The following is a 63042-nucleotide window of genomic DNA, read 5'->3' as shown; positions in this document are numbered from 1 at the left end:
CTATCTCAGGTCTAAAGATTATATGCACTAATATGATTTATGACAAAACATTGACAAGAGTAAACTCCATGTGCTTGTCATAAGTGTCACTGGTTCGGCCAACTTATCATTTATAAGTGCCTTTCATGTTTGTTATATGGCATGAGACTCACCATTCCATCTTATTTATATCTCATATAAATAACTTGGTAACAAACATGAATACAATCTTTCTAGATAAGTCATGTCCTTATTATGAAGTATCCTCGATTGTGAACCTATTTATGATACTTTGTGCTAGAAATATTGTCACTCATATTCTTAACAACTTAAGAATAGAATTTCTAACAAAATATCAATGGACCTTTTCTATTACACATAAATATATTATGTAAACGGAAAAGTGGAAATGCCTTTTATCAATAAAAATATGTACAAGATACATACTAAATGATATGCTCTAGGGCATACTACTAACAATTTTAAAATTAAGGCTTTAAGATCTGACAATGGTGGAGAATATACTTCTTGTCAGTTTGTTGAATTTTGTAAAAGTGCAGGCATTGAACATCAACTGACCTTACCATACACCCCACAACAAAATGGGGTGTCTGAAAGGAAGAATAAGATAGTAATGGAGATGGCTAGGTGTCTTTTGATTGAAAAACAAATGCCAAACCAGTTCTGGACAGAGGCAGTCAATACATCTGTCTATTTATTGAATAGACTACCCACAAAGGCTTTACAAGATAAGACTCCATATGAAGCTTGGTATGATAGCAAACCATCAATACACCATCTCAGAATCTTTGGATGTATATGTTGTTATCAAGTACCAGAACCCAAAAGAAGCAAGCTAAACAATAAGGCCCAAAAAGGTATTTTCATGGGCTATGGTTCATCATCCAAAGGCTACAGGATTTTCTGTTTGAGAACAGAAAAAATAATTTTGAGTAGAGATGTGAAGTTTGATGAGGTAACTACTTGGGATTGGGAGAATCAAAAGGATGCTCATACTCCTCTCTATCCAAAAGTGCAACCTCAACTTGCAGCAGATGAATTGGTGAATGACTTACCTGTGAAGGGTACCAGAACCTTGGAGGACATTTATCAGAGGTGCAGCTTGGTTGTTAATGAAGCAATAAGCTATACTGAAGCACAAGACTCTCAAGCATGGAAGAGAGCTATGCAAGCTGAACTAGACATGATCAATAAGAATGAGACCTGGCAGCTGGTGGATAAGCCAGCAAATCGCAAGGTGATTGGTGTAAAATGGGTTTTCAAGACAAAACTCAATCCTGATGGCTCGATATGCAAATACAAAGCCAGATTGGTGGTGAAAGGCTATGCACAACAATATGGTGTGGACTACCAGGAAACATTTGCTCCAATAGCAAGGTATGACACAATCAAACTTCTTCTTGCATTTGCAGCTCACAACTCATGGCAGATTCATCAACTTGATGTCAAATCTACCTTCTTAAATGGCTTGCTCACTGAAGAGATTTTTGTAGAACAACCTGATGGTTTTTTAATTCCTGGTAAAGAGGATCAAGTTTATTGTCTAAAGAAGGCCTTGTGTGGCTTAAAACAAGCTCCAAGAGCTTGGTATGAAAGGATGGACAGCCATATCCTCCAACTTGGCTTTAGCAGAAGTCAGAGTGAAGCTACCTTATATGTGAAAAACATAGATGGTGAGTCCTTAGTCATTTCAATTTATATTGATGACATGCTTGTGACAGGCAGCAAAATTGAAGTAATTCAAAAGTTCAAGTATGAAATGGAGAAAGTCTTTGAGATGACTGATCTTGGAGTCATGAAGTACTTTCTTGGGATGGAAATGATGCAGTCTAATGATGGTTTTTTTATATGTCAGCAGAAATACATGTCTGATATTTTACACAGGTTCAAAATGCAAGATTGTAAACCTATGAGCACTCCAATCTCCACTGGTTTGAAGCTTGGCAAGGATGAGAATGCTGAAAAAGTAGATGAAAGCATCTATAGAAGTTTAATTGGTAGCCTTTTGTATCTTATAGCAAGCAGACCTGACATTTTATTTGCTATAAGTTTGCTCTCTAGATTCATGCATTCACCTAAAGAAACTCATCTTACTGCTGCTAAAAGGATGTTAAGGTATATCAAAGGAACCAGCACACTTGGGATTTTCTTTCCAGCATCTGCAGGAAAGACCTTGAAGCTGGTTGTTTACTCTGACAGTGATTGGGGTGGCTGCATTGAAGACTCAAAAAGCACTTCTGGATATCTATTTTCCTTAGGCTCAAGTTTTTTCAGCTGGAGTTCAAGGAAACAATAAACAACAGCTCAATCAACAGCAAAAGCAGAGTATATTGTTGCTGCCTCTGCTGCAAACCAGGCTATCTGGCTAAGGAAGATGATGAAGGACTTGGGGTGTGAACAAACAGGGGCTACCAAAATTATGTGTGACAATATTTTAGCAGTGTCAATCTCAAAAAATCCAATGTTTCATGGCCGAACTAAGTGCATCAAGATCAAATTCCATTTTATTAGAGAAGTTCAACAATCTAATGAAGTGTTACTTGTTCATTGCTCATATGAGAATTAGTTAGCAGACATTTTTACCAAGTCTCTACCAAAAGAAAGGTTCTAAGATTTGAGACAAAAAAATTGGTGTTTGTCACCGAAATGCCAAGGAGGAGTGCTAGAAAGCTGGCATTTCAGTTCCAGCTCATTGTTTCTTTGTTATTTCAATTTATTGTTTCTTATTTTTAAGCAAAAGATCACGTCCAAAAATAATTGCTTATTTTTCTGAAGTTAGTAGCTGTTAGTGGCTGATTATTCTCATTTCAGTTTTTGCCCACTTTGTAAGTGGTAGCTAGATAGGAAAGTTTGTTATTTCTCTTCTTGTATAAATTCCGAAATTTTCTTGAATAAAACTGAGCTGGATTACTTTTCTTTTTGCTTTAAACTTCTGTTTTAACAATTTTGAACTCAGAAAATCTACAAACGAAATATTTTCTTCAACCATTACAAACACAATCTCCTTTAATTGGGATTCTTTTACAAAAATGATAGACCATCTAATTTTGAAGATAGAGATTTTCCCAAAAGAAATGCTTTCTTGAATTTGAACATTCCTTGAATTGGATTTCTCTATATATTTAAAAAGCTTGTTTTTTTTACAAAATTGATAGGAAAACAAAATCTTGTTTCAAGTCATAATACGTTAGATTTCTGCATATAATTATGAAGGCAATAAAGAGGGAGAGGAGTGCATGTAACTCTTAATTTATGGTATGGATACGGATGGTGTCTTCCTTGATGGATTTAACTGAAAAATAAAGACAATGCAGCTATTGCAATTTTGGCTGGAGTTGCAGAAGGAACAATCAAGAAGTCATATAAGGATATGCATCCTCATGCTTCAAGGCTCATACCCAATTAATATGCCAAGGAGGAGCTCATTCACAAACTCTGTCATGCTTCAATTTGTCGTGCCACAAGTTTCTGTTTGAGCTCAAGCTTAATTAATTGGATTAAATTTCCATAATTGAGGAGTATTTTTTTTCTTCAAATGGCTATAATTGAATAGGGATTATGATTGATTAATGGAATTGTTTAGTCATAAGGTTGGTTCTCGTCTCTGGCCAACTCTGAGTTACTTTTTATCACCATGTAATGGCTTTATTCTCATAATTTATTAATTTATTATTTTTTTATAGTAATATCGTCCACGACATTTCAGTACGTTTTAAAGTTTTATTATTTTTTATCAATATCTGTTTAATTATTTATTTTAAACAATAGTTATAGAATTGTTGATGATATTCGATAAGATCAGCATTGTTCATGCCATGGTTATTAGAATTGTATTGATTGTTAGTTGAATCATGAAAGGAAGGTTAATTTATGTATTTAATTTTTTATGAGTGTGCAGTTTTTTAGTTAAATCACGTGAGTTTACATGAAATGAAAATTGAATTCATTCAAACAATTATACTTGACCAGGGAAATATGACATAAACCAATCCCTAAATTGAAATAAAACTAAATAAATACTAGCAATTATTATTTTATATGAAATGCACGCATAACGTAGCAAATAGAATGCCCAGAATTCAGATGTTCCTAAGCAGTTTACTGGGCCCTTGTGGGCATCCTCCAATTGCCTGTTGACAAGAGATGAGAACCATTTTGCTACTGCCTTACGTAAGCCTAAGATAATTAAACAAATAGTCCATAGAAAATGCCGATATTGGAATCCCCCACTATGCCTCCTCCAGCCACTTGATAATTTGCTAAAATTTGTTGAGTTCTGACTACCTTCTCCAATATTATTTCTAGCAATTTGCTTCAACTCCAAGGCCTTCTCTCTTATGCTTTTATCACTAAGCAAGAGCTCTACCTTTTTGTTAAATTCCTCCTTCCTTATGATTCCATTTTCATCCTTGGCGAATTCCAAACCAACCTTCAATGTATCGCAAATGTAGTTCGTGTTATGAAACTGCTCAGCAAAGTAAGGCCAACACAAAAAAGGTACTCCATTGCGTACACCTTCTATGGTAGAGTTCCAACCACAATGGCTCACAAAACAAGCAATAGACGGATGACTTAGAACCTTCTGTTGAGGTACCCAACTCACAATTTTTCCATGGCTACCATGAAATTCGTTAGGGTAGGCATGGTTTGAATTTTGACTGCTTCCTGGACGAACCACCCAAAGAAAAGGCTTGTTTGTGAGTTGAAGTCCAAGGGCTAGTTCTTGAAATTGGAATTGATCAAAAATTGTGAAGCTGCCAAATGCTACATAAATCACTGACTGGGATGGATGTTGATCAAGCCATGTCAAGCATGAAGAATCCTCCTGCCAGAACTGGGCTCCTGAATTGCCTGTATCGTAATTTGCTAACAATGGGCCTATTGGGAGAAGCTTTGGAAACAAGGAAAATGCTCCGGGCTCAAGTTCATAAAATGAGTTGCACATCTGCCATTCTGTCGATTGTAAATGTTCAAAGGCTCTGACGATATATTTGAAAGTAGCCATTTCTGCGTTTGAGTCACCAACTTTCCATAGAAAGTTTTCTATGCCAAAACTAGGGATGCTTGAGGACAATTGAATTCATTGTTTCTTAATAGAGAATCCTATAAATTTAACCAAAAGAAAGAGGGACATGACAAAAAAAAAAAAAAAAATCTTTGCATGCATTACTAACTATATATCTAAAGTTTTTAAAAATTCAATTAATTCTCAAGATTTTACATTAGTTTCAGTTTTAATTTTAACAATCAATTCAATTAGAAATTTGCTATCAAAGGGCATGATTATCATTGCTATTATTTAACATACAATTATTAATTTCATTATTAATTTCATGTTTGAAAATTAGAATTTTACAAGAATTTAATTCAATTGAATAAAATAATTCAATTATTTTTAACTTAAAAAATTTATTTAAAAGAAAATAAAATTAAATATAATTGTGAAAATTTTAATTAAATCTTTTATTGCAAATTATTTATTTCAAAGAAAATTTTAAAGAAAGAACTTACCATCATCATCAATGTATCCATCGCGAATAAGATTAGGAATGTTTGCCATGATGGAGTAACTGGCAGCTGATGCAGGCCAAACCACAGCAAATCTAATCCCCAACTTGTTTGCAACTTCCCTTGACCACGCCAAAGAAGCATCAGAAACAATACAAGTGATAGGTTGATCACCAAACTCCAAGGTCTTGTTGATTTTTTGTATGAGCTCCTCAAGGCTTTTGGGCATGGTGATCAATACGGCCTCACATAACTTACCAATGTCATTTCTATCATCCTCCAGACCCATCCCATCCGGGATTGAGACCAAATTAACACATAAACCTGTAGAATCATTTCTGCCAACCATTGCAGTAAGCACTCTCTTGTGATTAAAGTGTGTGTTAACAAAAGTGACTTTGAATCCAAGATTGGCTAGTCTTTGAGCAAAGTGCATTAAGGGGTTAACGTGACTTTGAGCTGGGTATGGTAGCACTAGAACGTGTGATCTACCCATGCCTGTGAAAATAGGCGTGTGGTCTTTTTCTTTTAACGACTCACTAAAAATAAAGATAAAAAAGATAATGAAGTGGAATTTACCCAATTATCATCCATCATTTTTAATTGTTCATAAATTAAATAAAAATGTCCTTAATGTTTGGACATTCAAGCACCATCATTTATGTTGATTTTGAAGGATAATTATTTTTTCAACCAATCCTCATCTTTGAAGATATTTCATTTTCGTTTTTAATTTTTAATTTCTTATCAAAAAATTTTTAAACTTTAACTTCTTATAGGAGTAGCAAATTTGGTAAGAGGGAAGAAAAATCTGAGGTGGGGGTAGGGCATGCAGTGGATTTTTGGTTCATACTCTGCAAGTATACAGATCATTCAAGTAGTAAAGAAAAAAAATATTATCCCACAGGATTTCTTGTTTGAGTAGCAAACTATTAAAGTTACGATTATTTAGGCTATCAATAAGATATGTCAAAAAGTAAAGTAAAAGATGCAATAATTTAAATTAGGAAAATAAGAAAATTACAATAAGTTAAGCAATTAAATTTCTAAACACTATACTAATTTACTAAAATTCTAGCAAGTAAATAAAGATTTAATTAATTAATAGCAAAGTTAATTCCAAAGTTGAGGTTCATGAAATAAATTTCAAGGAGATTTGGATAGGCAAAACCAAATTTAAGGGAAATACAAGTTTGAATGAAGTTGATTTTTATTTCCTTTAATTTCTCTTTCAAGCAAACAAAAGAGTATTTTAAAGGAAACTAAACCTCATTCTCAAGCAATATTTAATTACCCAAAACCCTTTAAGCACTTTAATCAACTTGAAAATTCCTCTTAACCCACCAGTTTATTTCTAACACTAGGTGATTAAATTTATTATCTTGATTATCTATCACAGATTTATCTTGATTATCTATCATAGATTTTTACCTCTCAGTTCTTCAATCTAAGATTAAAAATAAAACCCAAAGGGTATCAATAATGGTTATGTAAATAAGCACATAATATAAGAATCAAAACTTCTATACATTAAAATCTAGTTAAAACTAGTCTAAATTCACAAATAAAACTTAAACTATTATACTCAACTCTGAAATTTTAAGTATATACTCACTCATGTTTGTATTTACAAATAGAAAATATGAAATAAAGCAAGAAAACATAAAAAAAAGGCTAAAAATAAAAGAACCTGAAAGAAGATAATCTTAATCTCTGAAAATGGAAGCTAGAAATGTTATTGTGCAGGTGGCCTTCCTCCAAAGATGGTGTGGTTCATTCTTTCCTCCTCTTATTGATTTTTCTCTTTCTTTCTCCTTATGGTAAAAATGAGAATATGATGCTTATATATCCCTTAAAGTTTTGCCCTAAAAGTGGTTTTTAAAGGGATAAAGACAAAAGGTATAAAAGGTATGAAATGAGAAAACCCTTCCATGTCAGCAAATCTGCCAGCATCATCCAACATGCCTCATGTTGATTTTAGTCATTTTCAACATGCCTTATGTTGATTCAGAAAAGGGGCTTTATGATTCTACACGATCAGCTACACGAGGCATATTACAGTCCCTGAAACTTTGGGTGAGTTTAGTTCCAAAAATTCTATCTACACAACCCAATATTGCATCTACATGCCTCATGTTGATTTCTATTGGCTGACTCTTATCTTCACACGCCTTTCAACATGGGGCATGTTGGGGTCCTTGAAAATCTTGGCCGATCTTCTTCCTTCGGCAGATTTTCTTCATTTTTCTCACCACTTTAAATTTCCAAATTACCTTGAATTTCTTTCTTATGTACTTTTTTTGCCTTTAAATCATATTAAAAACTATCAAAAACATCAAAAATCCAAAAATCAAATATAATAAAACTAAAATTAACAAATTAACTAAAATAAGATAGAAATTATAAAAATACTAAATTAAAAAGGGAAAAATTGATGCAAAACTACTCTAAAATACCTACATAAAATGAGTTTATCAATTTTTTATATAATAATAATAGTATAATAAAGTAATTAAATTTTAAGATAATTTGCTTTGTATATATCTAAGATTTTCAAATCTAAACCAACTGGTCAACCACAATCATATATATTTGTGAATGCGCACTTGAGACTTTTTTCCTAACATTTGAAGATACAGATGCATCAATTAAGAAAAAGTTTTATCTTGTTTTACCTGTGGACATAGACTTTATTTGAATCACGTTAAATCTTGTGTTATTTTTTTTTCTCTTTTCTATACTATGTGATTATGCAATTTATATATGTACCTTATATTTGCATGCTTGTCATAACAGTAGTGCTAGCTGTGTTGGCTTACACTAGTGCCTTGTAAACAATACAATTAATTGTCTTAATAAAGGACCAATCTCAAAAGCATATGATTTAGAATTTAGCATTTGGAAAGTCTAAATTAATAAAAAGATAAGCTGAATAAAACACCTTTGTGAGGTGGAGATTATATCATAACCTTTGTCGGAAAATTATCCACTAGAATATATATATATATATATATATATATATATATGGTGGGTTTCTTGTTTTTTTTTTTTTTTTAATTTGTAAGATTTAAACTCTTACATTTTTTATGACGCTTTGTTTGAATATATATTTATATTACTAGCTAAAATAATTTATATTACTTTAAATTTTTGGCATGCTATCATTTCATTATTTTTTAAATGCAAACAGTGTAAATTAATAAAATTAATTTACTTTTAACTAAAATCAATGACCATTATTAGAGTAAAAAAAAAAAAGTTAGGTAACTCACCACATATTAGCAATGGATTTTTTCCATTGCTAATCTACCGATTTCTAGTTGTTGTAACAAGTTTCATTATTAATTCATTTAGCGAATGAACAACAGTTCCATTGGTAACGGTAACGAACAATAATTTTCATTTCTAACTGAAGTAATTTAAATATATATATATATATTGACAAAAAATAATATGTTGATATTTGCAACCGATTTAGTAATAGATTTTCATTGTTAATTACAACCAATTTATAATTCCTTCATAACTTTAATATTATATAGTTTTAATTTAAATATTATGAACTGATTTATAAATTTTAACTGCAATGTAAATTTTCACTAATAGCTATTATAAATACATTATAATGAGAGTAAAAAGTATTATTTTAAAAAAAATATGGTGAAGAAATGAATAGAGGAAAATTTATATTAATGAAAATAAAAAATAAAAGATCAATGATAAATTGAAGAAAATATGAAATTAAAATTATATTAATATATAGTGATTTTCTTTTAAGATTTTCCATGGTAGATAAAGTTTTTAATAGTTAAATTGATTGGGTTAAAATTGTAGAGAATAAGTTAGGTTTAATCAAATTTTAAGGATTACATTGTAGTTAGTCTAAATATTAAAATGATGATTGGACATTAAGAATGATTCTCTTCTTAATAATGTTATTTCATAAAATTTAAACATTATAAATATTTTTATGTATATCTTAAACCTTTTATAGATTATTGAAAATATTAAAAATAAAATTATATATATATGATTGATCCATACATTATTTGTTTGGTATTGCCGTTAAAACTATTTATCACGACCCAACCTATGGGCTGGCATAAAGCTCCCGAGGCCTGTAGTAAGCCTTACTGTTCCCAAATCCATAACTCACAGCCCAAAAACTTATGCCCAATATGTAAATAAAATAAAAATAAAATAAAATAAAATATTTTTATTCGGATCAACCCAACCTGATAATCATCAAAAACTGAAATCATGGGAGCCCCACTCAACCTTGATACTATTATTTACAAATTATTCAAATATCATACAAATCTTCATTTATTAACCTTAAGAATTTAAATTAACACAGTTCCTAATAGGGTTCATACTACTGCTAACACATGCGGAGTTCTAAATTTCAATTTTTAGAAAATATTAAAACAATTAAATAACTAATGTTAAACCTGCGAGAAAGAAAGCAGGTTGCTCTGAAAAAGAACTTCTCCTGTAGCCTGAAAAAAAATAGGGTAAAAAGGAGTGAGCGCTCGACATAGAGAGTAAAATACCGATTTTAAGGACAATTTCTATAGCTATTTAAAGCTAATGCATCATAAAGAGTGGAATGCAATACCTTCATAGTTTTTATACAAATCACATCATAAATAACAAAAAGGTAATGCATGGACATACTCATATAATAATCAAACAGTACATATATGGGAGCTGATCCCTTATAAGTGATGCATGGACATACCTGAACATATAATAATATTGAAATTATAATTAAAATCAATATTTTACTCACAGACATAAACCGAGGTCACTGTGGTGGCTGGAAGGAGGAAAAATGTTGTCCCAGCTCATCTGACAATTACATTATAATTATTTAATATAATTGACTCAATACAAGCTTAAAAAGAACCAAAGATACCCTAAGTTGTGCCGAAAATCTAGCAGAGTTCCCCTATGCTTAGGATTTACCCAATCTGCAAAAAGATCCAAATAATGCTTCTAATTCACCAATTTCCACAATCACATCTTATCAATATCATATGGCTCCTCCTGGGCCCTCCAAATCAGACAACAGTTATAAACTTAAAAATTTACGTTTTAGTTCCTATAATTGACATTTTATAAAAATCCACTCAAACAAGCTCTAAAAATTCTAAAATTTTGCCCCGCAGTCCTTAATAAGGTTATAAAGCTATCGCAAAAAGAATTGTAATTTTTTAATCACCCGTGAATATTTAATGAATTTTTATTCAATAATATTACTCAATTACATAAGTTTTCAATAGCTAATATATTCTTAATTCAACCCAATTCAATATTCACATATTTAACTCTTCATTCTCAAGCTTCAACCAATCATATAAAATTTAAATAGTATAAATTTAGATAATCTTATATGCCCATGTGCTAAAAATCTAACTAAAACCCATATATACTCTTTCAAAAATATTTCACAATCGCGCAAAAATTGAACAAGCACCGTAGAATATCTCCAAATAATTTTTCTTTCATCACACATTTTTCTTAGAATTTTTTTCTCCAATTTTTCCTATTTAAGAAACATTATATTTAAGCACCACAAACTAAGAAATAAGAAAAATAATCTTACCCAAAGCTTATCTGTGTCTCAAAAATTCTAAAAATTCATCAGGAAGTCTCTGGAAGTTGAATCATCCCTAAAGCTCGCCTGAGCCACCGCCGGAACCACCGCACACGGTGGCCGACAGCCGGTCGCCAGCAACATCCGTCGAATCTGATCATAGCAAAATGTTCCTCTCCTATTCCTAAGTTCATAGGTGATCTCAGATCGTCGATCTAATAGTCAGATCATCCTAGATCTGACCAAAAATCTTGAAAAACTCGAAACTTCTCTCCTTCATATCTCACTCATCTGACCACCAAATGTTGCAAAATGGGTATCAAAAGAAAGCTCTTGAAACAAGCTTCCCAATGCCACCTGAATCGCCTCGATCGGACATTGGATGAAATCGAAATTACGCCTACAAGTTGGCTGCCCTACGCACTCATTTTTCTCTCTCCTCCATCACTTACTGCCGCTTCTGGTGCTTCTCCGGCTAGCTAGTGGTGTGCCGACGTCGTGGGGTGGTGGGGGAACTCCTTGCCAGCAATGGTAGTGGGTGGTTGCCAGAAAAATGGAGGAAATGGGTAGGGAGAAAGAGAGTGATGGGAGAGGAAGAAGAAAATAAAGGGGGGGGGGGGGATTGCTGGAAATTGTTTTTTTTTTTTTTTTCAATCTGGAAATGAATCTGGACATACATGTTGTCTACATTCATTCCTAGAAATCAAATTATAATATACAATAAATAAAAATAATAACGATAATAATTAAATTAATAGCCATAATTAAATATTAGTGATGGCTGTTGAATCCACCAGAAATTAAATTAACTGAAATTACCAGTTATTAAATATTTTATGTAGTAAGTAGTAAATCCAGGTCGAACCCTAGAGACTGAATTATTAAATTTCGTATACTTGTGTAATGGAAAAAGAAATAAAGGTTGGGGGGGAGGGGGGTAATTCGCAATCCAAAGAAGAAATCAAAAATAAAAAATTAAGATCTAAAATTAAATATGAAACTCTCAAATTAAACAAACTTCAATCCAATGTAATTCGCATTCCAATGCATTGATTCGATCATAGACAAAAAAAAAATACAATTATATCTTATTGAATACTTAACGTAGATTTACTAAACGGCGAGGTACAATCCCTAACTTCCCTATACTCATCAATTCGAGCCCCAACACTCTTATTGACTCTAATTATTAACTGAATTGGTATTAAGCAATCCTCTTCAAATTAATAACTGCTTTAAGAAAAGGAAGTAGTTAAGTTGAACAACAATTTATAAAGCATAAATCATTTAATTCACCCTATTGTTTCCTTATTTTATTATCGAAAACTTGGATCATAATCAATAAAACATAATTGCTACTCACGTTCAATCTTACACAACAATTACGGATTATGAAGATGAACTAGCAATTGATCACATCAAACAATTAACTAATAGTCATTTTTAGCAAATAATTCAATAGATCAAAGACAATGAAATCAGAATATAATAGATATTCAAAAGACATAAATTAAATTAAGAACCTGGTCTCACAAATCACGCAAAAGGACTTGAATCCCTTGAACTAAATTAAAAACTTAGTCACTCATGTTCATGGCTTACAGAAAATTAAAGAAGAAAATTGAAGAAATCTAGAATGTGAATGGAGAACGAAGGTCTGATTCTTTGTGACGACTGCTGCCTCTTCTATTTATAATAAATGGCCTAGGGTTAGGTTTTTAGAGTCCCTGAGGTGTTAGGAATCTTTCTCTCTGTCAAAAACTACAACTGGAGCAAAATCAGGAAATTGATTGTCGACGGATACATGGCCCGTGTATCACTACCCGGCCCAGGGCTGTGTAACTTACTGGAGCTAAATGGGTATGTCTTGCATTGGCACAGAAGGTTACACAGGTCTCCAAGATTTACACGGGTCAAGTTACACGGCCCGTGTACTTTGTTTCTTCTTCTGTTCTCTGGATTTCTTCTGGCAGAATGTTACACGGGTCTTTGGTTGTGCTTACACAACCCGTGTACTTTGTATCAACAACGCTTCTCAATCCTTTGACCTTTCCAAGCTTCCTTCCACACTTCTATTCTCTGGAACTTACTAAAACCCTGAAAAATGCAGCAAGAGTCAAATTAATGCACATGCTAAAAATTTCTCCATTTAACACAATTATTTCAACAACTCTCTAAACATATACTTAATAGATAATTATACTTTAATCAACTGAATTAGGCATAAAGATACCCTAGAAACACTAAATGTGATGGAAGTAAAATTAGTAAATTATGCACTTATCAATTAAAAACAAGTTTAACAATAATAAATAATATATTTTATTAATTGATTTAATATTAATATTTAAAATTGATCATTTAAATAAAAAAATTAGATTGTTAAATAATTTTACATAATATGTTTAGAAACAATCATTAAAAATATATGTATAAATAAAAGTATTACAAAGTTATAATTTAGTTAGATAATGTTAAAATAATATTTAAATACAATATAGAAGTGTAAAATTTATAAATTTAAAAATTTTAGTTATTACAATCTTCCTCCCTTAAGAAAAATTCATCCTCTAATTTTCAAATAAACTGGAGATAAAGAAAAGAAGATTATTAGAACAAGTGCGAGCATTACTCCTCCAGCTATGTAGAGATGATTAAAAACCTTGCTTGCAACTGCCCGTACTGTAGCACGCTCGCTACCATCCTTCATCTGAAACTAAGCCATTATATTTGAGTATTTGTTGATCTTTTCCTAACACACGATGCTCCCACTGTACTCAAATATGGTATGTAGCAATACTAGTCTTGGTTCCTTTCCATTACCAATTTCTGGGGCAAGTATGTGACTCTGCCTACTCTACAAAGTCTCATAAAGTGCCCATCTAAAATAACTTCTTTTACACATACCTTACTCGAGATTATTACTAATTTTGTTGGCCCTTGAAGCTTTACCTAGATCCCTTCAATATTTAAAACGTCCACACTGTCTTAACTTCATGATACTATAAGCTTCCAATTTACTTCACATCACTAATGAGGTCCTTGTACTAACTCCTTCCTATCTCATAGGTCATCAGCTATGTAGAGTTTCATCCTAGTGTTGAACATCCATATTCTATCTATCAAACTAGAAAATGAACAGGGTCTCTTCTCTGACCTGTCAAAAGTCTATGTATCCCTAAGCTACCCAGTTAATATATATAATCATATCCTACTTCTTTTTGAAAAGAGAGTCCTCGGACTTCTACTTGAAACTTCTTACTATCTAACATACTTCCTAACACATTGGCACATAAATCGAGGCTCCACTATTCCTTTAATATATCATCTCACCATTATACCTTTTCCAACTTGACCATTAGAACATTATCATTCCCTACTACCCTTTGTAGGAAATTGCTCATTCTGGTTAGATAGGAGCCCTAGAAACTATAAGTTCCATTTGATTAACATAGCTGGAGGAATTATGTGCTATGCCTTAATTCCAGACAAGATACTTCATGTGTTCATTCTCCTTAATATAACCACATATACTGCCCATAGCTTTCCAAACTTTAACCTTAAATTTACCCATTAGCAACAATTTCATCAACTGAAACTCATCCATAACTAACACTTCCTCCAGCTTATAGTTCAAAAGGGTTGTAAGCCCTGGTAAGCAACTCGATTTAACTCCTGTCACTAATCTAATCGTCCTTTCTTACTTGGCATTAGGTACACACTTACCGTCATTTTCTTTTTAAGGAGATATGGATGGACTAATGCTTACTAAATTCTTAAATACTGGGTCACCACAATATAATTTCCTTCACTCATGTAGTATTCAAGAGCCAAAAGTACGAGCTAAACTTGAAGAGAAGGAGAAGTATTCTTGATGAGAATCATCATGGAGCACCGCCACCCTTCAAAGGGGCAATCACTAAGGCGAGAGCTAAGCAACTTCAAAGCATGCTCATGGACCATAAAAGGATTTTCGGCTTAGGAGGGGAGTTGCATAAGAAAGGCCTAGCTTACTTGCTCCAAGAATCTAAGTGGATCACCATGTGCCAAGCTGGAGCTTCCATTGCCACGTCACCAGCCACGTCAGATTCCATTGCCACGTCACCAGCCACTTTGGACATGCCTCATGCCACCTTGGAGTCCACTTGGTAGCCACCTAGGTGTTTGTAGGGTTCACGCCACATGGAGGGAGCTCATTGGTTCATTTGAATTAAAGAGAGCTACTTTTTAACCAAGTGGGCCCTAATATTCTGCCACAAAGGGGGACTAATTGCTACCACCTTTTGCCCTTTTACAAATAATGCTATTGCCATCTTTTGTCTTTATAATTAATACACTTACTATTCTTGTTAGGATAGCTAACATGGCACAATTATTTGTAACTTTTGTCTTAACAATTTTAGCTTGTATTTCTGTAACCCTAGGTTTATAAGGAAGAGAATATCATCTTCTTCCTTCAGTTTTTATTTCTGATGTACATGAGAGCCTCCCTTAGAGAGAGATTGAGTTTTCTTTCTTGCTAGTTTCTGGAAGAACTAGAACTTAGGCAACTTGATCACTTGCCTATTTTAATTGATGATCAATGTAATCTCCCACAAGTTGGGTCATTGTGTTGACACTTGATCTGTTCCTCTTTGAAATATATATTCTAGTGCTTCTTTTTCCATAAAGATTGCATCTTATTTTGTTCAAAGAAAACTTGTTTTGCTGTTGATGATTCTTGGGTTCCATTAGAGGTCTACATCCTTAGGCAATGTTCATTTGGGTGCTTATCATATTGGTATCAGAGCATTAGGGCATCAAATCAAGTAAGTATCCTTCATTCCTTATCTTCCTTTAGTTGATTTTTCTGTTTGGTTTAAGCTTCTAAGGCATTCTGCCAAAGAAGACTTTTCTAGGGTTTTTGTTTTTCTTCATCTTCCATGCTTTTCATTTTTGTTTCTAATACTTTTTGCTGAAATCTTCATCTAGGGTTTTAGAGAAGTTTCTTTAGATTTGTCTTTGAATCTAGTTTTGTCTTAGGGTTTAATCTATATTCTAGCTTATACCATCTTTGTGCTAGCTAATTTCTTTGAACTCTTGCATAATATCAAGCATGTTGAGCCTACTGTAGTAATTTTGATTTATGAGAGATTGATGAATTGATGACTGAAATTGGGAATTGACATGATTAGTAACTGATAGCAATGCAATTTTGATGATATATCTACTGCCCTATTTGGAGTTCGTGGTGTTTGTGCTGAAATTGTGATTTCTTACCATTGGGGGAAATTATAGAAACATGGGGTTAAAGTATGAATTTGGCTTTGAAATTTCACCAGAATCATTTGGGTATAATTATTGTGCGTCATACCAAATTTGGGGTGAAAATACCACTGTTTGCCTATTGAACCAAAATTTGCGGAGGAACTGGACTATTTTTAGTTTACATAGCAAACCAACCCAGAAAACTCTAAAAATTTATAGGCTTTTTATACCTCATTTCACTAGTTCTTGTGTCAATTTTGGGAGTTTTTTTGACATTGTTTGCCTAGCAAACCAAAATTTTATGGCAGACCTGATCAAATTTAGTTCACATAAGAAACCAATCCAGAAAGCTCTAAAAATTTATAGGCTATTTATACCCCCATTTTAGTAGTTCCCATGTCAATTTTGGGGGTCGTTTGATACTGTTCTTTTATCGAACCAAAATTTTGCGGCAGACTTGATCAAATTTAGTTTACATCGTAAACCCCCTCAGAAACTCCTGAAATTTTACCAGTAGTTAGTCAGCATTGGGTTTCCAGTGTGTACCAAATTTCAAATAAAAATATAGTTGTTTGTGTGATGAACCAAAACTGGAGCATATTTTTGGTAAATTATGTGAACTGCTGGTATCTGTGCTACATTGATTATGAAATTTGATATTTGAGCTTGATATCATTTCATTAGGTTGTGTTCATTCCAGTTTACTAACTCTTCATTTGGTGTCTATATCTTATTTTGACCCCAATGTCACATTGCTTGTTCTTGTGTCACGTCTTGTTCCTTGTCGTTCTTGATCATTTTGGTTAAAATTTATGAGTTTTTGAATTGCCATTGGTATCTTAGTTCCAAGGGAACCAAGCAAGAAGAAGTGAGTGGTAAAAGGCTTGAGGGTGTGAGTGCATTAGAGGGTAAAATCCATCTGTTTGTGTGAAACACCTAGAAAGGGTTAGCCATTTCCTATTAACTTGTTTTCTTACAGCTCAAAATCATGTCAAATGAAACTGGTAGTAGTGGGGAGAGAGTCCTAGTTGATGAAGCTATGTATAAGGACGCCGTGGCTGCACAATTTAAGAGGTTGACCTTGGGCATGAATACATTGAGGGATGACATGAATAGGATTTTGGAGGAGATGAGAAGGGATAGGGAAGAGAGAGCAAGGGGTAGAGATGATGCTAGGGACAGAAGGCAAGAAGTGAGAAATATAGGGGAACCAAGAGTGGAGAACCTTGAGGGTGAAGTGCATGTTGAGGAAGAGTTTGAGGAAGAGATAGAAGAAGAATTTGAGGTTGGGAACTACAACTATGGTGGTAGGGGTTATAGACCACCTAAGGCCAGGGGAGCTAGAGGTAGAAGAGGAGGTAAGTTGCCTAGATTTGGGGAGTATAGATATGGTGATTATGGATATGGAGGCCTAGAAGAGAGGGTAGACACTAATGTGAATAGTATTAAGATGAAAATTCCTCCCTGTCATGGGAAGGAGAATCTGGATGCTTACATGGAATGGGAAAAGCAAATTGAGCTAATTTTTTAGTGTCATAACTATAGTGAAGAAAAGAAGATGAAGCTTGCAGCCGTAGAGTTTAAGGAGTATGCTATAATGTGGTGGGACCAGTTGATGGTTAGGAGAAGGACTTTAGGTCTTAGACCCATTGCTTCTTGGGAGGCTATGAAAGAAGCAATGAGGGAGAGATTTGTTCCCCAACACTACTTTAGGGAACTCCACCAAAGGTTGCAAAGGATAACACAAGAAGGGAAGAGTGTAGAGGAGTACTATAAGGCAATGGAGATAGCCTTAGCAAGGGCACAATTAGATGAACCTCCAGAGGCTACTATGGCATGTTTCCTAGCTAGTCTTAACATGGAGATTGCACATTTTGTTGAGTTGCACTCCTACACTAATTTGACTGAGTTGGTGCATATAGCCATTAAAGTAGAAAAACAATTGAAGATGAAGAGAGCTTTGAAGTATGGTAGTGGTGTCCATTCAGCTCCAAAGGCCCCTTGCAAACCAAATGTAGATAAGACTTCTAAGGGTGAGAAAGAAATTCCTAAGTTTAGGAAAGAAGAGTGGAAGGGGAAAGAAAAGGTAGAAAGTAAAGATAAGGAAAAGGGGGGTACTGCCACTACTGGGACTAGAGATGTGAAGTGTTTCAAGTGTTTGGGATACGGGCATTATGCTTCCCAATGTTCTAACAAGAAAGTCATGGTGATTAAGGAAGATGGGGAGGTAGAGAGTGAGGAAGAAAATGAGGTCAAACCTTTGATGTTAGTTGAGGGGAATGAAAATGAAGAGGATGTGCACGTTGAAGAGCCATCCGATGGGTATGACTTTGCATTAGTTACCATGAGGACCTTGAGTGCTCAACCAATTATGGGTAGTGATGAGTTGCAAAGGGAAAACATCTTTTATACTAGGTGTGTGGTGAAGGAGAAATTGTGTAGCATGATTATAAATGGGGGTAGTTGTTGCAATGTGGCTAGTTCCTTACTTATGGAGAAATTAGGATTGCCTACCCTTAAGCATCCTAAACCTTATGGGTTACAATGGCTAAATGATTGCAACAAAGTGAAGGTAACTAAGCAAGTAGTGGTGCCTTTCACTATAGGGAGCTACCATGATGAGATCTTATGTGATGTAGTGCCCATGATAGCTACACATATCTTGCTAGGTAGGCCATGGCAGTATGATAGGTATGTGATTCATGATGGAAGGAAGAATCGCTACAATTTGAAGAAAGATGGCCGCACACATGCCTTTGGTGCCCTTGTCACCATCACAAGCACATGAGGACCAAATGAGAATATTGAGGGCTGTTGAGGAGAGAAAAGAGAGTTGGAGAGAAAAATTAAGAGAGGCCGAGCACAAGAGTGAAGAAAGTAAAGAAAAGAGTGATGGGAAAGAGAAAAAGAAAGGAGTGAAAGAAAAGAAAGTGAGTGTAATGGAAAAGGGAGAGGGCTTGGGACAAAAGGAGAGAAGAGAGAAAAAGATGAGCTTGTATGTTGGGGGAAGGGAGTTGAGAGGAGCTTTGAGGGGTGGGATGCCATTGTGCATTCTCATGTATAGGGAGAATTATTTAAATGTTTCTGACCTTGACCCCAATCTTCCTTCTTCTATTGTGTCTCTTTTGCAGGAATACCAGGATGTGTTTCCGGATGAGATACCTTTGGATTTACCACCTATTAGGGGTATTGAACACCAAATAGATTTCATTACTGGTGCTTAAATTCCTAATAGACCAGCCTATAGGAGTAGTCCAGCTGAGACTAAGGAGCTTCAAAGATAGGTAGATGAGCTTTTAGCTAAGGGACATGTCCGTGAGAGCATGAGTCCTTGTGCGGTTCCTGTTTTGCTTGTGCCAAAGAAGGATGGAACATATAGGATGTGCGTGGATTGTAGAGCTGTGAATAAAATCACTGTAAAGTATCGCCACCCTATTCCTAGATTGGATGATTTGTTAGATGAATTGCATGGTTCTTGCTTTTTTAGTAAGATTGATTTGAAGAGCGGTTACCATCAAATTAGAATGAGAGTTGGTGATGAATGGAAAACTGCCTTCAAAACAAAACATGGCTTATATGAGTGGCTAGTGATGCCTTTTGGTCTCTCTAATGCCCTTAGTACTTTCATGAGGCTTATGAATCATGTTTTGAGAGCTTTTATTGGACAGTTTGTTGTTGTCTACTTTGATGATATTCTTGTCTATAGCAAAAACATTGATGATCATTTGCATCATTTGAAACTTGTGTTTGATGTCTTGAGAAAAGAAAAATTATATGCAAATGTGAAAAAGTGTTCTTTTTGCTTAGAAAGAATTGTGTTTTTGGGATTTGTTGTGAGTAGCAAAGGTGTTGAAGTAGATGATGAAAAGGTTAAGGCAATTAGAGGTTGGCCAACACCTAAAAATGCATCTGAAGTTAGGAGCTTTCATGGATTAGCAAGTTTTTATAGGAGATTTGTACCTAACTTTAGTACATTGGCTGCTCCATTAAATGAACTTGTCAAAAAGAATGTGACATTTGTTTGAGGTAAAGAACATGAATATGCATTTGCCATGCTTAAAGAGAAATTGTATTCTACACCTTTATTAATTTTACCTAATTTTGACAAGACATTTGAGATTGAATGCGATGCATCAGGTGTAGGGATTGGAGCTATTCTCATGCAAGAGAAATGTCCAATTGCTTACTCTAGTGAAAAGTTGCATGGTGCCACATTGAATTATTCTACATATGACAAAGAATTGTATGCATTAGTTAGGGCATTAGAAACATGGCAACATTATCTATGGCCTAAGGAATTTGTCATACATTCTGATCATGAGTCTTTGAAGTATATCAAAAGCCAACATAAGTTGAGTAGGAGACATGCTAAATGGGTAGAATTTATAGAGTCTTTTCCTTATGTTGTGAAACATAAGCAGGGCAAAGAGAATGTGGTAGCTGATGCACTCTCCCGCAGGTATAATCTTCTTACTACTCTTGATTCTAAATTATTGGGATTTGAGTATGTTAAAGAATTATATGAGCATGATGATGACTTTGCTGCCATATTCCATGCATGTGAGAAATCTGCATTCCAAAAGTACTTTAGGCATGATGGATATTTGTTTAAAGAAAATAGATTGTGTGTGCCTAAAAGTTCTTTGAGGGAATTGCATGCAAATGAGAGTCATATTGGAGGCCTTATGGGGTATTTTGGTGCTGCCAAGACACTAGATGTCCTTAGGGAGCATTTCTTTTGGCCCCACATGAGAAAAGTTGTTAAGAGACTATGTGCTAGATGTGAGACTTGCAAGAGAGCAAAGTCTAAGGTGATGCCTCATGGGCTATACACACCTCTACCCGTGCCTAAGCATCCTTGGGTTGATTTGTCCATGGACTTTGTCTTGGGATTGCCTAGGTCACAAAGGGGTTATGATTCAATTTTTGTTGTTGTGGATAGGTTTTAAAAAATGGCTCATTTTATCCCATGTCACAAAAATGATAATGCTACATATGTTGCTAATCTATTCTTTAGGGAGGTTGTTAGGTTACATGGTATACCTAGAACCATTGTGAGTGATAGGGATGTCAAGTTCTTGAGTTATTTTTGGAAGGTTCTTTGGGGAAAATTGGGAACTAAGCTACTTTTCTCTACTACTTGCCATCCCCAAACTGATGGTCAAATAGAAGTAGTGAATAGGACCTTAGTCACACTTTTGAGAGCCTTAGTGAAACAAAATTTAAAGTCTTGAGAGGAATGCATACCATACATAGAATTTGCATATAATAGGGTTGTGCATTCATCTAGTGGATACTCTCCTTTTGAGCTTGTTTATGGTTTTAATCCACTTACTCCCTTGGATTTATTACCATTGCCTATTGATCATGTTGCTTCATTGGATGGTGAGAAAAAGGCTGAAATGGTTAAAAAGATGCATGAACAAGCTAGGTTGCATCTAGAAAAGAAAAATGAGCAATATGCATCTCATGCTAATAAGGGGCGAAAGCCTATGATTTTTGAACCTGGTGACTTGGTATGGATCCATTTGAGAAAGGAAAGGTTTCCTAACCAACGGAAATCTAAGTTGCATCCTAGAGGTGATGGCCCTTTTCAAGTACTTGAAAGAATTAACAATAGTGCTTATAAGATAGAATTGCCTAATGATTATGGTGTTAGTAATACTTTTAATGTAACTGATCTTACTCCTTTCCTTGGTGCAGAAACAAATTTGAGGATGAATTCTTTTCAAGTGGGAGAGGATGATGAGAATCATCATGGAGCACCACCACCCTTCAAAGGGGCAATCACTAGGGTAAGAGCTAAGCAACTTCAAAGCATGCTCATGGATCATAAAAGGATTTTCGGCTTAGGAGGGGAGCTGCATAAGGAAGGCCTAGCTTGCTTGCTCCAAGAATCTAAGTGGATCACCATGTGCCAAGCTGGAGCTTCCATTGCCATGTCACTAGCCACGTCTGATTCCATTGCCACGTCACCAGCCACTTTGGACATGCCTCATGCCACCTTGGAGTCCACTTGGCAGCCACCTAAGTGTTTGTAGGGTTCACGCCACGTGGAGGGAGCTCATTGGTTCATTTGAATTAAAGAGAGCTACTTTTTAAACAAGTGGGCCCCAATATTCTGCCACAAAGGGGGACTAATTGCTGCCACCTTCTGCCCTTTTACAATTAATGCTGCTACCATCTTTTGTCTTTATAATTAATACACTTACTATTCTTGTTAGGATAGCCAACATGGCACAATTATTTGTAACTTTTGTCTTAACAATTTTAGCTTGTGTTTCTGTAACCCTAGGTTTATAAGGAAGAGAATACCATCTTCTTCCTTCAGTTTTTATTTCTGCTGTACATGAGAGCCTCCCTTAGAGAGAGTTTGAGTTTTCCTTCTTGCTAGTTTCTGGAAGAACTAGAACTTAGGCAACTTGATCACTTGCCTATTTTAATTGATGATCAATGTAATCTCCCATAAGTTGGGTTATTATGTTGACACTTGATCTGTTCCTCTTTGAAATATATATTCTGGTGCTTCTTTTTCCATAGAGATTGCATCTTATTTTGTTCAAAGAAAACTTGTTTTGGTGTTAATGATTCTTGGGTTCCATTAGAGGTCTGCATCCTTAGGCAATGTTCATTTAGGTGCTTATCAATTCTCCTACAGTCATCAACACACTATTGTCTGCAAAATAAAGCTTAACCCATGTCTCTTGGTCTTCTTCTTGAAATTTCATCATCTCTTTTTATAAGATATCAGCTGTAACAATCCTTTTGTTATACCATTGATTTTCCTGACATTTTATCTTGAAGTTTACTATCTCTACTTGTACTCTATTTCAACCTTTTTATGCCTACCCTCACTCCTTGCATCCCTACATCTTACTATATTCTAAAAGATACCCCTCACTAACTGACTCTTCCAAAATTGATTCCAATCATACTTGCTGCCACAACTCTTATCATTGTACTTCTCAGTGACTTGTGACTACCACTCATACATATCTCTTCCTGTTCTATCTCCTACTGTCGTTCTGTCACTTATTTTCATTCATGTTTTCTTATAAAGTGACCTTATTGGTCATACTGAAAATGCTTACCTAACCCTTAATCAGAGACCCCATAACTGCTATTTCACCATCTCTACTCACGACCTAAGCTTGTGTACCATTTTCTATCATCCCTTTTGCTTGTTATGCCTAGTTATACCATTAGATTTACTTTTATTTAACTTATTACTTATTAATTCGCTCATCTGCTTGATAGGACAGTTCAAGACACTATTGTACATCCTATAACTTTTACTTGCTCTGGTTGCATTCCTCAACTAACTTTCATCATACTGTTAGAAGTTTAAATGGCTCTCATCCTATTGCTATCTACTCCATCTTGGAAATGAGAATAGACAGAGTTTGATGCTATAACTATGAACTCCATGTTTTGGTTTCTGACACTGCTCGAATAATGACCTTTTCTGAGTCCTACACTTCTAGATTCTAAATCTTGACAACTATCCTTACTCGTGTAATCTCATTCTGGGCTTTCTAATATTGCCTCTTAGTTCATCCTATTTACCTTGCCCAAGGTAGCACTTTATATGATTCATGCCTCTCTTTGATCTCCTTAGTCTTGTCCTATTCTTGGCTACTTAGTTTGTTCTTTAATTCATCTCTTTTATCTTATCCAAAATGAACCCTTGATTACTTTATTTCTTATCTCCATTCTTTTTTACTAACAGTTATGCTAGATAATTAAACTTTTAGTATCTCTACTACGTCATCTTCACCTATATACTACTCAGAAATTGGTCCTTCGACCACTCAATTAGTCAAAACTTAAGATACTGAACACCATAACCTGTCATTCAATTCACAAGATTTTTATCCATCAAAATCTAATCACCTATGGCTCCTATAATGAAATTTATACCCTGTCCGACATACCCTAGGCAATTGTTCTCTGCCACACTCCCTAGTCCTTTTGAGGACATCATTCTATAGATCATTATATTAACAGTACTCTTCTGTCTCCCTTGAGAAGACATCACTAAACTCTACAGCATCATTGATTGTAAGAGAGGTACCACATCTACCATATTACCATAACTGTATAAGGCTATCTGCTCTCCTTTATATTATAAACTTTCCTAGAATGCCATTTGTCATGCTAGATATATTATTCATAACCTCCAGTCTCCTTTAGGGAGTATAGTAGTTCTTATGCTCCATTATCACATAAAGAAGATGTTATCTTCATTAAACTTTAAACAATACGTCCACCATAGACAATGATCTCATACTGGAGACTAGATGACCCCACTAAGTAGGTGTCATCACTACACTGCAATCGTGCTAAAAACCTCTAGTCTTGTGCCACTTATGTTATAACTTTGTGCTTAAGTTAAGATAACCGAGTCACTGACTCTAGTTATCATCCAACTACGAGCTTTGATATTCTATCTCTAGGGTCTTAAACTGTTACCTAGGAGTCCCAAACTCTTCTATAGAAATAGAACTCTGTTCTGGCATAACTATACCAAAAAAGATGTTGTCTACAAACACCCTCATCATGGTGCACCACTAGGAAGCATGCAGCTCTACACAATAATCCCATGTCGATATTGTAATATGCAGCTTATAGAACAAATATCAAGAACATTGTATAGTTACTATGATACATCCCAACCTCTTACCTCTCTTAAATCCACTGACACTATACACTTACTCTGACTGGGCTATACACTGATGACTGCTAGTAGTGGTACCCTCACTCTCATCAAGGGCAGCTATGCTGCCAAAAATCACCTTTAGGTCCTCGTGCCTTACACTAGATAGGCACACCAATTGGACCCTTACTGATGAAAACATAATATTTCTTGGAGTACGTATTTTCATGGCAGATCTCAACACATTTGCTAACTCTAGTTTACATCGCCATGTACTGTACGAAAAATAAGACACCAATCTGAAGCACTTTTACACTGCCCAAGAAATAATTCAGAATCTAAAAATAAAAAATTACAGAAAAAGATGAAACAGAATCTTATACTCTGTATGTGACTCATAACAAAACTCTCTTTTAAAACCTTAGACACATGTTTCCCATGAATCTGAAGCCTAAGCTCTGATACCATAATTTATCACGACCCAATCTATGGGCCGAATCAGCACTAGGACCTGGACCGGTATAAAGCCCCCGAGGCCTGTAGTAAGCCTTACTGTTTCCAAATCTATAACCCAAGGCCGAAAAATTGAGGCCCAACATGTAAATAAAATTAAATAAAATATTTTTATTCGGGTTAACCCAACCCAATAACCATAAAAAAAAAAACTAAAGTCAGGGGAGCCCTGCTTAACCCTGATACCATTATTTACAAATTGTTCAAATATCATACAAATCTTCATTTATTAATCTCAAGAATTTAAATTAACACAGTTTCTAACAAGGTCCATACTACTACTAACACATGCAGAGTTTTAGATTTCAATTTTTAGAAAATAATAAAATAATTAAATAACTGATGTTAAACCTGTGAGAAAGAAAGCAGGTTACTATGAAAAAAGAACTCCTCCTGTAGCCTGAAAAAAAAAATAGGGTGAACAAGAGTGAGCGTTTGACTTAAAGAGTAAAATACCAATTTTAAGTACAATTTCTATAGCTATCTAAAGCTAATGCATCGTAAAGAGTGGAATGCAACACCTTCATAGTTTTCATACAAATCACATTATAAACAATAAAAAGGTAATTTGGAGTACTCACACTCCCATATAATATTCAAACAGTATATATATGGGAGTTGATCCCTTATACAGCTCTCTTAATTCAACCTCTGCCAGCAAGTACATCTCAAGCCGGACTTTCTCTTAATAGACCAAAAACAGGGGCTAGCGAGATCATCTTGAGCCGTGCCTACCCTGAATTATCCATAAAAGGATTGGGTCCCAGCGAGTCAAGCTCCAACCACGCCTACCCGTCCTGTCCAAATCCAATATCACACACCACATGCACGTCAACACACGCACATTGCTCCAAATTACCATAAAACAACATCCGTAACATTTCATCAAGTAAAGATGCAATATAAAAGATGCCTAGTATTTAACTACATAAATATATATTTATAAGTGATGCATGGACATATCTTAACATATAATAATATTAAAATTATAACTAAAATCAATATTTTACTCACAAACGTAAACCGAAGTCACTGTGGTGACTGGGCAGAGAAGAAAGATTGTCCCGACTCACTTGATAATTACATTAGAATTATTTAATATAATTGACTCAATACAAGCTTAAAAAGAATCAAAGACACCTTAAGTTGTGTCAAAAATCTGGTAGAGTTCTTCCTATAGCTAGGACCTACACAACCTGTAAAAAGATCTAAATAACGCTTCCAATTCACCAATTTCTACAATCACATCTCATTAACATCATATGGGCCCTCCAAATCAGACACTAGTCATAAACTTGAAAAATGACATTTTAGTCCCTATAATTGATATTTTGTAAAAATCCACTCAAACAAGCTCTAAAAATTCTAAAATTTTTCCCTGTAGTCCTTAATAAGGTTATAAAGCTATCACAAAAGGAATTGTAATTTTCTAATCACCCATGAATATTTTATGAATTTTTATTCAAGAATATTACTCAATTCTATAAGTTTCCAATAGCTAATATATTCTTAATTCAACCCAATTCAATATTCACATATTTAACTCTCTATTATCAAGCTTCAACCAATCATATAAAATTTAAATACCATAAATTTAGATAATCTTATATGCCCATGTGCTAAAAATCAAACTAAAACCCATATATATTCTTTCAAAAATATTTCACAATTGCTAAAAAATTCAACAAGCATTGTAGAATATCTCCAAATAATTTTTCTTTCATCACACATTTTTCTTAGAATTTTTTCTCCAATTTTTCTTGTTTAAGAAACATTACATTTAAGCACCATAGACTGAGAAATAAGGAAAATAATCTTACCCAAAGCTTATCTATCTCAAAAATTCCAAAAATTTATGAGGAAGTCTCTAGAAGTTGAATAATCCCCAAAGCTCGTCGGAACCAATGCTGGAACCACCACGCATGGTGGCCAGCCATCGATCGTCGGCGATATCTATCAGATCTGATCATACCAAAATGTTCATCTCCTCTTTCTGACTTCATAGGTGGTCTCGGATTGTCGATCCAATGGTCGGATCGTCCTAGATCTGACCAAAAATCTTAAAAAATCCGAAATTTTTCTCCTCCATATCTCACTCATTCGACCACCAAAAATTGTAAAATGGGTATCAAAAGAAAGGTCTCGGAACAAGCTTTTCAACACCACCTGAATCGTCTCGATCGGACGTCGGATGAAACCAGAATCGTGCCTAGAACTTAGCTGCCCTGCGCACGCATTTTTCTCTCTCCTCCATCACTTGCCGCCACTTCTGGTGCTTTTCTGGCCAGCTAGTGGTGCACCGGTGTCATGGGTTGGTGGGGGAACTCCTTACTGGTGGTGGTAGTGGGTGGTTGCCAAAAAAAAGGAGGAAATAGGTGGAAAAGGGTAGGGAGAAAGAGGATGTAAAGGGGGTTGGGAGGAGGAGGAGACTACTGAAATGTTATTTTATTTTTTTCAATATGGAAATGAATCAGGACATACATGTTGTCTAGATTTATTCTTATAAATAAAATTATAATATACAATAAATAAAAATAATAACAATAATAATTAAATTAATAGCCATAATTAAATATTAGAAATAAGGTTAACAATAATAAATAATATATTTTATTAATTGATTTAATATTAATATTTAAAACTAATCATTTAAATAAAAAAAATAATTAGATTGTTAAATAATTTTACATAATATGTTTAGAAATAATCATTAAAAATACATGTGTAAATAAAAGTATTACAAAGTTATAATTTAGTTAGATAATGTTAAAATAATATTTAAATACCATGTAGAAGTATAAAATTTATAAATTTATAAATTTTGGTTATTACACTATTGTTAAGAAAATATATATATATATATATATTAAATAGTATTAAAAGATAATTTAAAATTAAATTTGATAAGTTTTAGTTATGAGAATAATAAAATAACAAAAATAATTTTTTTTCAAACTATTTTTTTTAACATTATTTAATGTGGTGCTTTATTACTAAAAAGCAGTTTTGGCGACTAATTTTTGCCATCAGTCCCTCAATTTTTAAAGTTATTACACTTTCATCCTCTATTTTTGGTTTGTTACAATAAAATCTTTTAACTTTGAGATTTGTTACACTTCAATCTCTTAACTTTTGAAGTTATTACACTTTCATTCTCCATCTTCAATTTGTTATCATAAAACCTCTCAATTTCAAAATTCGTTATATGTTAGTCCCTCATGCCAGAAACCCCTCATATCTCTGGCTAACTTTATATGTGGCAGTGCTATATTGTAAAATAAAAGAAAATAAAAAAAAATTCCCACATATAAAATTCATATCACCCTCTCTCCTTACACACTATCTCTCTTTCGACTCTCTCTCTAATCCTCTTAGCGCTCTTTTTTATCATTTTCCCTCTCTGTCTTTTTCTCGATGAAAACAAAAAGTAACTCACTCTCTACTTCTCTCTTTTCAAACTAAAAAGAAAATCCCTAAAACAATTTTTTAGGGTTCCTTTTCTAGTCAATTGTAGGTTAAGAGAATTCCTTATTTGTTTCTTATCCTTTAACATGATTTTCTATTGCTTTTCAAATTTACCGTTGACAATGCCTAATTATAGAAATAATAGGAAATTATGTTGGAAGACTAACAAACAAATGAGAATTTCTTTTTACCTGTAATAAATTGGAAAGGAACCCTAAATTATTGTTTTTGGGATTTTCCTTTTCAATTTGAAAAGTTAGGAGATTTTATGGTAATAAAATGAAGACGAATGATAGAAGTGTAACAACATTAAAAGTTGAGGGACTAAAGTGTAATAATTTTAAAATTGAAAGATTTTATAATAACAAACTAAAAGTAAGGAACAGAAATAAAACAATTTCAAAAATTGAGAGATGACTAATATAAATTAACTCAATTTTATTCTCCAACCACAATTCCAAAAAGGGCTCTCAATTGAATGTGGCTTCGCCACCACCACCAATCCAACGAACTCACATCTTTTCCTCTCTAGTTTTTTTCTGAATTGACCTGAGGAGTACGGATTAGATGAACAGAGTTTGATTTAAAAAGTAATTGATCAATAGTTTTAATTTAAAAACTTTGTTTGTTATTATTTTTTTATTTTAAGAAATTTGATTTATTTTGTTCCGATTAATTTTAGAGGAAAAAAATTGATAGAACTAAATCTAATATTTTTTTTACTTAATTATTATTAGATCTGAAATCAAAATTAAAAATATAAAATATAAAAAAAATTAAGTTTGAAATGAGTCTAAGATAAGCTCAAGATATAGTCCAAATCAATAAATCGAATCGAATTGATCTTAATTTAGTTTATTTTTTTTTTCTTCCTAATTTGCTTCATTTCAGTGTTTTCTACTATAAAGTTTGATTTATTTGATTTTTCGATTTTTCAAACCGAATCTATTGATACTCACCCATAGTATAGACATAGGTCTTCCATTTTTCTCTACATTAGACCTGGCCAAAAGACTGGCTTAGAATCGGAATTGGACCAATTCAATCCAAAATTGAGACCAATTAAAATCAAATTGAAACAAAACATCTTTGAATTAGATCAAAATTAGCTGGTTTGATTCCAAGCAAAACTGAATTAAAAAAAGAAAAAGATATAAAGTTTTAAAAATATCAAATTGAAATCAAACTGTATCAAAATCTTTGGGAAGTCCTGCGATTTGACTTCGCCAAAACTTTGAATCAACGTTTGACCGCTCTAGCAGCTTTTTTTTCAAGGATAAGCCTGAGAGAATGTAAACTTGGGTGTCAATCTCCCATTTTTGAGATATTGGGCTTACACTCTCTTTAGGCTCCGGCTTTTATGTCAAAATGGCTAACGTTGATTTTAGCTGGGCCTCTATTGTTTTGCCCATGTCTTTGCCACGTTCCCACCTGATGTGAAACAACACATTCCAACATTATCCCATGTGAGATGAAATAATCTTACTGTCAAGCTAGTAATTCATTTATAAGAAATTTGTTTCACTTCCTTTTCTAAGGGAATGAAATTTTTGTCTTCACCAACAACATAATCACAAACAAAAGAAATAACACACTTGGTGACAGTTATTGATTTGCACATTCTGATTTTAAATTTAGTTGAAAGAAGCGATTAGAAAAGCCTCGCAGACAGTTCACGAGGTAGAACTTGAGGTTTATCTGCTGAAGATTGATGTTCATAGAACATTTATTGTTGAAATTGAGTGAGATCCAAAAGCTCAGGTTAGTGGGGGCCTGGATGCCTGAATGCCACAGCGTATTCCTGCAATATCCAAATGATCAGAGTAGTCTTTGGGCTAAGTAAATATGAAGATAATATAAGATTCATCAATCAGAATGTGTGTTAAAAAAAAAAAAAAAACACTCATACCTAATAGTGGTTTACAATTTGTTGTTCTCTATGAGTCCTTTCACGAAGGAAAGCCTCTGTGATAATGTTTAATTTTCTTGTGGCATCGATCATATTCATTCGATCTCCTGATAGTTCTGCCGAGCATGCTAATCCTATTTTGAGGACTGATCCAGCACATTTTTGTACATTGCTTCCTTGTAATTTCATATTTTCCATATTGACATTATTTTCTTGGATTTCTGTTTGATCATCATCAGTCTCATTGTCTTCAACAAATTCTTCTACTCCCACTTCTCCTGTTGCAATAAGCTTGGGATCGAGAACCTGCATTACTTGTCCCGGTAGCTTAGAAGTTAGACCTAACAAAGTTGTGGAGCAAACCATCTCTGAACACTTCATCAATTGGTCTCCGTCCTATGAATATCTCCAACAAAATTATTCCAAAGCTATACACATCCCCATATGTTGTTGGCTCGCCACCTATTCCATATTCTGCAAGGCAGACATATCCAATTCCATTCTTATTTTATACTTGACCATTGTGGATATTTGATAAATAAAAGCATAGGGGGTTTTACCTGGAGGCATATAGCCGATTATTCCCTTTATCCCAATAGAGCTTGTTTGGTCTTGAGAAGAGTTGCTTGAGGTTTTGGAAAGAAGCCTTGCTAATCCGAAATCACCAAAATGAGCAGTCATGTCATGTCAAGCAAAATATTGCTTGGCTTCAGGTCGCAGTGAATGATTGGTGTTTCACAAAGGTCATGAAGGTAATGCAAAGCAGATGACAAATCAATGGCAACCCGAAGCCTTTGAAGAAGGTTTAAATTCCTTGGCTGGCTACTACCATCTTCATTTGGATGTAACCACATTTCTAAACTTCCGTTCACCATGAAATCAAGCACTAGAGCTTTGAAGTCATTGCCTTTAAAATCAATGCTTGAGCAGTATGTCAAGATCTTCACCAGATTTTGGTGCCTGATGTTCCGCAATGCTCTGCATTCAGCAATGAAGCTCTTGGATGCTCCATGTTGTCGAAGGTTGAGTACCTTCACAGCAACTATCCTTTCACCATGTAGATCAAGACTTCCTCTATACACAGAGGAAAACTACCTTGTCCAATTAAGTTTTCTGAAGAGAATCCCTGAGTTGCTTGGTGAAGCTCCTTATAGGAAATTGAAGCTCCTTATAGGAAATTCGAAGGAGCTTATCCAAACAAAAAGGATTCGATGATGGATTCTTTCTTGATTTTCGCCAGCAGAAAACCCTTAAAGATGTTATCGCCATGAAAAGCACAATTGAACTGATAACTGTTGCAAGGATAATGGCAAGAGGAGAATTTTTGTGTTTCTTTCGCTTGATGGGGCATCTTTGGTAGTGCGATTCAGATACCTCCACAACGATTGTTTTTTTCCAACAAGTGAAACTGCCGTTATATTGCTGAACACTCCTTCTCTTGGCACTTCACCCTCAAGATTATTGAAGGAAAGATTCACATATTGCAAAAAGGGGAGCTTCGGTAGCTCCTTCAGGATGTTTCCGGACAAATTGTTTCTTGATAGTTCTAAATGTTGGAGACCTCTCAATGAAGCCAAGGATGAGGGAATTGATCCTTGGAGAAAGTTGCCCTGCATGTTAAGGTTTTCTGGCATCAAGCAATCCCCTATTGTCTCAGGAATTTCCCCATACAGTTTGTTTTGTGACACATCTAGCGCATTAATATTTTTCAGTTTATGGATTTCTCGGGGTAGGGGACCTGTCAATGTATTGTGTGATAAGTTAAGAATTGTTGATAAAGAGGAAAGACCGGTGATCTCTGGGGTAAGAAGCCAATAAGGAAATTGTTTGCAATATCTAGAGCTTGCGGTTTTGGCTTTGCAATGCTACTTGTTATGTTTCCTTGTAATTTGTTTTCACCTAAATGTAGTTCATATAGTGGTGAGGTTGCCTAAGGATGGCGGGATTTGTCGGACAATAGGTTTGTATGCAAATGCGCTTTTGTAACTTTCTAAGCTTCCCAAAAGAAATTGGTATGGTACCGTAAAAATGGTTTTCCTCCAAGCCTAATGCATACAAATTTACAAGATTCCCAACCTCCGATGGAAGTCTTCCAGACATTCGATTGCCTCCAGCCCTAATAGGCTCGCTTTGGTTGACAAATTGGCTATGGTCACAGTAATACACCGCCAAAATTATTTTTAGCAAAAGATAGAATTTCTAGATTGCTGCAATTTGACAAAGATGTTATAAAACTCAAATCTTGACTTGTGTTACCAGAAAATTGACTTCGTAATTCACCTGCTGCAGATCCCTTAAATCTCCTAAATTGTTTGGAACTTGTCCTGTGAAAAAGTTGGCAGAGATGTCAAATATTTCAAGCTGAGAAGCATTGGTGAATGAACTTGGAATAGTTCCATAAAATTGGTTTCTACCAGTGTAGAAATCTTGCAGATTTCGAAGAGTGAGGCCTATGTTCGCTGGAAGACTCCCTTTCAACTGATTATCTGGCTCCGAAAAGACATTGATAGATGAGATGTTGTACAGGGCGCCAGGGATTGTGCTTATCAGATTATTTACTCCAACCGAGACGAAAGTTAAGCCTGTCAATTGCTCCAACTTGTTTGGAATATTTCCAGCCAAATTATTGACAGCTACAGATAAATGTTTGAAGAACGAAAGGTTTCCAAATGAATGTGGGATCTCTCCTGTGAGATTATTTCCGTAGAGGTCAAGTGACACAAGCTTTTTTAAAGAGCCAAGTTCATTGAGAATTTTACCCACAAATCTATTTCTAGCCAATATGAGGATTCGGAGCTCTGAGCAGTAGGTGATGTTGAGTGGAATTTCACCTCCCAATCTGTTATCTGTCAGGTTGAGGTGTCTCAGTCGGTGTTAAATCCAGTTCACTAGTTTTTTTTCTTTTTAGCTAATTAATTTTGTTTCTGGAACTGATGTAGTGTTGCAGCATTGAATTTAGTTCGTTATTTTCACAAAAATAGCTAACTAATTTTGCTACTGGTATTGATGGAGTTTAGCAGAATTTTTGATGTATTTTAATGATATTTTCTCCCACACATCTGTATTAGGTGGTTTAGGTGAAAATGAGTGGAAGAGCTTAAGTTTGGGAGACAAACTTCCTTAATTTATGGAGGTTTGGTTATCAAACTTATCTTTTATATGTATTTTTGTATCAGACTCAAGAATGAATTCCATTTCTCCTTCCATTTTTTCTGTGTTCTTCATATCTCTCATTTTTCCTTTCAAAAAATCCAACATGTGGTATCAGAGCTTCTATGATCTTAAGGGACTGTGAGAGATTTAACAAAAAAAAAAAGTAAGAAACCACCACAAAACCGCACACCCTGTTTTGCTGGAATTTTTTTTTCTTTCACTTCCAATGGCTTCTAGCAGCAACCCTTTGTCACCTCCACATTTTAATGGTGAAAATTACCATGTTTGGGCTGTAAAAATGAGAGCTTATCTCAGAGGTTTGGGAGTATGGCAGTATGTTGAGGAAAACAGAGTACCTCCTCCATTACGTCAAAATCCAACTCTGAATCAGATCAGGCAACATGAAGATGAAGTTGCTAAAGCTCCAAAGGCCCTGTCCTATATCCATGCAGCTGTATCAGATTCTGTTTTCACCAGGATCATGGCTTGTGAATCAGCACATGAAGCTTGGATGAAGTTGAAGACTGAATTTCAAGGGTCTGATAAAACAAGGCAGATGCAAGTCTTTAATTTGCGTAAAGAATTTGAGTTGTTGAGGATGAAGGATACTGACAAGGTGAAAGAATATGTTGATAGGGTGATGAGTATAGTAAATCAAATCAGATTGTTGGGAGATGAAATGGAAGAGAAGAGAGTTGTGGAGAAAGTTATGGTGACTCTCCCTGATAAATTTGAAGCAAAGATTTCTTCACTTGAAGACACGTGGGATATGTCTCAGATTTCTTTAACTGAGCTTTCTAATGCTCTGCAAGCTGTTGAACAAAGAAAAGCTTACAGAGAAGAAGAAATTGCAGGGGAGAAGGCACTTGTTGCAGCTCAAAAATCAAAACCAAGTGAAGGAGGAATGAAGAACCAGCAAACTGACAAGAAAGATAGGAACAAAAAGAACTATAAGAGAAAGGGAAAAAGATTTGATAAGTTTCCACCTTGTCCTCATTGTCAAAAGTCCAATCACACTGAAAATTTTTGTTGGTTTCGTCCTGGAGCTCAATGTAGAAGATGTAAGCAATTTGGTCATGTAGATAAGGTGTGCAAAGCAAATCAAAATCAACAACAACAAGCTCAGCCTGCTCGAGCCACTGGTAACTCAGAAAATTATGAAGATAGTTTGCTTGCTACTGCTGTAACTCAGAAGAGTGATGTTTCAGTTGAAGCTGAAGATGTATGGCTTGTTGATAGTGGTTGTACACATCACATGACAGCAGATTTGAAGAGTTTTAAGGAGTTGGACACCAGCTACTCCTCAAAAGTTAGAATTGGAGATGGGAGGCTGGTTGATGTCAAAGGCAAAGGGGCTGTGGCTGTACAAACTTCCTCAGGTACTAAAGTTATTTCAGATGTTCTTTATGTTCCTGAGATAAGCCAAAGTTTACTTTCAGTTGGTCAGTTGCTTGATAAGAATTATACACTAGTTTTTAAAAATAGGAACTGTGAAATCAGTGATCCTATTGGTATGAAGAAATTTTTAGTTAAAATGAATAGGAGGAGTTTTCCTTTGAATTGGAAAGCCACTGAATTTGAGTCTTGTCTCAGTCATGTTGAAGAAACATTTTTGTGGCATAAGAGATTTGGTCACACCAATCTCAAAACTTTGAAATTGCTTCAAAGTAAGAATTTGGTTGTTGATATGCCACTTGTGACTGAAGATGATAGTGTTTGTGAAGCATGTCAGTTTGGGAAGTTTAGTCAGGCTCCATTTCCAGTTGATCAAGCTTGGAGAGCCTCTACCAAGCTGGAATTGATTCATACTGATGTTTGTGGTCCAATTAGCACCTCTTCCTATGGTGGCAGCAAGTATTTTCTATTGTTTATTGATGACTTTAGTAGATATTGCTGGGTTTATTTTCTCAAGCGGAAATCTGAAGTTTTCAGCAAGTTCCAGCTGTTCAAAGCGTTTGTTGAGACTCAAACTGATTCCAAAATCAAGATTTTGAGGTCTGATAATGGAATAGAGTATACTTCCATTCAATTTAAGGAGTATTTGCAGAAGGCTGGCATCCACCATCAGCTTACAGTTCCCTACACACCTCAACAAAATGGTGTGAGTGAGAGGAAGAATAGATACTTGATGAATATGGCCAGGTGCCTCTTGTTTGAGAAGAATTTGCCAAAGGAGTTATGGCGAAGCGATTAACAACTTTGTGTACTTGCAAAATAGGTTGTCAACTAAAGCTCTTGATGGTAAAACTCCATTTGAAGCTTGGTTTGGAGTAAAACCTTCAGTAGCTCATCTCAAGGTGTTTGGTAGTATTTGTTATTCCTTTATACCTGAGGCAAAAAGGAGCAAGCTAGATTCAAAAGCTGAGAAGGGTGTGTTTGTTGGTTATAGCAGTGAGTCAAAAGGCTATAGGGTTTTGAATCCCTTTACTCATCAAGTTTATGTAAGTAGAAGCATCAAAGTTGATGAAGGGAGTGAATGGGATTGGAGTAAAATGGAACCAGCTGAACTTGCTCAAAAACAACAAACTAATTTACAAGACCAACAAACTATTTTTGAAGATCTCATCCAGCAAAATGGAGTTCCAACTATAGATGATGAAGATTTTGATATTGATGAATATGTCATAAGAGGAACCAGGTCACTGGATGAAATTTATGAGAGATGCAACATTGCTTCTGTTGAACCAACTCAGGTTAGTGAAGCTTTAGAAATTCGTGAGTGGAGAGCTGCAATGGAGGAGGAGTTGATGATGATTAAAAAGAATGAGACTTGGACTTTGGTTCCTAGACCAGTAGATAAACAGGTGATAGGAACAAAGTGGATTTTCAAAGTGAAACTGAATTCAGATGGCTCCATCAACAAGTACAAGACAAGATTAGTTGTGAAAGGGTATGCTCAGTTGCAAGGAGTGGATTATACTGAAACTTTTGCTCCTGTGGCAAGATTTGACACAATCAGGTTGATTCTTGCATTAGCAGCTAGTGAAGGCTGGCAAGTGTTTCAACTTGATGTGAAGTCAGCTTTCTTGAATGGTTTCTTGGAAGAGCAAGTGTATATTGAGCAGCCTGAAGGGTTTAATGATGGGAGCAATCAAGTTTGTTTGTTAAAGAAGGCTCTTTATGGCCTTAAACAGGCTCCAAGGGCCTGGTATTCAAGAATTGATAGCTACTTGCTGGATTTGGGTTTTAAAAGAAGCTTGAATGAAGCAACTTTGTATGTCCAGCATCAAAGCAATGATGTTGTTGTTGTCTCATTATATGTGGATGATTTGCTAGTGACAGGTAGCAATTTAAAGTTGATTGAAGAATTCAAATTTAAGATGCAGCAAGTTTTTGAGATGAATGACCTTGGAAAGATGTGTTATTTCCTTGGTATGGAGATCTCTCAATCAGATAAAGGCTTCTTTGTGTCTCAAAAGAAATATGCTTGGGAACTTCTTAAGAAATTTGATTTTAGCAAATGCAAACCAGTAAGCATACCTGCTACTCATGGAGAAAAACTGAAGAAAAATGATGATTCTCAACCAGCTGATGCATTAATTTATAGAAGCTTGATTGGTTCTTTGCTTTATCTCTCAATTACCAGGCCTGATATCATGTTTGCTACAAGTATATTGTCAAGATTTATGAATTCTCCATCTGAGATTCATCTTGTGGCAGCCAAGAGAGTGTTGAGATACATTCGTGGTACTGTTGATTATGGCTTATTTTACAAAAGATCCACAAAAGTGAAGTTATTGGGGTTTTCTGATAGTGATTGGGCTGGGTCAGTTGAGGACATGAAAAGCACAACTGGTTATTGCTTTACTCTTGGTTCAGGTGTCATTTGCTGGGGAACCAAGAAGCAAACTTCAGTTGCACAATCAACCGCTGAAGCTGAATATATTGCTGCCTCTGCTGCTGTAAATCAAGCTATTTGGTTAAGGAAAATTCTTGTTGATTTGGGTTTTCAGCAAAATCATCCTACTGAGATTCTTTGTGACAACAAATCAGCTATAGCTATGGTGAAAAATCCAGTTTTCCATGGCAAAACTAAGCATATCAAGATTAGGTATCATGCCATAAGGGAAGCTGAGAAAGATGATGAAGTTTTGTTGAAGCATTGCATTGGTGATGAGCAAACAGCAGATATTTTCACTAAGGCATTGCAGAAACAGAGGTTTGAATACCTCAGGAGTCATCTTGGTGTTTGCAGCAACACTAGCATCAAGGAGGAGTGTTAAATCCAGTTCACTAGCTTTTTTTTTTCTTTTTAGCTAATTAATTTTGTTTCTGGAACTGATGTAGTGTTGCAGCATTGAATTTAGTTCGTTATTTTCGCAAAAATAGCTAACTAATTTTGCTACTGGTATTGATAGAGTTTAGCAGAATTTTTGATGTATTTTAATGATATTTTCTCCCACACATCTGTATTAGGTGGTTTAGGTGAAAATGAGTGGAAGAGATTAAGTTTGAGACACAAACTTCCTTAATTTATGGAGGTTTGGTTATCAAACTTATCTTTTATATATGTATTTTTGTATCAGACTCAAGAATGAATTCCATTTTCTCCTTCCATTTTTTCTGTGTTCTTCATATCTCTCATTTTTCCTTTCAAAAAATCCAACAGTCGGGACAAGCTGCCAACTTCTTGAGGAATTTCACCATGGAAGCTGTTGTTGCGAAGATTGAGGAACCTTAAGAAGGTGAGGTTCCCTATAAACGGAGAAATGGTTCCAGATAAGCTTAGCCCGTACAGGTTTAGAGATGCAACTCTGTGGTGTTTTCGGCCACAAGTAATCCCCTGCCATTTGCAGAAGTTGACAGAATCATTCCAGGAGCTGAAGAAGACATGTGGATCATTGCCTATCTTGGATTTGAATTCCAGGAGTGCAAGTCGATCAGTTTCATTTCCCAAATTCCTGAGACAATCGGTAGGTGGTTGCAAGCATAGTAAACTGGTACAGAATAACAAAATGACCTGAAAATGATGGAGTGAAGGCCAAAGGGTCGTTAAGCTTGTAATTCGAAGTTCCATTTCTATTGGGTTTATGCAAATTCATGTGCTTACTAGGTGAACCAGTATTCTTTTGTAGTATATATATTAGTCTTTCCATCAACCAATTCTATGGAAGTATTCCAGTTTCATTGACGGTAGATTGGAATTAGAACGTGGAATTGCAATTTCCATCATAAAAAATAAAAAAATAAAAAAAAAAAAAAAAAAAATCTCTGCTCAAGAAAAAACGAATAATCAAACAAAGACAACAATAAAAAACACATAAATAAAAACAAATAAAATAATAAAAATTAAAAAGTTATTATACTTCTTGTCAATAGCGCTGAAAGGAACAATGCGACCAATGTCTGCATAGTAAAGGAAGACCAGCCACTTGAGGGGTTAATTATTAAAATAATTTACCATAAATAAGTTGTTAAGAAAACGCCAATATACTACAATAAATTATTTTAATAAATTGGAAAAGGCCATTTTGCTTGGTGTTACAAAGTAATAGCATTGGTCAATTGCACCTACTGCTTGGAAATTCTAGATATATGTTTGTGGAATTATTCATATACATTTATTTTTTTATAAATTTAAAACATATTTTATATTTAATTGAATTTCAGATATTTCACTACAAATTTACAATTAAAATTAAATTTTAAAAATTAATTACAAAAAAAAAACTAAAATAATATTTGTGAATAAAGGTGGCAAATTTTGACATGACTTAGTACATAGTGAAACAATTTTGATTTTAATATAAATAGGTTTAAATTACAAACGGCTCAATCCATTTATAACATACTAAAAATAAGAATTTAATTAGGAATTTACGTAATCCGATAAGGCATATAATGGACGAATAGATTAAACTATTTTGTTTTAATATATTTAAAACTATTGTGATGCGTTTTATATAATAAAAATACAATTTTACATTTAATATCCTACAATATATATATATATATATATATATATTTAAATTTTTATAGCATACTTGATACTAAAATAAAATATGAGTTCTTATCAATATCATAATTATCTCTAAAAAATAATTATATTAAATAAACGAGTTATTTCATGTCTTATTAAATTAAGCGAGAATATCTAATTTAACTCTTATTTTTAATGTGTCGTAAATGAACTAGCCCTTTATTAAGAAATATTTAAGTCTTGGGAGTAATTTCATTTGACAGAATGCTGCATTTCTTTCTATGATGTTTTAACAGTAATACATACTTAAATTTGATTTGAGGTTATGCAACATACACACATATATATATATTTTGCAATTGATCATTTTTTTTTTCCTTCAGGATTGTTTGTGTGTCAATATAATCTCAATTACATGTTGGATATTTTCATTTCACGGATGCATCAAATCAAAAAACAACAGTTACTTTGACATATTTTTCCCATGTGTGTGTGTGCGTCTTTGTGTGTCTTGCCAATTGGTGGTAATTGGATAAAGAAGAATGCAAAATTTTACCAGGAGCCATGTACCCAATTGTTCCTTTCATCCCAATGGAACAAGTTTGGCCTTCAGAAGAGTAGCTGGTTGTTTTGGTAAGGAACCTTGCTAATCCAAAATCACCAACATGAGCTGTCATGCCACTATCAAGAAGAATATTACTTGGTTTTAAGTCACAATGAATGATTGGCACTTCACAATGTTCATGAAGATAATTCAGTGCATAAGCCACATTAATTGCAATATGAAGTCGTTGGAGAAGATTCAGAGTCCGTGAATGATCAATACCACTTTCTTCTGGATGCAACCACATTTCCAAACTTCCATTTTCTATGAAATCAAACACTAGAGCTTTGAAATCAATACTAGAGCAGCATGTCAAGATCTTTACTAGATTTCGATGTCGAAGAAGCTCTTGGAATCTCCATGTTGTTGAAGATTGAGAACCTTTATAGCAACTAACTTGTCTCCATGCTGAAGTAAACTTCCTCTATATACTGAGCCAAAACTACCTTGTCCAATTAAGTTTTCTGGAGAGAATCCTGCAGTTGCTTGGAAGAGTTCCTTGTATGAAATTTGAAACAGCTTATCTGCAATAAAAGGCATGGAAGGAGGATTCTTTCTCGACTTTCACGGATAGAAAACACAGAGGCAGGTTATTGTCATGAAGAACACAATTGAACTGACGGTTGTGACAAGGATTATGATTGTGGAAGTCTTTTTCTATTTCTTTTTTTGGATAGGACATGGTGGCAGCTGCAGTTCAGGGATCCCCCCACAAAGCTTACTGTTTCCAACAACTGAAAATGCCATTGCATTTCCAAAACCTCCTTTTTTTGGCACTTCACCTTCAAAGTTGTTGAAAGAGAGATTGAAATATTGTAAAACCGAAAGGCTCTCCAGATCTTCTAGAATCTTTCCTGACAAGTTGTTTCTTGACAGGTCTAAGTGTTGGAGACCTCTCAAGGAAGCAAAAGATGAAGGAATAGGTCCTTGAAGAGAGTTACTCTGCAAATTAAGGATTTCTCAACTCAAACAATCACCTATTGTCTCAGGAATTTTGCCAGATAACTTGTTCTCTGAAACATCTAATGCATGAATATTTTTCAAGACGCTAACTTGGGCGGGCAAGGAACCTGTCAATGAGTTCTGTGATAAGTCGAGAAGTTCTGATGGAGAGAAGAGACCAAAGATCTGTTGGGGTATGATACTTATTTTGTGAAATATCCAACCGTTTCAGGAATTGGATGTTCCCAATACTAGAAGGTATTTTTCCTTCTAATTTGTTTTCATCTAAATGAAGCTGATATAGCTGGGTGATATTACCTAGGGATGTTGGGATTTCACCAGACAGTAGGTTTCCTCCTAAATCCAATAACTGCAGCTTTCCAAGCTTCCCAAAAGAAAAAGGAATAACACCAGAAAAAGGTTTATCTCCATGGCTAATTCGTACAAATTGACAAGATTCTCAACCCCTATTAGGATTTTACCTGATAAATGATTCCTTCCCATGCCTAATACATAAAGTGTAGACAAATTGGCTATAGAGGTAGGTAACAAGCTAACAAAATTATTTGCACTAAAAAATAGAATTTTTAGATTGCTGCAGTTTGACAAAGATGTTATGAAATTAAAATCTTGACTCGTGCTATTTCCCAGAAAGTTGTGCCCCAAACTAAACCGCTGAAGATCATTCAAATTTCCCAGATTGGTAGGAACTTGTCCTGTGAGAAAGTTGCGAGAGATGTCTAGATCTTGAAGCTGAGAAGCGTTGGCTAATGAAACAGGAGCGCTTCCATGAAACTGGTTGCCACCCATGGTAAGTTGTTGCAGGTTATGAAGAGTGAGGCCTAGGTTCACTGGGAGACTACCACTCAGTTGGTTTGACGAAGTATAAAAGAGACTGATAGATGAGTTATTATAAAGGGTGGGAGGGATTGTACCACTTAGATTGTTGAAGTTGATCACAAAGATGGTTAAACTTGTTAATTGTCCCAATTCGCTTGGAATATTTCCATGCAGATTATTAAATCCTACGGAAAAGACCTTGAGAGAGGAAAGGTTTCCAAGGGATTATGGGATCTCTCCTGTGAGATAATTTGTTCCAAGCCTAAGTGTTACAAGCTTCTTTAAAGAGCCCAGCTCAGCAGGAATTTTTCCCTCCAGCCTGTTTCTTATTAAATTCAAAACCTTGAGCTCTGAGGAGTAGGTGATTTTGAGTGGAATTTCTCCGCCTAGTGTGTTGTTTGACAGGTCAATAATTCTCAATCTAAATAGGCGACCAACTTCCGGGCGAATTTCACCATAGAACTTGTTGTCAACGAGGTTGAGGCACCTTAAGAAAGTGATATTTCCCATATATGGAGATATGGTCCCAGACAAACTAAGCCCCTGCATATTTAGTGACACAAATCTTTGATGTTTGTGACCACAAGCAACCCCTCGCCATGAGCAGAAGTTGACAGAGTCATTCCAGGAGCTCAAGATTCCATATGGATCATTGCCAATCTTGGCTTTGAACTGCAGAAGTGCAAGTATGTCAGTCTCATTTCCCATTTTACTGAGAGAATTGGCAGGTTGCAACAATTGTATGCTAATAGAGATCAAGAAACTGAAATGAACATGAAGAATTGAAGGCCAAAGGTTTGCTAAGTGTATGGTGGGAAGTTCCATTTCTATTGGATTGATTGTGCACGGATGAAATGTCAAGTATTATGGGTAAGTATATGTCTGAATGAGCAATGGTAAACATTTGTTAATGATCCATCGGTGCATTATCTTTCATACAAGGTCAAATGCGGTTAGTGCAAGATATAATGATTATAGGCTATAATGAAATTAGTCTTGACATATGAACCAGGGCCAGAATTAGTGCTCTTATCAGTTTGTTGATTAACTAGGGCGTTCCTGTAAAATTAAATGAAAAAAAAACCCACCTTCACTATTAAAACATTTACTTTGGAATTCCCAACAGATTTGGCTGTAAATTATGTTTCTCTCTCCCTCTCTCTCTCTCTCTCTTTTACTGAAATTCCATTTCTATTGGATGGATATATTATGATAAATGAGATGCGAGAATAAGTTAATAGAAAACTAGAGCTTTGGAGAAGTACCCTAGAGTCAAAGGGCTTTAAGTTAAGTAGAACAAAAACATAATACATGCATTGCAAGTTCAATGAAAGCCGAACTGATGATAGGGAAGGAGTTAGCTTGGATGGAGTGGTACTGTCCAAAGTAATCACTTTAAATATCTCTGCTCAATCCTTCAAGTAGATGGGGGATGTGAGGAGGATGTTAGTCATAGGATTAAAGCCGGATGGTTGAAGTGGAGACGTGCCACGGGAGTTTTATGTGATCGCAAGATTCTCAATAAGTTGGAAGGAAAATTTTATTGTACAACCATACGGCCGACCATATTATATGGTAGTGAGTGTTGGGCACTGAATGAGTCATATATGTCTAAGATGAGAGTTGCGGAGATGAGAATGCTAAGGTGGATAAGTGGTCATACTAGACTAGATAAAGCCCATAATGAAAGTATTTGAGAAAAGATAGGAGTGGTGCCAATTGAGGATAAGTTGAGAGAAGGGAGATTGATGTGGCTTGGTCATGTGAAGTGCAGACATATGAAGGCTCCAGTTAGACAAGTAGAGCACATTAGATTAGAGGATAGAAAGAAAAGAAGGGGTAGACCTAAACTGACTTGGAGGAGAGTAGCACAATATGACCTAGAAGCATTACACATTTCCGAGGATTTAACCCAAAATTATTTAGAGTGGAGAAAGAAAATCTATATGACTGACTCCAAATTTTTGGGATAAAGGCTTAGTTGAATTGAGTTTGATGTATTATGATAAACAGAATGAAATTTCTTGTGCTGAATTAAGCGTGAGAAGTGGGTTATATATCTATAGAATTAATTTCTTATACCTGTATAATGTTCTATTATACAAGTGCTATTATTGTTATACTCATTTCATATAGGCATTTTAGGGTAGTTTTGCATCCATTTTTGTCCTTATATTTTAGTATATTTTATGTTTTTAGCTTTATTTTATCTTATTTGTTAATTTTAGATACTTTATATTTGATTTTTGTAATTTTGTTGTTTTTGATAGGATTTTGTGGCAAATCGAAGATCAATGAGTGCAATAAGAAGTGATTTGAAGAAATTTGGAATCCTTTAAGCATGGAGGAAAGTTGAAAAAAATCAAGCCTTGAAAGAGCAAACCAGCCGAAATTTGCTTGAGACTTTGTTTAAGATCATGCTTAGGGTAAAGCGGTAGTGCTTAAGGTGCAGCACAAGTCAAGCATGAGCAGAAAAGTCCATTTTACTCTAAGTTTGCCGAGATTTGCTGAAGGTCTGCTTAACCTTAAGCAGATAGTGCGACCAGAAGTTGAAATTTGCTAAGAAGCTGCTTAAGGTTAAGCCGAACCCTAAGCAGACTGCCCAGAACGTGAAAGATGCTGCTGACTTGGACAATTTTACACCTCATTTCCTATCCACTCCTTGGCCCTTATTTACTTTTAGGGCAACTTTTTGGGACGATATAAATTCATCATTTCCTTATTTTTTGCCACAAGAGGAAAGAGGGGAAAAACAAAAAGGAAAGAAAATTTAATAGAGAGAGAGAGGAGACGCCATTTTCTCTTAGAGGAGGAGCTGCTGCATCAGTTTTGGAGCTCCAGAAACCAAAGACTTTGGTTCTTCCACCTGGGTTTTTCTATTTCAGTCCTCTTATCATGTTTTTCTTTACTCTTCCATTAATATTTCTTGTAAATACCATCATGAGTGAGTAAACTCTTTAGATTTCAGAGTTGGGAAATATGTTTTAGATTAATTTGTGGATTTGGACTGGGTATTTCCTTATTTTACATAAATATGAGTTTTGATTCCTTCCTTGTGTGCTTGATTTACTTGCCTAATGTTGGTACCCATTGGGTATTGTGTTAATCTTTGATTGAAAGACCGAAAGGTGAAAGTCATTGATAGATAATCAAGGATTGGAACTTAAAATAACCTAGATTTAGAAATAAACTAGGATTTTAAGAGGAATTAATTATTGGTTACAAAACTTAATGGGTTTTAAAGTGATCAAATAACATACGAAAGTAGGTTTGGTTATTTTAGAACACACTTTGGTTTGCTTGAAAAAGATATCAAAGGAATTTAGAATCAATTTCCTTCAAACTCTATTTTTCCCTAAAAATTGGAATGCCCAAGACAAATCCCAATTAATTTATGCATAAACCTCAACTCTGGAATCACTTTTACCATAATTAGACTTTCATTTAAATTACCCATTGTTGATTTAGTTTAATTGCGAACTAGAATTAGAATTTATTTGTTTGCTTCTTACCCATTTCAATTAGATTAATCAATTTTCCTTGCTCATTTACATTTACCATTTATTCATTAATCAATAGCCCAAATAATCGCTTCATTCATAGTTTGGTAATCAAACAGCAAATCCTCGTGGGAACGATACTTGATTCATCACTTTATTACTTGAGACGACCTATATACTTGCGGATAAGCCCCATCAAGTTTTTGGCGCCGTTGCCGAGGATTTGATTTTTGTTTGATATTGAACAATTGTTTGTTTGGTTAATTTGGGCATTTTATTTTATTTTCTTTTTACCATTTTACTTTGAGAATTTATTTATTTTGTTTTTCAGGTGCTTTATTTTATGAGAAGGACAAAAAGTGAAGAAATCAATTTATTCTTTGACCCAGAAATAGAAAAGATAGCAAAAGCTTTAAAAGCAAAATCTAAAAGGAGAAAAGCTGAAATTAAAGCTCAACAACAACAAGAAAGAGCACAAGAGCAAGAGCAATTACAAGAAGAAATGGCCAACAACAATAACAACCGCTCTGTGAAGGATCATGCCTATCCTAACATTGGAGATTTCATGCCAAGTATCACAAGACCAAGGGTAGAAGCTAATAATTTTGAACTGAAGCCTGCACTTTGTCAGATGGTACAACAATCACAATTTGGAGGAAATCCAAATGAAAGTCCACATGTGCATCTAGCACACTTTCTTGAGATCAATGATATGTTGAAGATAAATGGAGCTTTCTGATGATGCAATTCGATTCAGATTATTTCCTTTTTCTCTGAAGGACCGAGCTAGAGAGTGGTTACATTCTTTGCCACCGGGTTCTATCACAACATGGGATGAACTTTCTCAAGCATTTTTAGCTCAATATTTTCCACCAAGCAAGACAGCTAAGCTAAGAAATGAGCTGACTTCTTTCAAACCTAGAGATGATGAGAGCTTGTAAGAAGCATGGGAGAGGTATAAGGATTTACAAAGGAGATGTCCACATCATGGGATTTCTAAGTGGATGCTTGTTCAACACTTTTACAATGGAGTTTCACCAGCTATTAGAAGTACAATTGATGCATCTTCTGGAGGTGATCTTATGGAAAAATCTGAAGATAAAGCTTTTTCTGCTCTTGATAAAATTGCTTATAACAACTACCAATGGAGTTGTGAGAGCAATGAGATCAAGAAACCAGCTGGTATGTTTGAGCTCGATGCCATGAATATGATTAATGCTAAGTTTGATGCTTTGACAAGGAAGATGGACAAGCTAAGCATGAAAGTAGATTCTTCAGCTGGAGGTTCTAGTAATTCAGTAGAAGTTGGAGCTGCAAATGTTAATTGTGCAGCAGATTTTTCTGCACTTAATCAAGATTTTTCAAGTGAGCAAGTGGATTATGTGGGGAACTACAATCAAAGACCAGGTGGTAACTCATTTTCTGCAACTTATGGTCCAGCATGGAGAAACCACCCCAATTTCTCTTGGGGAGGTAGACAGGGGCAAAATCAGAATTTTCAGCAACCTTCTGGATATCAACAAAATCAGAATTTTCAGCAGAATAGAGGTCCTCCTCCTAGAATTTCTAAACCTCAAAATGCACCTGCTCCACCTCTACCACAACAAGCACAACCAGATAAGACAGCTAGATTGGAAGCTATGATTGAGACTCTACTTGTGAGCCACCAAAGTCAACAAGAAATGATTTCTCAATTAGCATCTAAAGTGGATCAAATGGCAACACACAACAAGATGTTAGAGAATCAAATAGCTCAACAAGCTAGCTCTTCAAGTAACAAAGCATTTGGGAAGCTCCCTAGCCAGCCAGAAAATTCAAGGGAGCATTGCAAGGCTATTACATTGAAAAGTGGAAAAATATTGGAGAATGGAGATAAAAAGATTGAAGAGAAAATTGAAGAAGAGAAAAACAGAGAAGGAGATGAACAAACTGAAGCTGAAGTTAGAATTGGAGCTGAGAAAGAAAGTTCAGTGGAAGAAAAAGGAAGTAAGGAGAGGGAAAGCAAAGAAGAAGAACCAAAATATATTTCACCTAAAGCCTACATGCCGCCTTTACCATTCCCACAAAGGTTTCAGAAAGCAAAATTAGATAAACAATTTGGGAAGTTCTTAGAAGTATTGAAGTCTTTGCATGTGACTATTCCTTTCACTGATGCCTTAGCACAAATGCCTTCATATGCTAAATTTTTGAAGGAGATTTTATCTAACAAGAAGAAATTGGAGGAATTTGATACTGTAGCTCTCATGGAAGAAAGCAGTGCTATTTTGCAAAATAAGCTTCCACCCAAACTGAAAGATCCTGGAAGTTTCTCCATACCATGTCACATTGGGGATATCAGTATAGATAAGGCTTTATGTGATCTTGGAGCCAGTGTTAGTCTGATGCCATTGTCTATCTATGAGAAAGTGAAGATTGGAGAAATGAAGCCTACTACCATTTCACTACAGTTAGCAGATAGGTCTATTAAATTTCCAATTGGGGTAATTGAGAATGTTCCTCTGAAAGTTGGAAAATTTTTCATACCAGTGGATTTTGTGGTATTGGAGATGGAGGAGGATGTACACATTCCTATTATTCTTGGTAGACCTTTCCTTGCTCTTCTTTGTTTGTGATTGATGTAAAAAATGGGAGGCTTACATTAGAAGTTGGGGAAGAGAAAGTTGAATTTAATTTGTTTCAAGCAATGAAAAAGAAAGATGATTCAAATTCATGCTTGAGAATTGATGTGATAGATGAAGAGGTCAGAGAAGTGCTTAAAAAACAACATCCTAAAGACCCCTTAGAAGTTTGTTTGGTTCATAACATCAAAAAAAGGGATGAGATTGAAGAAGCTGCAGAATATGCTACAATTTTAGAAGGAAATCCACCTTTGCCTATGGCTGATATTGAAAAGATTGGGGACTTGAAGCAAGATACAACTTCATCGTCAAAGCTTGAAAAAGGTGAAGCACCTAAGGTAGAGTTGAAACATCTTCCAACAAATCTCAGGTATGCTTTTCTAGGTCAAAATTCTACATATCCTGTAATTGTTAGTGCTAAATTGACTGATTGTGAGGTTGAAAAATTATTAAGAGTTCTTAGAAAGCATAGAAGGATAATTGGTTATACCATTGATGATATTAAAGGAATACATCCTTCTGTGTGCATGCATAGAATTTTGTTGGAAAATAATCATAAAGCCTCTCGAGAATCACAGAGGAGATTGAATCCAAATATGAAAGAGGTTGTGAAAAAGGAAATCTTGAAATTGCTTGATGCAGGTATCATTTACCCTGTTTTTGTGACAAAGAATTGGGTAAGTCCAGTTCATGTTGTACCTAAGAAAGGGGGCATCACAGTAGTGAAAAATGAAAATGATGAACTAATACCTACAAGGACTGTAACTGGATGGAGAATGTGTATAGACTATAGGAAATTGAATAATGCAACTAGAAAGGACCATTTTCCATTACCATTTATAGATCAAATGCTTGAGAGACTAGCTCATCATTCTTATTTTTGCTATTTGGATGGCTATTCAGGGTTCTTTCAGATCCCTATTCACCCAGATGATCAGGATAAAACTACCTTCACATGTCCTTATGGTACCTTTGCATATCGAAGGATGCCATTTGGACTATGTAATGCCCCTGCTACATTTCAAAGATGTATGATGTCCATATTTTCTGACATGATTGAGGATATTATGGAAGTGTTCATGGATGATTTTTCTGTGTATGGTAAATCTTTTGATGAATGCTTATCTAACTTGTCTAAGGTTTTGCAGAGATGTGAAGAGTTCAATTTAGTTTTGAATTGGGAAAAATGCCATTTTATGGTACAAGAAGGAATTGTTTTGGGACATCTTGTGTCAAACAGGGGTATTGAGGTGGACAAAGCAAAGGTAGAAATTATAGAGAAAATGCCACCCCCAACATCCGTGAAGGGAGTGAGGAGTTTCTTGGGGCATGCTGGATTTTACAGGAGATTCATCAAGGATTTCTCTAAAATTTCTAAACCTCTTACCAATTTATTGAGTAAAGATGTGGAATTCCATTTTGATACTAATTGTATGAATGCTTTTTGCAGGATAAAGGAAGCTTTGATATCTGCTCCTATTATGCAGCCTCCCGATTGGTCATTACCTTTTGAGTTAATGTGCGATTCTAGTGATTATGCCATTGGGGCTGTTTTGGGACAAAGGAGAGATAAGAAGGTGTATGCAATATACTATGCAAGTAGAACCTTAGATGATGCTCAAATAAATTACTTTACTACAAAGAAAGAGTTTTTGGCAGTGGTATTTGCAGTAGACAAATTCAGGTCCTATCTTGTGGGGTCAAAGGTAATAGTGTACACGGACCATGCAGCTATCAAGTATCTCCTTCAGAAAAAAGAGGCTAAACCTAGATTGATAAGGTGGGTGCTACTCCTTCAAGAGTTTGACTTGGAAATTAAAGACAAGAAAGGAGTAGAAAATGTGGTAGCAGATCATCTATCTAGATTGAGGCAAGAACAAGGAGATAATTTGGGAACAGAGCCCCCAATAGATGATTATTTTCCTGATAAACAACTGTTAGTAATCATGAATGCAAAAACCCCCTTGGTATGCAGATTTTGTGAACTATCTAGTGTGTGGAATCCTTCCACCTGACCTAACATGGTAGCAGAAGAAGAAATTTCTTTTTGATGTAAAGGATTATGATTGGGAAGAACCATTTTTGTTTAAGAGATGTGGAGATGGGTTGATTAGAAGATGTTTAGCTGATGAGGAGATAGGGAATGTTATTAAAGATTGCCATTCTTCACTTTATGGGGGTCATATGAGTGTGACAAAGGCTATGAAAAAGTTCTTCAAGCAGGGTTCTTTTGGCCACACATGTTTAAAGATGTGAGGAAGTTTGTAAATGCATGTGATAGGTGTCAAAGGATGGGTAATATCTCGAAGAGAGATGAAATGCCCCTCTAAAATATATTGGAAGTGGAACTATTTGATGTGTGGGGCATTGATTTCATGGGACCTTTTCCATCGTCCTTTGGACACAAATACATTTTAGTTGGAGTAGATTATGTGAACAAATGGGTTGAAGCTATACCATCTCCAACTAATGATGTTAGAGTTGTGATTAAATTCCTTAAAAAATTCATTTTCACAAGATTTGGAACTCCACGTGCCATTATAAGTGATGGAGGTTCTCATTTTTGCAACCATCAATTTGAAAGATTATTACAAAAATATGGAGTGAAGCATAAAGTTGCAACACCCTACCATCCACAAACTAGTGGTCAAGTGGAGATCTCAAATAGAGAGTTGAAAAGAATTCTTGAGAAAATAGTGAATAGTTCAAGGAAAGATTGGTCACTAAAGTTAGATGATGCTCTTTGGGCCTATAGAACAGCTTTTAAAACTCCTATTGGCACCACCCCATTTAGATTGGTTTATGGGAAAGCTTGTCATCTACCTTTAGAGTTGGAGCATAGAGCATATTAGGCTATAAGGACACTGAATTTTGACTTAAAAACTGCAGGAGAAAAAAGAATGCTGCAACTAAATGAACTTGAGGAACTTAGATTGGATGCTTATGAAAATGCCAAGCTTTACAAGGAAAGAACTAAGAGATGGCATGATAAGCATATTAGGAGGAAAGAATTTCAGGAAGGGGATGTTGTTCTTCTATACAATTCTAGGTTAAGGTTATTTCCAGGAAAATTAAAGTCAAGATGGTCAGGGCCCTACACTGTTATAAAGGTATACCCCTATGGAGCTGTTGAGATAGGCAATGAAACCTCAGGGACTTTCAAAGTTAATGGGCAGAGATTAAAGCATTATATTGTTGGAGAACCCACACAAAAGGTTGTAGAGGTTTCATGGCTTGGTTCTCCAATCAGGGATATTTAGGTGATTTGGAGTGGAAGGTCAAGCTTAAGACCTTAAACAAGCGCTTCTTGGGAGGCAACCCAAGCGTATCCTTTTATAGTTTGTTAATTTTCCATTTCATTTCATTTTCAGTTTTTACCCTCATTAAACTCAAAAGTGACATTTGTTTATTTTTTGTAGGTCATTCATGAAGATTGGGCAAACTAACACTTGTAGCAAAAACAAAGAATTGAAAGGGAGCAAGTATAAAGCAAAATTCTGCACTTTATCCAGTACCTGTGAACAGTAACACCTTTAAACTTGTGCTAAATTGCTGATATTGCAATCTACTTGATAGCACATGTTTAATTTTGTGTCTTGTGTAAATTCTGCAAAATGCAACTTGAATGAGGATCAATTTTGATATTTAGGACTGATGTGAGCTTTATTAAAGTGCAAAAATAGTGTTTGTTAAGTTTTACCTTTTAGTGTATATATAATTTTGTAGTTTGTTAGAAATTTACATGTTTTTGCTTGAATTGTTGCTAGTTTTTACAGTCTGCATATTTTTATTACTGTTCATGCTGCTAAAAAGGTCAATTTCTATGTCTTTTCTGCACTTCTTGAATGTTTGGAACTTGTCTCAAATGCTGCTAAAATGTACTTTTGGTATAAGTTTAGAAAGGAGACCATTTCATTAAGTGTGCAAAAAGGTAGTCACAATTGGTGCCTCAATTGAAAAAAATGCTTGCATAAGCTAATGAACATATACAGTGTTTGATGAGTTCAAGGAGATGATGAGCTTAAATTCCTCAATTTTATGGTGTTTGTGTGTATTTGGTAATTGCTGAGGGTCATGGTAGCATTCCATAGCATTTGGACTGCTTTTAGTAAGTAAAACTACAATTTTTCCCAAAACCTTCCGAAACTTGCTGATGATGTTGCGTGTCAAGCAGAGTCCTAAGCAAATTCTGCTAAACCTTATGCTTAACCCCAAGCATGGCCCAAATTACCAGATGTCTGCCCCACATTTTAAAAAAGCCCAAAACTTCCGCCATTTTTATAAAAGCCTCGCCCACACTCCCGATAAGCCTCGCCGACTCCCTTCCCACACCATTTTTTCCGGCAATTTTTACAGAAAGCTGAAAAGTTTCTTTCTTTTCATTAAATGGTGAGAACTAAAATGTGGTCTACCCACAAATCCAAACCCAGCAGATTTCGACATTCTGTTAAGTCGAAAATGGTATTCCATCCTCCCTGCCCACAAACCCAAACACCAACCCTCATTCCGCCGACTCCCCTCTCGCCGCAAAATGAACCGCAAAATGAAACACCCATTTTCGACACTCATTCCCCAGAACCAATGCCTGAACCTGAGTGTACTCAAACGAAATCTAAAGGTAAAACTAAAAAGGCTGTAGGTAGACCCAAGAAAACCCCTGTCGAAAAACGGAAAAGAGTACCCTCCGTTCCTTTCGACCTAAACTCTCCACCACAACCTTCCTCTGAACCAGTCAGCAAAAGGACTAGGTCCTCCTCGCAAATTCAAGCACCAACGGTCCAAACATCTGTATCTCAGTCACCCTTAAACTCTCCAGTAGCACCTGCGTCATCTGCCGATAATATAGAGGAGGTACTCTCTCCATTACCTTGGGCTTTTAAGGATATGGATATGAAAAATGCCTATGAGAAATTAGTTTCTAAACCTATTTTGGCAAACAAATATATGGATAAGCAGATTTTAAAAGAGCTAGGCATTTATGACTCTGTATTTGCCTATTTGGATGCTATCAGCTGGACTAATTTTGCTAAGATTAGGGAACCAGTGTACAAGGATTTGACCTTGGAATTTTTGAGTTCTTTAAGGCTGAATTTCAAACCAACAGTACCTGAGCATAAGGATGTGATATATTTTTGATGTGCTGGCATTGATAGGGAGTTAGACATGGATGCTATGAATGCAATTTTTGGTTTTCAGGATTCGGGCTATAAAAATATTGAGTGGCAGCAAACTGTTTATGACCCTGTTCAATTCTGGAAAGATATTGTGCCTTTTGGGGGTTATTATAGACAGAGGACTGCAAAAGCCTCTAGGATAGTTGATCATGTGTTGAAATACCTCCATAGGTTCATTTCTTACACTGTTTTAGGAAGGGGACACGAATGATATTGTGGGTCTTTGGAGACTTATTTTTCTTGTGGTGCATGAAAGAGAGAAAACAAGTAAGCACAGCCCATTTCATAGCTACTCATTGGCACCAAATTGTCACGAAGCATACTAAAGGTAGTATAGTTTTTGGGGGGTATATAACTGCTATAGCAAACTCATTTAGCTTTGATGCTAGTCTATATATGTTGCTGCCAATTTCTAGTGAATCATATATAGATAGCACAATGTTGCTGCACATGGATGTTTGTGAGAAAGTAGGCCATACCTATACTTTGTTACAGCAGCATCCTGAAGCCACTGGTACTGCAGACCCCACTACCTTTGCACCAGCAGAACCCCAACCAACAACTACCCCACAGTTTTCAGCAGACATTTTGTCCCTCTTAAGATCCTTGGAATCCAGAATAGCAAGTTTCACTGTCCAACCATCTGTTCCCTCACCTGACACCACAGAAATCCTTGCTACCTTGAAGAGCTTAGAAATCAAAATTGATACCATGGGTCAGCAGCAGGTTAACCAAAAGAAGAAGCTAGAAAAGAAACTTAAAAAGAGATTTTTATCTCTTAGAAAGAAACAGAAGCAACATCAACTTCAAATGTTGGAGCTTTACAACAAACTGGCCCAATCTTACAATAATTTATATCATTGGGGCCAAGACATGTTTCAAGAAATGAAAGACCTCACAGAAAATTTGGAAACTGCTTCTGAAGCTTCAGATCACATTGAACCTCTGCGGGACACAGGCGGACCACGATGCGTGACAAAGCCTTAACAGAGCTTGAGCAAGAGTGACAATTTAGTATTAGTTTTAGTGCGATGCGTGAATGATTACTAGTTTTGATTTGGTTTACGTGTTAGGTTTATTTTGTAATCTGTTTATTTTAATTTTCAGACTTTGGTAATAGTTGTAATACTTTGGTAATTAGTTTTTATTATTATACTTGCACTTCTTTCCTTTAGTTTACTTTATTTTATTTTATTTTATTTTCTGCTATGGACATAGTTACTCTGCGAATGCTTTTTGTTTTAATTTTTGATTTAACTGTTCGATTTTATTTCTTTACACTTTTTCATTTTCTTGCACATTATTTTTGTACTTTATCTCTTATTCAGTCCTAATTTTGTTGACATTGATGAGTTGCACAATTTACTTTGAGCCGCATAAGTTTCACATCATTTTGAGTTAACAGCTTACCCTTTTACCATTTATGCTTATGGTATGTTGCCAATGCTTATGCTTTCGCTTTACCCTACGCAGCAGGTCAAGCAACATCTTAAGCAGTGTAAATTCATACATTTGGGATACTTTTTCACATTTTTCTCTCTAAAGCTTCATTGTTAATATCACTTTGAGCTAATTTTGGAATTCTTGAGCTGATATTGATTTAATCCCCAATTGTATAAATTTCATTCATTGAGTAATTCACACAATTTTGCCCATCTTTGCATTCCTTTTAAACATTGAGGACAATATTTCATTTGAGTTTGGGGGTGAGGGCAAAATTTTTGCAAAATTTTTAAAATTTTCATTCATTCATTTATTGCATTTCATCCATTCATATATAGATAATTCATACACTTATACATATACCACACACATGTCTATACTTATATACATACATTTGCATATAGTTTTCATATAGATTACACTTAGTTTTAATCCGATTTATGCATTCATTCTAGGATCATGCATATCATAAAAATAAATTTTTGCCTTATCCTTAAAGGATTGAGAGTTGCTTTGAAGAGCAATTAAGCTTACTTTTAGAAGGGTTTGATGGATTGAAAGTTCTAGATAGGTGCAAAGTTATTAGATTCTTGCTTTAGTTTATATCTTCTTAGCCAAGGGCCACCCAATCAATTGCATTGATTTTGAGTGCTTAGAGAAAACTCTAGGGTGAGAAGTAGCTAATTGATGTCTCACCAATCCTAGAACAATCTTTCTAAACCTTTCAAGGCGAAATCATAGCATACACTTGAAAAAGAAATGATCTAGGCATTCTTTGAATTTTAAACCCATATTTTAGTCTTAGCCAACCTCACTTAAGAATTTCCCTTTGGAACCAATTTGAGCCTACATTTATCCCTTTTATTCCTTTGGAACCAACATTACTACCTAGCCATAAACCCAAACACTTACCTACCCTCCATGAGAATAATCCTTTGAGTGATAGATACACATAAAAAAAATAAAAATAAATAAATAAATAAATATATATATATAACAATTAGTTGGGAGAAGTGACTAAAATAAAAAAGCTAGCAAATTCAATTATGGTATGTAAAGTAATTCACCACTCAAGTACACAAAGAAATGAGTTTGGGGGTGAATTGAAAGGGACAATTATAATTCAAAGTCAATGTTTTTATGTAGTCCCTCTAAAAGCTTCAAAATTATATGCTAGCATTAGTGAATAGTTGTAAAGTTCCTTCTCCCATTTGCTTAAAAAAATAAATAAATAAATAAAATAAATAAATAAAATAAAATTTTGTGTGTCTTGATCTTTTAATAATTTGATTATTCTCATATTTTGTTACCTTTATCCTTTCCTTGTTAGCCACATTATCACCTCCTTAGCCCCATTACAACCCTTGAAAGTCCTTTTGATCTTTTGATAGTGTTTTGCTACATTAGTGGAGATTGGTATAGGAGAATTGCCTATGGGATTGGGATATCATTAATCCATTCATTTACTTCCATCATTATTTGAGACACTTTAGTTTATGGATTACCCTATAGTCTATTTAGGCATGATTATTCTTTGTGATTGATTGGTTTGGGCTTGATGATATGGATAATTGACCCAAGGCTAAGCGGTGATAACTTTGGTAAGGATTGAATTCTTTGCATCTTGAAAGTGGGTATATGGTTTGTTAGTAGCTAAAAGTAAGTTTGAGAGTTTGGATAAGTAATTTTCATAAATTTAAGGTAAGGTACCCCAAATTGCATTAATTGTTTTAATTTGCTTGAGGACAAGCAAAGGTTTGAATTTGGGGGAATTTGTTACACTCATTTCATATAGGAATTTTAGGATAGTTTTGCATCCATTTTTGTCCTTATATTTTAGTATATTTTATGTTTTTAGCTTTATTTTATCTTATTTGTTAATTTTAGATACTTTATATTTGATTTTTGTAATTTTGTTGTTTTTGATAGGATTTTGTGGCAAATCGAAGATCAATGAGTGCAATAGGAAGTGATTTGAAAAAATTTGGAATCCTTTAAGCATGGAGGAAAGTTGAAGAAAATCAAGCCTTGAAAGAGCAAACCAGCCGAAATTTGCTTGAGACTTTGTTTAAGATCATGCTTAGGGTAAAGCGGTAGTGCTTAAGGTGCAGCACAAGTCAAGCATGAGCAGAAAAGTCCATTTTACTCTAAGTTTGCCGAGATTTGCTGAAGGTCTGCTTAACCTTAAGCAGACAGTGCGACCAGAAGTTGAAATTTGCTAAGAAGCTGCTTAAGGTTAAGCCGAACCCTAAGCAGACTGCCCAGAACGTGAAAGATGCTGCTAACTTGGACAATTTTACACCTCATTTCCTATCCACTCTTTGGCCCTTATTTACTTTTAGGGCAACTTTTTGGGACGATATAAATTCATCATTTCCTTATTTTTTGCCACAAGAGGAAAGAGGGGAAAAACAAAAAGGAAAGAAAATTTAATAGAGAGAGAGAGGAGACGCCATTTTCTCTTGGAGGAGGAGCTGCTGCATCAGTTTTGGAGCTCCAGAAACCAAAGACTTTGGTTCTTCCACCTGGGTTTTTCTATTTCAGTCCTCTTATCATATTTTTCTTTACTCTTCCATCAATATTTCTTGTAAATACCATCATGAGTGAGTAAAATCTTTAGATTTCAGAGTTGGAAAATATGTTTTAGATTAATTTGTGGATTTGGACCGAGTATTTCCTTATTTTACATAAATATGAGTTTTGATTCCTTCCTTGTGTGCTTGATTTACTTGCCTAATATTGGTACCCATTGGGTATTGTGTTAATCTTTGATTGAAGGACCGAAAGGTGAAAGTCATTGATAGATAATGAAGGATTGGAACTTAAAATAACCTAGATTTAGAAATAAACTAGGATTTTAAGAGGAATTAATTATTGGTTACAAAACTTAATGGGTTTTAAAGTGATCAAATAACATACGAAAGTAGGTTTGGTTATTTTATAACACACTTTGGTTTGCTTGAAAAAGATATCAAAGGAATTTAGAATCAATTTCCTTCAAACTCTATTTTTCCCTAAAAATTAGAATGCCCAAGACAAATCCCAATTAATTTATGCATAAACCTCAACTCTGGACTCACTTTTACCATAATTAGACTTTCATTTAAATTACCCATTGTTGATTTAGTTTAATTGCGAATTAGAATTAGAATTTATTTGTTTGCTCCTTACCCATTTCAATTAGATTAATCAATTTACCTTGCTCATTTACATTTACCATTTATTCATTAATCAGTAGCCCAAATAATCGCTTCATTCATAGTTTGGTAATCAAACAGCAAATCCTCGTGGGAACGATACTTGATTTATCACTTTATTACTTGAGACGACCCGTATACTTGCGGATAAGCCCCATCAATTATACACTTGGTGTGTGCTATAATTAATTAATTACTTGACTTAATGCTGACTATAGTGGCATTAGGTAATTATATATAACTATAACAAATAATAAGGATATAATATCTGAAAAGTGGAATAAAAATATTAAAAAAAATGTAGAAAAAATATGTTAAATTTTAATAACATATCTTGTTTATATTTATGGAAAATCTTGTTCATCGTCTCTGAATACATTTTGGCTATAACTTTCGAGATGTGATGAGGGATGTTTATAATGGTTTTAGATTTATATATAGGCTTTTTCTCTTCAATTGAGATTATTTTTCCCATAGTAATTTGTTTGGTATTCATGATTATATGCTTGTAACCGTAGCTTTTTATATGCCACTATTATGTTCATTAATTATTTTTTTATTTTGCTTGTCATTAGGCCTAATAATTTCCTATTTGTCCATCATTAGAACGTGTGCATTTTGGAATTGCAAAAAGATTTGGGTATAAATTGTATTTCTCTTTTTCTTTGAACTGAATTTCCATTTCTATTGGATGGAGATATTATGATGAGCAGATGAAATTTTTTGTGCTGAATTATGGGTGAGAAGTGTGGTATATATCTGTAGAAGTCATTTCGTAGAACTGCAAAATGTTCTGTTATAGAAGAGCTATTATACACATAGTGCCTGCTATAGTAACTTGACTTAATGCTAGCCATAGTGGCATTAGGTAATTATATTTAATTAGCATAGTTAATAGTCATTAGTTGGTTGATTAACTAGCAAAATTCTTTGAGAATCATATAAATAAGAAGTAATAGGGTGTAGAAAGATTATGAAGTTAAGCATTCTTTAATTATTTTTCTGTGAAATGGAAAAACTGCTATTTTCTGAGTCTCTACATCTCATTGCAGAAGCTGTGCTTCTGCAATATATCAAATCCATACTAAACTTGTTTGTGGTCTCTATGAAGGAAAGCATCCTTGATGGCATTTAGTTTGCTTGTTACGTCTTTCATATTCATTCGATCTTTTGGCACTTCCGCAGAGCATGCGAGTCCAATTTGAAGGACTGATACAATACATTCTTGTATACTATCTTCAACACTTTCATCATCATCCATATTTTCTGCTGCTGTAGCTGCCCCCAATTTTCCTGGAGTGAATAACGTGGGATCCACAACCTGCATGACTTGTCCTGGGACCGTAGCCTTAACAAAGTTGTGGAGATCTAAGCCATTTGTAAACATATCATGAGTTGGTCTCTTTCCTGTGAGCATCTCTAGCAAGAGGATTCCAAAGCTATACACATCTCCGTAAGTTGTTACACTGCTGCCTACTCCATATTCTGCATTTCATACATCTCCAATTCTATTAAAATATGATCAAGACTATACAGTTACAATTCTATCTGTAAAAGAATCTGGGATCCATCTTAAATATTTTGTGCGAATTTGAATAAAAGCTTGAGGGCTTAATGTAAAGCAATGAAAGTTCAGGGGCTTAATCCTGCATATGTCATGCTGATAAATGTAGTAATTTAACAAAGAAGTTTGGCAAGCGTTACCTGGTGCCATGTAGCCAATTGTTCCCTTTATCCCAGTTGAGAAACTTTGGCTTTGAGAAGGATTTTTGTTGCTTTGAGAAAGGAGCCTCGCCAATCCAAAGTCACCAACATGAGCAGTCGTGTCACTGTCAAGAAGAATATTACTGGGCTTCAAGTCACAATGAACGATTGGTGTTTCACAATGGTCATGAAGATAATGCAAGGCAGAAGCCACATCAGTGGCAATGCATAGTCTTTGAAGAAAGTTTAATTTCCTTGTCTGACTATAACCATTTTCCTCTGGATGCAACCACATTTCCAAACTACCATTTTCCATGAATGTAAACACTAGAGCTTTGAAATCATTGCCTTTAAAATCAATGCTGGAGCAGTACGTCAAGATTTTAACAAGATTCCTGTGCCGGATGTTTTTCAATGCTTTGCACTCGGCAGTGAAACTCTTGGAAGCTCCATGTTGCTGAAGGTTGAGCACCTTTACCGCAACAAAACATTTCCCCTGGTGATCAAGACTTCCTTTATATACTGAGCCAAAACTTCCTTGTCCAATTAAGTTTTCTGAAGAGAATCCGCCAGTTGCTTCTAAGAGTTCCTTGAATGAAATTTGAGGAAGCGTATCCATTGTAAAAGGTAATAAAATTGGACTTTTTTTCCACTTTCGCCTGTAGAAAAAACACAAGGACGTCCATATCATGAGCAAGAGAAATGAACTGATGGTTGTGGTGACGATTATGACAATGGAAGGCCTTCTGTGTTTTTCTTCTTTGACAGGGCATGCTGGCAGCTGCAATTCAGGGATACCTCCACAAAGATTCCTATTTCCAATGATTGAAAATGCACTTGCGTTGCTGAAAACTCCCATTTTTGGTACCTCACCCTCAAAATTATTGTTTGAAAGATTCAAATATAGCAAGAAGATAAGCTTCTCTAACTCACTAGGAATATTTCCTGACAAGTTGTTTCTGGACAGATCTATTCGTTGGAGACCTCTCAAAGAAGTAAAAGATGAGGGAATGGGTCCTTGCAGGAAGTTACCCTGCATGTTAAGGATTTCTAGCCTAGAACAATCACCTATTGTCCAAGGAATTTCCCCATAGAATTTGTTCTCTGAGACATCTAATGCATTGATACTTTTCAAGTTGCCAACTTCTAAGGGTAAGGGACCTGTCAATGAGTTCTGTGATAGGTTAAGAGTTTCTGATAGAGAAGAAAGGCCAAAGATTTGTTTGGGTATGATGTCCGTGAGTTTATTTCTTGATGCATCCAGGAAACGAAGATTTTTGCAGCTTCCAAGACTTGGGGTTATATTTCCTTCTAATTTGTTTCCTGCTAAATGAAGCCAATACATTTTGGTGATGTTACCCAGGGACACTGGGATTTTTCCAGAAAGTAGATTGTCATTTAAGGTTAGCCTTTCCAGCTTTTGAATCTTTCCAAGAGAAATGGGAATGCTACCTGCCAAAAGGTTTCCATCCATATCTAATCGAAACAAATTCACAAGATTCCCTACCTCTTCTGGGATTGTTCCTGATATTGGATTTCGTCCTAGGCCTAGTTGAACAAGGGTAGAGAGATTGCCAATGGAGCTAGATATTATACCACCAATATTGTTTCCATCAAAATATAGCTGTTGTAGACCGCTGCAGTTGGCCAGAGATGGTAAAAAACTCAAATCTTGACTCGTGTTGCTGCCGAAGAAATTGAACTCCACGTGAAGCTGTTCAAGACCCTTGAGATTTCCCAGATTAATCGGAATTGGTCCCGTGAAACTGTTGGTAGATATGTCAATAAGCCAAAGCTGAGAAGCGTTGGCCAATGATTCTGGAATAGTTCCATAAAATCCATTTTCGGCCAAGAGCAGTTGTTGCAGGTTAGGAAGAGTAAGGCCTATGTTTGCTGGGAGACTCCCACTTAATTGATTATATGTAGTTTCAATGGTAGTGATAGATGAGATATTGTAAAGGGAAGGAGGTATTGGACCACTCAGATTATTAACTCCGAGAGCAAATAAAGTTAAGCTTGTTAAGTGTCCCAATTCAGTTGGAATCTTTCCCTGCAAATTATTATAAGTTAGGAGAATCTGTTGGAGGGATGAAAGATTTCCAAACGAATACGGGATCTCTCCTGTGAGACTATTTTTGCGAAAGGAAAGAATCTCAAGCTTCTTTAAAGAGCCTAGCACTGCTGGGATTTTTCCCACTAAGTTGTTATTCATCAAACTTACAACCCTGAGCTCTGAGCAATTGCTGATGCCACCTGGAATTTCACCACTCAACTGGTTATTCGTCAGGTTAAGAAATCTCAATCTGAAGAGGTGACCAACTTCTCGAGGAATTTCTCCATGGAATCTGTTGTCTCCAAGGCTGAGAAACCTTAAGAAGGTGAGATTCCCTGCATGTGGAGATATGTTCCCTGACAAGCTAAACCCCTGCAGATTTAGAGACGTAACTCTCTGATGATTGGGGCCACAAGTAACACCTTGCCATTTGCAGAAGTGGACAGAGTCATTCCATGAGCTGAAGAGGCCATTTGGATCATTGCTTATCTTGGCTTTGAATTCCAAAAGAGCAAGCCTATCAGTCTCATTTCCCAATTTAGTGATACAAACAGCAGGTTGGAAGCATAGCATGATTACAGAAATTAAGAATAACACAGGAAAATGCTGGATTGAAGAAAGCCATACTGCTGCTAAGCTTGTGCCTGTAAGTTCCATATTTTTTTTTTCTTTTATGAGGATGAAAATGTGGTATGAAAATCTGTGATAGATAAGAGAATTAATAATAGCCATTGTTATAAGAAGCCAACTCATGGTGGTAACTACAAGAACATTTATAAACGAAAAGGACTTTTGAGAAAGGAAAAAAAAAAAAAAAGACAAATTACTTATTCTTGAGGTTCGCTCTTCAAATGCACTTTATGGAGTTACTAACATTACTGAGATTGCACAATACATGTGTGCCTCAATAATGTAAAGAAGACAAATCAGGATATTAGTGAATTTTTATTTATCTAATTATAAAAAATATAAATACAAAAACATTTTAATAAACAAA

The 63042-nt window shown here is 35.1% G+C and overlaps 2 protein-coding genes, 1 non-coding gene and 2 pseudogenes across 3 annotated transcripts; all 5 read right to left on the bottom strand.

Moving 5' to 3' along the window:
• Window positions 1-3947: 3947 nt before the first annotated feature.
• LOC131177010 (UDP-glycosyltransferase 83A1-like) lies at window positions 3948-6004 on the bottom strand (annotated as a pseudogene).
• A 24741-nt stretch (window positions 6005-30745) lies between these two features.
• On the bottom strand, window positions 30746-33847 carry LOC110653959 (receptor kinase-like protein Xa21; annotated as a pseudogene).
• Window positions 33848-40419: 6572 nt separating this feature from the next.
• LOC131177009 (putative receptor-like protein kinase At3g47110) lies at window positions 40420-42326 on the bottom strand. The gene is made up of 6 exons (XM_058142019.1): window positions 42190-42326; window positions 41835-41950; window positions 41552-41677; window positions 41297-41467; window positions 41021-41098; window positions 40420-40955 (listed from the first exon to the last, which is right to left on the bottom strand). Exons 1-6 carry the CDS (start codon window positions 42324-42326, stop codon window positions 40420-40422), a joined length of 1164 nt encoding a protein of 387 aa, XP_057998002.1.
• Window positions 42327-46743: 4417 nt separating this feature from the next.
• Window positions 46744-46850, bottom strand: LOC131177019 (small nucleolar RNA R71). Its single transcript, XR_009146763.1, has one exon. It is a non-coding gene; the product is annotated as a small nucleolar RNA R71 (small nucleolar RNA).
• Window positions 46851-59259: 12409 nt separating this feature from the next.
• Window positions 59260-62823, bottom strand: LOC110633291 (putative receptor-like protein kinase At3g47110). The gene is made up of 2 exons (XM_021781813.2): window positions 59993-62823; window positions 59260-59773 (listed from the first exon to the last, which is right to left on the bottom strand). Exons 1-2 carry the CDS (start codon window positions 62796-62798, stop codon window positions 59373-59375), a joined length of 3207 nt encoding a protein of 1068 aa, XP_021637505.2. The 5' UTR covers window positions 62799-62823; the 3' UTR covers window positions 59260-59372.
• Between the last annotated feature and the right edge of the window lie 219 nt (window positions 62824-63042).

The sequence above is a fragment of the Hevea brasiliensis genome, unplaced genomic scaffold, assembly GCF_030052815.1.
Source record: "Hevea brasiliensis isolate MT/VB/25A 57/8 unplaced genomic scaffold, ASM3005281v1 Scaf31, whole genome shotgun sequence".
NCBI lineage: Eukaryota > Viridiplantae > Streptophyta > Magnoliopsida > Malpighiales > Euphorbiaceae > Hevea > Hevea brasiliensis.
The sequence above is the reverse complement of the archived record's forward strand: the minus strand, read 5'-3'. Positions and strand labels throughout refer to the sequence as shown.

Excerpts from the sequence above, each read along its gene's own strand:
- LOC110633291 (XM_021781813.2), bottom strand. The coding sequence starts at position 62,798 with ATGAGTTGGCTTCTTATAACAATGGCTATTATTAATTCTCTTATCTAT. Across the intron at positions 59,774-59,992 it reads AATTGGCTACATGGCACCAG|AATATGGAGTAGGCAGCAGT; the intron begins GTAACGCTTGCC and ends TATGAAATGCAG.
- LOC131177009 (XM_058142019.1), bottom strand. The coding sequence starts at position 42,326 with ATGGGTGGCAACCAGTTTCATGGAAGCGCTCCTGTTTCATTAGCCAAC. Across the intron at positions 41,951-42,189 it reads AATTTGAATGATCTTCAGCG|CCATGGAGATAAACCTTTTT; the intron begins GTTTAGTTTGGG and ends TGTACGAATTAG. Across the intron at positions 40,956-41,020 it reads AGAAAACTTAATTGGACAAG|GTTCTCAATCTTCAACAACA; the intron begins GTAGTTTTGGCT and ends GTTGCTATAAAG.